The sequence below is a fragment of the Pavona decussata genome, unplaced genomic scaffold, assembly GCF_977016875.1.
Source record: "Pavona decussata unplaced genomic scaffold, jaPavDecu1.1 SCAFFOLD_27, whole genome shotgun sequence".
Classification (NCBI taxonomy): domain Eukaryota; kingdom Metazoa; phylum Cnidaria; class Anthozoa; order Scleractinia; family Agariciidae; genus Pavona; species Pavona decussata.
In genome coordinates, this window is record NW_028145450.1 from 1,686,711 (window position 1) to 1,742,500 (window position 55,790).

Genomic DNA, 55,790 nt, shown 5'->3' on the forward strand with positions numbered 1-55,790 from the left:
TCCAGTTTTGCACAATTTCAATATCGAGTAAGATTAAGTCGACAGATAAAAAGACAATATGTCTAAGTCTTACATATATGTAAGAGCAAAAGACCTTTCAACAAGAACGCTATAGGAAAATGGTAAAAGCTATTTCGGAAAACCCCAAAGTTTGCGTCAGATCAGTTCTACAACACATAGCCGGCTTACATTGGGCCCTTTCTGAGAAAAGATATTTTTTTCTCCTTCATTGACCGAATTATGCAAAACATTTCTTTCTTTCAGAATCACTCACGCATAGAAAATGTTAACACGTACTGCTTTTGATGTGTGTGCTGGTAGAAAGGTCTTTTATTTGCTAAATTTGTGTATTAATTCAAGCCTTGTTCTGGTAAAAAAGGGAATACAACAAAAAGTGATCTCTCCTGTACAACTCAGCCCCATTCAGAAAACGCTCTTCAACTTTCGGTGCTTCAAGTGCCCTTGGAAGAGAGTTAATAACAAACAATTGACTTCCTTTGCACGGCGAATTGAGCAATGAGATTTATATTAACACAAACGCTTCTGTACGCTTGAAAGCCCCTTTTGATCAAGATTAAATAAAGAGCCTTTCTTTTGACTGTCAGAACATACTCTGGCTCCTTGCAAGGATACAGGCTTCTGGCCCAAGAATGATCTATCGAAAGAAATTAACCTCTTTTCGTTAACTATATACTGAGGTAGTTCTTAATTTAGAAGCCGGTCGTTGCACTTTTTATACGTACAGGTCCCATTTGACTTATCTTTAAATAATTCTCCACGGGGGTTCGTCATCCGTTACCTCCCAAAAAAGATACTTTATGTAATTTATATGTCCCAATCAGATGGTTATTTATGTAAATGCATGATCAAGAGAATAATTTTAAATTTCTGGGACTGTTTTCCTAAGCTTTAGGAAGCCTTCAAAGTTTGTTCTCGCCGCCAAAAGTAGAGTATTTTAAGATGAAGTGCTCAACTCAAAAAACACCCTCGCATTTTGGCCCATAGAGGTCTGAATCTAGGAACTGTGACCACGTGACCACTCACCGGCGCGAAACTTGAAAGCGCGCGCTTTTGTTTTTGTCATTCAAAGAGGAAGGTTGAATGAATCGAGAGCAAGCATATTGACTCCGAGATTTTCAGCCATTTTGGACCACCTAGCCATCTGATTTCAAGATCTACCCGACAAGAGACTTCACAATCATTCATTTCTAGCAAAGCCTGATTAGTTCTGGGAATCCAGCGATAAATCGAGCGTATTGAGGAACCACTAACCTCTCGATTGTTGATTTCATAAGCCAATATGGCGACTCGACGATTCTCAATTGTAGGTCGAGCTGGACGACCGCCTCTCAGCGCCCACAGCCACCAAGTCAATTCAGTCAACAAGAAAAATTTGGACGCTAACAACTTTGCTTCTCACCTGATCAAGACTAAAACGCCATCATCGCCTGCAATGAAAGGACCAAAGGCTGTGTTGTGCACACCCGATGTTTACACAAAGGAACGATCTCTTTGTCCTGTATTGAGACCTCAGGTATACTTTCGTTCATTTCCAATCTTGCTCCTTTGATGTGGCCCCTCAGTATGCTCCATCGTGTCTTTAAAAGTATTCTGAAATGTTGAATTTGAATTTGTGATTCTTCATTTTTAGGCCAAACGTCGGCTAGATCTCGACGAGCCACCGACTCCGACTCGAGTACGGCCGTCTTTCAGAACGCCGAAGACAAAGGGATGTGGGCGAAGGAAAATACGAAGAGAAATCCAGCCTTACCCAAAGAGTAATTTCCTGTTTTATTGCTTTATAAAGTAGATTTTAAGTTGCATGAGAAATCAGTGGAATGGTTTTGCAAGGTCTAATACTAAAAAAAGGAAGCTTAGCATGATATGCACGTGGGATGGATTTAGTGTCGATTTCCATGAGTTTCACTTTCGCGTACACGAGTGAAAAAGCGAAAAAAATTAAGGTACTACTTGAGAAAATTTCTTTCGAGTTCTCGAGATACTATTCCTCGAATTATCAAGAGTATTAAAAAATGTCTGATTTCTGTCTAACGACTAGCTTTTAAATGCGTGGCTGCAAGCAAATAGTTGAGAGGTTTATAGAAGTCAGCTTGAACTCGAGAAGAGCTAAATCTTTTGTACAAATCGTTCGAGAGTTTGATACCAAGAAATGAAGGAGTGTCATCTGCTTAGATAAAATTTCTAGGATTTTTGACGGTCGAGCTGGGGTTTTGAGCGAACAATACGAAATGTATGCAAATTTAGGAAAGCATTGTCAATAGCTTTTCACCACAAAACCTTTTTCCAGCTCACTAGCCTTGAGGAATAAATTGAGGTCACTTTTAATAGATGGAAGGACACTTCTATCAGCTATTAGTAGGTTGATAGCTTATGACATATGCTTGGGCGAGGTTCTTGAACACGTTAGATGATCTGTACTAAAGAACTCTTGCGTAAGGTACTTTTGGCTTCACTTTGTGTAAACCACGTACGCATCTTTGACATGTTTACATCCCGTGCATATTGTAAACAGTCGATGCAAAGTTTTTTCACTTCATTAACCAAACCCCTTTGTTTAATTATTGACCATTATACTCCCAAGGGTTCAAGGCTCAGACTAAAACGTTCCCATATTTTCTTTGGACAGTACTACGAAGGAGAATTGGCACCACGGGCAAGAAATACTCAATAGCTTTCATAAAAATGATCACATTTTAAGATTTCATCCACAGACTCAAAAGCTAGAACCTTGTTCCACATAATAAATAGCGCCACAGGAATGCACTCTACAAGAGCTTTGTTTTGAATGTCAACTCTTAGGGAGGTGTCTGTACTCAAAAGTTTAGTTCAACCAAGTACAACGTTAAAAGGGGATCACGTGAAAGAACAATCTTGATCTACAGCTTTCACTGAAATGTTCAAACTTGAAGTTTCTGTGCACAGGGTCTTAAAGTGGCCTCATGAATTTAACCATAGATTTGGCTCTAAGATTATAAAAAAGTTACTTTTTGCTCACCTCCATTAAGTAAGGTTACAGGTTATTAAATCTTAGGGTCAAACATCTCTAAATTGCCTGAATCAACTGTCATTTAAAATAGATTGATCGAGATGTTTCAAAGTTTTTACTTATATAATTTATGGCACTAGAAATGTCAACAATCCACAGTGGTAGCCTTAGGCTAGATTCTTGAAATTCAAATAAACTGATTGATAGAAACTGATAGTTAAAAATGACAGGAAAGTCAATCAGTTGCACTCATGGTAGTGTTCATAAAACCCTACACTAACCTGCCCTGCAAAAAGCAATACTGCAGTCAACTAAAAAAAAATTCGGCAATAGCTGTTGTTCATTTGTCACTTCCTAAAGAGTAACCAGTCACCTGTCACTGCATTTGATGTAATATTGCAGTTCCAGAAAACATCCATACCCACCCCATGGAAGGTCATCGGAAATTCCTAGGGGGAGTGGGGTCTTAAGAGTCAAAATTTTAGAAGCAAAGTATGAAGCTAGACTGGAATTTCTTGGGGGGATGGGGGATGCAAAACGAAAAACCTTCCCTGGGGGGAGTACGGATATTTTTTTTGGAACTGCACAATGTATCAAACATGGGGGAGAGTGTTTCTGATTTCCAAACACCAAGAAGTTGGTAAAAAAAAAGAGGTGCAGCTGAGGGTTTCTTTTTTTTCCCTTTTAATTCCTAATATCAACATGTACATTTTCCCTGTTATTCTCTACATATTTATTATGCGACCATTGAGAGAATATGTTTATCCATCAATGCTTGTTATCTTTGGTGATCATTCCCTTTAGTCTCCTGGTCTGAGTGTTTAATCAAACAGTGATATTGTGAGGAGAAATTTAATGCTGATCACTATTGGGACTAGGATTAACTTACTACCTTCAAGGTGTTTGGAAATTGGATGAAACACTCTTTCAAGCATTTGATGTAGCTTCTCAGACCAGATCAAAAAAATCTTGGAGAAGTTCAAAGCAAAAGTTCACCAAATTCTATGATAATTAACATCACTTTTTGCAATCTTCCTCATGGTAGTAGTTTGCTTTGTTTTCTCTTCATGTGATGAATTATTAATAAGTCCAAGAAAGCCATATAATTGTTAGTTGATGGCAGATAATGACAGCTGTGCACTAGTAAGTCAGGAAGTTTAGGTATCAGCGTATTACATTGGCAATACATGCATGTCTCTTGATTCCATTCAATTTTGGGTTGAATCTACATAATCCAGTTGGTTTGGCCCTGGACACCCATTCTGTCCCCCCCCCCCCCCCCCCTCAATATCACATCAGTCCCTTAGCTTACAGTGCTGTGTAGTCAGGTCTTATGAATGTGTGGTTCAAGAAAATATCCACAATCAACCCAAGGACATTGGACATTCCAAGGGGGAGGGGGGTCTTCTAATCCCAAAATTATGAAAACTAGTAATTAAGCCACTCCAGTTCTAACTGTTTTGCCGTTTGTTTATACTGTTGCAGTGTTTGTGAAATCCCCAATTGAAAAGACCAGATATGATACATCACTCGGAATTTTGACCAAGAAATTTGTGGGCCTTTTGCGGAGTACTGAAGATGGTGTTGTGGACTTAAACCAGGCTGCAGACCTGTTAGAAGTTCAGAAGCGAAGGATCTATGATATCACCAACGTCTTAGAAGGTGTTGGACTGATAAAAAAGAAATCCAAGAATAACATTGAATGGAGGTCAGTGAAGTGAAGCAATCAGCCTACTGCTGGGAACTTAGTCAACAACAACAACAACAATTTATTTGAAAAAAAAAACAATAGAATGAATGGTTTGTCCAGCAAATATAACAAAACTAATCGAGGCGGGACAAGACGAATACAGGAATACTTTAGAAAAACTGAGAAAACTAATGAGAACTTACAAATACAGACATGCAAAAAGTTTGGCATGAAAGGGTGGGGGAAGGGGAGTGAGTGAAATGTACAGTTCCAGAAAATATCCATAAGTCCCACATGGAAGGTTTTTGTTTTGCACCTCCCTCCCCCCAGGAAATTCCAGTTTACCTTCATACTTCGCTTCTAAAGTTTTGGCTTTTAAGACCCCCATCTCTGATGACCTTCCTTGGGGTGGAATGGATATGGATTTTTTCTGGAACTGCACAATGGGGTTGGGGGGGGGGGGGGGTTAAGGTTTTGACGGATAGATTGTCTTCTGGTAAGACCAACTCTCTGGCTTATTAATATCCAAGGTTGAAGATGGTGCAGTTATTGACTGTAAAAGTGGACACCCTTTCATATCGTTTGGATGACAACATAGGATGTGGGGCCTTATCTATGAGTTCGGATGTCTGAACCCTAGCAGGGCTGTCATTCAGTTTTTGGACACATGTTCCTTTGAGATTCACACCTGTAACAACCTTGCTGCTTTCTGAGTAAAATGACCAAGTACAGCTGTCAAGAGCACCCTTCAAGGTTCTTTCAATCGTATTCAGCCATAACAGGACGACTTTAATTGGTCTTAGCTGTAGTGTATTCCCAGGATTTTTTCTTTCTTTTAACTTTGTATCTGTGTAATTTGTTTGTGTTCTTTTTGCAATTTTTTTATCTTTTTTTCATGGAAATGTTCAATAAAATGAAATTATAAGAGATGTTACAGGCAATGATCCTAATAATCACAGCTCTGCCTAGCATTGGTCATTTTTGCAGTCACGCCCTCACTATCATCCCCCACCCTTGGTCCCCTCATAATTTTTTAAAAATCATATCACACAATTTTGAACAATGCAATAACTTTTTTTCCTGATTATTTTAGAGGAACCTGCTACACAGATAGCTCTTGCCGCACAAAAGGTGTGGAGTCAATCTCTGCTCAGATCATGGATCTTCACACAGATGTCGCTGATCTTGACGCCAAAGAGTGCTTCCTTGACAGGATGATAGCAAGCTGCCGAGCAGAACTGAAAAATCTGACAGAAGATACTGACGTGGCCAAATATCCTTTCATATTTCTCATCCTACCTGCAGGACCAATCATCATGGTGAATATTATCCTCCCGTCTAAGCATAATATGCAGTATGTCAGTTTTTCCCTCTAGCGTGACACAACCACTACCCATACAGTGTATGTGAGATGTTTAGCCCTTTGTAAACTTGGCCAGCAACTTTTTAGATTTCCCTGGTTGTTTACCTTTGTCTACGACATGCACCACATGGTGAGAAGTGATGTAAAAACAGTAACAGAGTCAAGCAGTGGGGTTTTCATTAAGATTTTGAACATGCCGGCTGGATGCTAGTACACCTGGGCAGGTAATTAGTTACCTTGGATACGAACTTTTTATTGAAAAAGTTGGTTGTGATGTGAAAAACAGCCTGGCAAAGTTGTGTTCAGAGACAACCAAATTGCATGTGGGTGCCCAGCCTTCAATGAAACTCTAGAAAGCAGAAAGTTGCTTACATTAATTTTTGAAGGAAACAGCTGATAACTTAATACAGTAGAACCCCGATTTTATGATTGTCGATCTAATGACTTTCCCGATTTAATGATCAACATTCTGTGTCCTGGCAAAAGTTATTTATACATTGGGAGTTCGTTTACAACGACATCCCGATTTGACAATATCATTTTGCTGTCCCCTTGCCATATCGTAAAATCGAGGTTCCACTGCACCAATTTGATCATAGCTTAATGTAAACAGTGTCAGCAAAAGTGGGGATCTTTGTTTTTCATTAAACAAGTAAGTTATTATATACAGAGCTGTAAACTTTATCACATCATGTCATTACTCTCCGCCACTAATTTTCCTCCTGGGCATTAAGTTACCCTTCATCGGTCATGCACACTTTTTTTAATTTAACTGTTGTGGAAGACTGCGACAGAAACTAATAATATTAATACATCCATACCTCCTTTAACAGAAGATACAATCCTTAACTTTTACCAAGCATGCTTATGTCACATACAGAGATATCCGTGATGTTAAACACTTCAAAAACAGGACAGTGATTGCAATCAAAGCTCCACCAGAAACAAGGCTTGAAGTCCCAGATCCCAAAGAGGTACTTGTAAATTGCTTTGTACTAAAATTTGTTTATTTTACAGGGTTCACACAGTTAGGGAAAGGTCTTCAAAAGTCATGGAATTAGAAATTTGAATTCCAGGCCTGGAAAAGTCATTGAAATTAGAAAAATTTATTTACATCATGGACAAGTCATGAGCACTCAGATTTTTCCCAAAACTGTTTTTAGCTTATTATTTAATAATAATAATAATAATGATGATGATGATGATGATGATGATGATGATGATGATGATGATGATGATGATGATGATGATGATGATGATGATGATGATGATGATGATGTTGATGATGATGATCAAAATAATAATCTTTAAACAGGGTGCGTTCTCACAAAAGTGGTTTTCAGAACGGCCCTGTATAAAATAAATAAATACATGTAGATAACATAAAATAAAATTACAGACATAACTATAATTACAATGATATAAGATAAAAGGATAAAATACATGTAGCTACATTAGTATACATAAAATGATAATTTAAAAAGGGTAATAATTGGATACTAACAAATTACTACGATAAAAGCTTTCTTTTTAAACAATAAAATCAATTCAGTTCCCTGAATTTCTTGATTGAGATTGTTAAAATCTTTGGCGTACATGTGATGTTCATCATACTAGTCTCCATAATTATATTTTTAACTTGCTTATTTTTCTATGATGCAGAGTATCCAGATCTGGTTGAAGAGTGTACGAGGGCCCATTGATGTCTATCTCTGTCCAGAGGACCAAGGGAACCACCCATCACCAATAAAAGACATATCTCCCATGAAACGACCACCCCCTCCACAAACAATCCCAAGTCACTTCCTTCTGACTCCCGAGAAAACACCACAAAGCTACATCAGCTCAGTACTGCCTCCAAAAGTACCATATCACAGATTTAACAGCGAATTACCAAGAAGTAATGGACCATCACCGATTAGTCCACAGAAAAATCTGTTCCTTCAGAATAACATTGATAACGCTATTCCTGAAGACTTGGACGATGATTCTTTGATTCCTCTTTCGCCAAATCTCACAGACGAGGAATATTTATTCACCTTGACAGATACAGAAGGGATAACAGATCTATTCGATTCCTACAATCTGTGGAATGATGCTTGATTATGGATCAGGTACACTTTGATGGTACTTCAACATGTGATGTTTGGTTATCAGACATTTTATGATCGTAGGTACAATTTGAACAATGGTAATGAAACTCTATCGGCTGCTACGGAACTGTCACAAAACCAAATTACATGTTCAAGATGTAAGATTTTTTCCAGTGCAAAGTACATGTATGGAACAGTTTTCCAAGACACCTAAAGAAACAGAATTAGTTGAAAGTATTATATTTGCAGCAAAGAACACATGCATAATACAAAAGTTGTATTATTTACATGCAGATACACCAAGCTTTACATGTATGTGCATTTAAATGTTGTGGTGCACTCGGATTTTATCCACAGACTCAATAACTATAGTAGAACCTCACTTTATGGGTACCCACATTTAAAATGTGGAAACCTGATGGTTAATTGGTCCTACCCAATACATTTTCCTTTATTACAGTAAGCAGATTAATTATTAATCTGCTTGATAAGGACACTCGATAATACAAAAACTTTTTAAATGATTGCAATGGTGTCTTTAATAACAGGGTTCGACTGTAATTAAAACACTTTGTTCAGCGTAATTTTATTAACAAGCTACAGCCAACAGAAAAGTTAACTGTTCAGGAGTTTGTACACAGACCCAAAAGTTAAAACCACAAAGTATATTGGCTTCTATATTTCTCATGGTTTAATACCAGAAGGTAAAGAAATTACTAAATTCTTATAAGCTTACATGTACGGTAAATGAGCTTGTCAGTGTCATTATTAATAACAAGTTAATATTGTAAACATTTTTAAATCAGGTCAACCCAAGAGCACATTTTTTATTAAATTTAAAGGGTGTAAATATTATGTGATAGCTATGAAACAAACTTTTTTTAGATTTTTGAAAGAGTATGTTTTTTTTTTTTTAAAGAACTGAGAAATGTGACCCCTCAACCCCCTTCCCTCCCCCCTGGAACTGCTTTTACCAGGAGGATGGACATAAGCCTCCCGCACAGTCATTTTTAGAAATGGAGGAAGGCGGTATAGCCTGCGAAGGCAGACATATTTCCAGCTGTCGCTTCTCTCCGGCACAGAGAGAAGCGACAGCTGGAAATATCCTCCGTGTTCGCAGGCTAAAGTCAGTATCAATCCCCTAAAAATGACCGTATGTACCAATAGGGAGACTGGAGCACCTTTTGGAATTTTCGGTGGAGCTATAAGGACCTGAACTATGAAAACCAGTTACCTTATTTTGGTGCAAATATGGCTCAAAATGTGCCCTTTTCATGCCAAAATAGCTAAGAATGAAGCCCTTTCAGCACACACCAAAATGTGTCCAATCCTCCCAAACACGCTGTTTATTATATCTTTCAAATGGGGAAAGAGGTGGTCTTAATTTTCATTGAAATTATCCATTTTTTAGCTTTGTTTAGTTATGGTTTGAAATTCCTTTATGACAGTGTATAATAATATTATTAGTGCCAAAAAATAGGATGGGATTCTAGAAAGTAGTCTCAACTGTGTATAATTTGATTTTAGAGCAATTATAGGTTTCTCTTTAAAATAAATTAAATGTAAATATTACACCAAGGTAGAGTTTGAGAAAAATCTGACTTATTCACAGAAAAACAATAAAAAAAAAAAAAAAAACATTTGATCAACTTTCATGTTTCCCAAGTCAATGCTATATCTGCTCCACACATGTGTAGATGTTCAGTTGTATAGTCTCACCAGTGAGGTATTAGTAAACTCCAACAAAATGATGAGGGTACCGTAGCCTTATAAAGGTCTGCATTTGCATAAATATAACCCTTATCAATATGCATATTCTCCCAACTGTTCCAAATATCACATGGTACTTAATCAACTTTGTTTTGTTTTTGATGAGGGTGACACGACTGACAAACCTGTGGTCCTCAGATCCCCGATCAAATTGGAATTTGGAAATGTTGGTTTGTGGGGAGAGGGAAAAACCGGAGAATTAGGCCTACTAAAACAAAGATAAATTTAATGCGAGAATCAACATTCAACAAACTCAACCCACATAGAATGCCGAGTTCAGGAACCAAATCCAGGCCACATCGGTGGGAGACAAGTGCTTTCACCACCACACAATCCCTGCTCCCCTGCTGTACTAGTAGTCAGAATTTGTTTTTTAAAACATCAAGATGTTTAAACAACTTGCAGAGCATTATGCAGAAATTCTTTATATCTCATAAAACATGGGAACACTCTTTTCAGACAGCGAAGTCATTTATTAAATTAATTTCATCAAGTGCAAATATTTATGTCTAATGACAGTGCAGTGAACAACCTGATTCAAAACTAACCTGTTCACAAACTCACTATTGCACCATAAAATTCATATAAATCTGTTTTATACCAACATTTTGATTACAGATGTTTTTAAGTTAAATTTCAATGAAGAATAATACTTGCTGTTCCTCCCCTTATTTTCAAGGTCATGAAATTGACAACCATAAAATTAATTAAAATGTTGGAACAAAACCATAGAGAAGAGCCACAATTTAATTAACAGATAATTGAGATTTAACTGTAAACTGTGATGCGTAACTGTTTCCTTTTTCTCCCGTTAGCATTATTGCCATTTCCAAATTTAGGGTCAGTTGGTAAGACCAAAAAAACAGTTGAAAAAATTAAAGGAAAACCAAGAGCCGCACGGAATTAGGGTAACTTAACCTTAGCCATCTGAAAAAGGAATTTTGGAAGGCTTGCTGGAAAAAGGACCCAAGTTGTGATTTGTCATTGGAATCAAATTTCTCAAACAGAGTCTAATTTGCCACACAGACTGGTTATCATGTCAGAACCAGCTCCTTGTTTATTTTGTGATTTAAGAGTCAACACCTCCAGTATCAAAATACATTTTTACAGTAACTCAAAATTCCTGCGCACTGATTAGCTCATAGCCAATAAAAATGACATCAGATGTAACATGCACTTTCTCAATGAAAAATAAAGCTAACGCTACTCAGTCTTTTTCCATCTTATTGCAAAAAAGAAACAAAAACAAATTGACAGCAGTTTTCTATGGTCTATACTCTTACTAAAAACTGGATCATTGTATAATACCATTTGAGCGATTTGATTGGGTTAATGGCCATGGTATATGAGCCATTATATCATGCTCAAGAAACCGAGACCATTAAATTGTCGTCTACGTGTTCTTGCAAAGCGAAATCAGCAGAATCTAGCAATATTTCTTGATTGTTTTTAATAAAACAATTATTCCACTCATGCTTGTTCGATATGAGAATAAGGGCTGATTATAGCAAACTCAGTGCTATGCGGCTCGTTGGCCATCTATCATCTCATATCCAATGCGCACTCGTCGAATAATTGTAAAATAGATCATACAATGTTCAAAACTTGGCAGTGAAACCACGAGACACCACTTGAGTTTTGAACATTTTATGACGTCATTTTATGGTCTATAAGAGTATAGACCATAGAAAGCTGCTGTCGATTTGTTAAACATTATTTATTGTTCCTCACTGTTCTCCTTTCATCTCTTATGGTGCCAGTTGTGAGAATTTATCAGAGCATTGCAACATTTCATCTTTGGTGATCATACCCTTTATTTCATGAGGTTTACGTTTGATCAAGCGGAGAAATTAGATGTTCAGGTTATAGGCTTGAATTTGTTGAATTACTCCATCATGATTTTAGCCTAGAAACTACCACAACTGAAGTGGAATGCAGCGATTTAAAAGAAGTCAACTATGCATCAGCATCAGGTAAACTTTTATCTTTGTTTCTGGAGTATTTTTGCAAAAGCCATATGCTGATTTCTCAAATTCAGGGCATAAAAATAAAATCACAAAATAAATACAGAACCAGGGGTTTCACTAAGGGCCAGCACCAGGTTACCCAGCTGCTTTTAATAATCTCAACAAACTTTTTCCAGAAAATAACATGCAAGTTTGCTAACTTGCTCGAGTGTAGTGATCTCTTGCCTGACTGTTCAAAGCCTTTAAAGTAATGAAACCCCAGCAGTACTACATGATAACCAGTCTTTATGCAAGCAGGACTTTTGATTGTTCTAACAAAACCTAAGAACAAGCACAGTAAAACCCTGCGAGTAGGTAACCTTCCATTTTAAAATTTAGCCTAAATAGGCTCTTACATCAATGGTAATAAACAGAAATTTAGGCTATCTAGGTTCTTAAATAGGTTCTCATTTTCTGAAGAAAAAAGTAGTAGGGGTGGTGAATGACCTCTGTCCTCAAAGAGAACTCTAAATGTCAATTATTATTGATCTTACATACTAAAGTGCACACGTTTTAGATTTTAGGAAATAAGAACCTGTTTTAAATTTTAGGGTCAACAGGTTCTTGTTTAGAGGGGATCTAACTGATGATTTTTAGGCTAACAAAAAAAAATAGGTTCTTACTCGCGGGGTTTTGCTGTACACACAAGTAATCTAAAAGAAGCATAGATGATACTGTAGCAATGCTGCATTCAACTGATCCTTACATCATGTACAGAGCTCTCTTAAGTCACTGCTTGGAGACTTGCACCACAGTATTTTCATCAGCATCTTTTCTGGTTGAAAAATGTCAAAAGTTTTGTTGGATGAGTGATGGTTAACAGCGGCAAAATTATACATGACACCTGAGTTAAAACTTCACTCAATTGCAGCCCCCTAGCCCCTCCCCCTTCCTCAGCTCAACCACATCCCATAAAAGTGTTAAACTGCACAAACTGGCAAACTTCCATCTCATTAATTTTGTAACAACAGCTGTAATTAAGAACTAAATGGTAATTCAGTTCAGTATTCTGCATGATAAATAACATTTTAACAAAAAACCGGTTACAATATTGTTATTAAACATTGTTGGTTGAATATATAAAAAGGTTACAATAATGATTCTTAAATCCTGCTTCCACCTGCCTAGTGTGAGCAATGGTCTGTTTGTCTCATATTAATTTTCTGTTAATATTTAATATTTTTGGGTTATAATTATTTCATAAATACTTTTCCTGCTAGCAGAGGTCTCTGGCGGTGAGAAGGGAGAGAGAACTCTGCCGGCCCCCGGCGCGTTCTCTCATGTAGCCGCCAACCAGATTTTTGGTCGAAACTGACTGGTTTCCAAAACCAGTTTCCATTAATATGCAATGCGCATTCTCTAAATTTCTGAGCCCACAGTTGTTATGGCTTCCGCTAGTTTTCAATCATTTCGCATTTTCCATCTTCAAAATCCTTTTTGCTTGATTAGCAATTCTACTTTGCGAAAGCATTCCTTACAGAACCATGAAGATTCCTTTTGAAAGTAAGGAGTGCTCTCCAACAAACTGCAAACTTAAGTTTGTCACTCGTTGCCAGGAAACACTAGCGCATGCATGACAGAAGATTTGTCGGGGGCCAGCAAAGGTCTTTCTCCCTTCTCGCCCTCAGAGACCTCTGCTAGCAGGAAAATAAATACTGTAAATGATTATAAACAGGTTTTGCATACATTTGCAGATAATTATAAAAACATGCCACTGAGGCTGAATCATTATATATAATTTTAAACTTTTAAAGGTCACTTTACATTCAATGTCCAGTCTGTTTCAAAATTAGTTCAGCTGTTGCCATTCTGCAAGCTGAATAATTAATTTACTGGACTCTTCCCAACTTGAGTTCCATTTTTTCTTGTTACCCTTAACCTACCACGAGGACCAAACTTTATAGGGTGCACTGAAAAGTATTTCTCAATGAACCTAAAATTCCAGAAACTTCTGCCTAAAATAATATTGACTGACAGGACCCGACTGAAACCGTTATTCAAGTCTCCATTTAGAAACAAGTTATCTGCTTTAAAACAAGTGAATATGCAAGGAGAAATTAAGTAGTGATTGCTTCAGGGCCCAGTTGTCCAAAGTGTGAATAAGGTTATCCAGGGATAATAAATAAATGAACATTTTTCCTAAATTCCCTTGCCTTTACAGTCAACTCCTTTTACTGCGTACAGTCCGTCGGGACCACGAGTTAGTGTCCTTAATAGCAAGAGTCTGTAATAGGGAGAATTTATTTCAGTCAAACGTCTAATTTAGTTTTACTAGGGATTTAGCTGCTGTCCGTATTCTTGGTGTGTACGTTATAGCGGAACGTGTTTGCAATGCGAGAGTTGACTATTGTTCTGACTGAGACTTTTCTTTCCCTAAAATTAGATATCAAAAACATTTTTAATGATCCAAGATGAAAATCTCAACTATAACTCTTAAACGCGGATTACCGTTAATCAGCTTTTGAACAACTGGGCCCAGGTAACAAATCACTGTAGCCCGTGCTTTTAGGTTGAAGCAGTGACTAATTAGAAATAGATTATCTCCTTGGCAATCAGGACAATATTTAAGGAGAAATTATATGGTGATCACTTCAGGATATGGGGTTAATAAAGCTTACTACACACTAGTCTCGCTGTTGGCAGGATAAATAAGATAGTTGTCGACCAATGGGAACTGTTCACTACTGGAAGCACAACCAGAATCTTTGCTATCAGTGCATGATCCTGAAACTCTATCCTTGCTTGCTGTTCTTCTGCAGCCATGACTGCTGATGGCATCATGCTGTGCTTGCCATACATCCTCTGTTGCGACATCATCACAATCTGATACACTTTCCGGTTTGCCTTCCTGGTCAGGACATGTGTTATTACAGGCTGAAAATTCACTTGATTGGATTGACTTTGTGTCGTCTTGAGCTGGATGGTCATCTTGAGGAATATTTTCTCCTGTTTCTGATTCCTTGACACTTGGTCTCTTGGCTAATTCAGATCCATTGTCCTGGAGAGAATTATCAGCTGCATTTGCCAAAATGCTGAGCTCCAAGGCTGGTAGCTCATCATCATTCACAAACTGACTCAACATTGTTTGCATTTCACATGCAAAACTGCTTCCGAGATCCTCGTAAGACATTCTCAAACTGCCAATTTCTGGGGTATCATCGTTATCGTCGTCATCATCATCATAATCATGATCATCATCTCCTACATCGAAAGTAACATAAGCTTCTGTATCAGTTTTTCCCTTTTCCAAATCATTCAGGTCATTAATTTTCTGTTCCACTGATTTCTCCTCTCCACAGAGAGGGCTATGATCACTCATAAGTGCCACTACTTCAGCTTCGCTTTGTTCAGTAATGTATTCTGCTGTGGGGTCTTCACTCACTGTCTCGCTCTCTGCTGCTTCAACTGCTAGCAAGCTCTGTTCATCCATTGCTCCTGTAATTTCACATGTAGCACTTTCCTCCACTGCTATCGCATTGCTGTCTGTAGCAATGGGAACAACTTCAAAGGTGTCTTTACTGTTTGTTTCTGGAATGCTAAGACTAGCAGCAACCAACAAGCTCATTTCTCTGTCCTGTTTTTTCTTTTCACAGCGTTTGATTGCACTTGGTATGATGCTTGCAATGATCATGCAAAGAACAATGAAGACAAAAACTGACAGTATAATAAGTGTCATTAATCCATCATCGTCATCATCGTCATCTTTTTGCTTTCTTTGTGCTGCCGCTTGCAATTCTCTGTTGACGGAAGATCCCATGAAATTAACTGTCCCATTGACCATCACTGCACTAGGTTCAACTGAAGATGGCACCTCAACGGGTCCCAAGGCTCTGATGGCTGACATAGCTAACGGTACTGTTGCTGTTTTTGTTGTAAATCCCTCAAGATAATCACTCGTAGGATCAAACATAGTCTGCTGCGTGAACACAGTTTTAGACGTTATGGAAGGTGTTGGAGTCAATAGTACACTAGTAGACAAGGGCCATGAAGATGTTGCCATTACTACAGTTGAGGTCAACTCAGCACAAGGCATCAATGGATCAACTTCACTAAAGGTGATAAAAAATCCTGTCCATGCTAGAGCATCGTCACTGCGGAATTTTAAGCGCATGGTGTTTCCAGAGCTGCAAACTGTAGGAGGAGGTGGATTACTATTGCAATATTTTCCAATAAGTGGAGCAAGGGAATCAATGCCATTCCAAACAGTAAGATGATCATGAGGACATCTGTGGCGATTCAAGTCCCCCTCAACGTTGAACTGCACAAATGTCAAGCGAACTGATTTGCCTTCCGATACTGTTATTGTCCAGATACACTTGGAATTGTGGAAATATTCATTAGGGAAATTGGGTGAAGTTATTTCACCGCTGCCACCTTGTAGATGACCACCGCACCCTGGGAAGTAGATGGCATAGAAACCAACTTGGGGATCCGATGCATTAGACTTGAATCGCACCCAAAGTTTACCACTGCTAGACATGACCAGGGGTGGGATGCGGTCATACCCACAGTATCGGGCTAGCACTGTTGCAGCTGCGTAAGGCATGTCACCATCTCTTAGTTCTGCATAACCACTGGTGCAAGGTATATCGAAATTTATGAAGTCCATATTCAGTTTTGTAATGTTGGGTACATTCACATGCCACAAGCAATCCTGGTCTTCTGTTGGGGAGCTCTTCGTGATGATGCTGCCAGGCTCGATGCCCAAAGCTCCCCCACAACTGAACGAGCAGCCGTACAGCTCTAACCTCATACAAACAAAAGAGAAATAGCTCAGTGGATAAACTCGTACAAATCGTGCGGTGACTTCAGGCATGAGAATGTTTAGTACCGTTCCATTTCGCTTAGCGTTCCCGCGTAAAATCGTTCCATTTTTGCTGTCTTTGTACAACCTCCAAGAGCGCCCATCTGCACTATACATCAGTTGATATTTGCTAACACGACCCATTCGAAGCGACAAAGTTTCCATCCCGGGATAAAACCCTTGTGACGCGATCGCTGAAATCGTGGTGAATTGCTTCAGCTCGATTTGAAGGTACAATGGTTCTTCAAGACTTTCGGGGTTCATTGAACACCAGGCTGATTTGCCATTCAATCTCGCCGCTGAAGCTGGAAATTGTTTGTGAGAATGCAACGCCGTCATGGAGGAATCTTGTATTCGGCCGCTTTCTAAACCCAAAGGAATATTGCAATCATCGCAGTTCGAAGTTCGTCTGTTTTCTCCCTTACATTCGGCGCCTCCGTTCTTTGGTGCAGGATTGGAACAATTTCTTTCTTTGTAACGAAAAGGCAACGTGTCCGGGTCAGATGAGATTTGGCAAGTGCTCCATGCAGACCAAGGGCTCCACTGTCCATCAATCGGACGGGGCTTTTCGCCCCAATTCCAAGGCATCCATGATACACAAACTCCCTTACGAACGAAGATCGCTAGGAACAGCCAGGAGACAACGAAGATTTTCATGATAAGCGATGTTTTGTTTCTAAATTACCAGTGACCTTTGTATCAACTTTGAAGAACAATAACGATTTTCTCCGCTTCTCTAAAGCGAAGATAAATTTCTAATCCGATAAGATAAACTTCGAGAAGATCTAACAACGTTTAGACTTTGTTTATGAACAAAGGGGGCATTTCAACGCCGCAAAAAGGCTTCGTCGTTGGTCCCAATATAAAACAATGGCTTGCGCTAGCCAATATTCGCGAGCAATAACTTTAACGAGAAATCTCCGACTCTACGAAGTTTGGACCACCGGACAAGGTGCATGCAAAAGCGTTGTTTTCCTGAAATAGAAAAGTGAAATCGGGGCGGAGTTTGGGATTCACAACCAATTGCAAAATTGACATGTGATATGATATTACATGTAAGATAACCCATAAACGCTATTAATGCCAAATACCGCTAAGTCTTTGTTTGCATTCCACCAACAACTTTATTAATGTCCTCACGCAGCCCTAGATCTCCCCTATGCTCAATATGATCGTATACCGTTTTGTAGTTAAATTGCATTTGACATGTATATTTTTTTCCTTCTGAAATTTTGACATGTTTAATTTCTTTGCGGGAACACCCGGACTCCCGCTGAGATTGCCACGTTTCGCAATTGTTATGAGTTCATTTCACGCAAAAAATGGACATCCTTTTTTACGTTCTGGTATTCAGCTAAGTACAAAGATAGAGAAATTTATAACTTGGGTTTGAAAGCTTGAGTTAAAAACGTGAATTTGTTTGTTTTTGTAAATATATTGGGCAGCGATATTGCGACGACTTCCGGTTTTTGGTTTCCGCCTCATTTCCGCTTTTGCCCAGCAACCCGTTAATCTACCCCGGCATGCATTTAGCGGTGTTAAAGATGGCGGCTGAAAAAATATAGTGGAAATGAGTTCCAAAGAAAACACTTACCGAAGAATTTCTGGGTTAGCGAGGTTTCTTGTGGAATGTCAAGCACAGGTAAGCTTTTATTACACCATACATGAATTCTTGAAGAGTATCTGTAATGCAGATTGACAGTGGCGTCAGTCAAATTTAAAAAGCTCGCCTGACAACATGCGCGAGCCGAACCATCGACATTTTAGCTAGAAAAGACTGATAGACCAATTTATGGGTTCTCATAGTAGTAAATCCATCTGTCTAGGCAACAAAATAAATTGGACCATTACCATTTATTAAATTACATTTTTGTACACTGGATAACACTGCCTCACCTCAGCACTCGTTATAAATTTTCATATCTCAAACTGCCCTTGGACATTCATATACCTGCCAACTTTCACACATTATGCGTGAGTCTCACGCCTGCGGACTAAAGACATCGATTTCACGCATCAAGGACAATTTCTAACACCTGACTCACAAATTCGGACGAGTTGTTCCTTAACGCATGATTAATTTAAAACAACAGTTCAATTTACCCCCAAAAGGTGCTAAATGTTGACTTTGTGTCTTAACTGTATCACAATAGTCTAAAATTTGCAGAGAAGTTTCCAAACATCTACAATCTGTTCGAATCGGAAGTGTTCAAAGGTTGTTGGAACATCTTCGGACACTCTGGTTAGCCTAAAAAGCACTACGGTTTATAGCCTACATAGCTCTCCAGTTAGCTTAATTTAGCTTAGATACCTTGCGGTTAATATTTATATTTCTCAATTAGATTATGAGATTTAGTTTTCTATCAAGGATAGAAATCGAGTGCGAATAATTTAATTGTTTTAGTATAAAATTTAATGTACTAGTCCTTCAAAACTTAAACAAGACAGGTTCACGTTTTTATTGAGTAAGGATTTAAACAATTCAAATTGCATTGGCTTCTGTGTGTGCGCCTTTGCATTTCAAGATTTTATTTTAAATAAAAACCGTTCATTGTATCAGTGAAACGCAACTTTGAATGTTTTCAAAATTATAAAATTCCTGACTTTTAAAAGTGTAAAATGAAGAAAAAATCATTTAACTGTTGTTTCGACTCCTTTTCTTATGGTGAAAAAATTCCATATTTCGTTTTATAAAATAGCCAGGGTCAAGCAAGCACCGTGATTGGTCAAACTGAGTTCTTTATAACTCCACAATGCACGAAGCATATGTATGGTGCGTGCATTATAATTGTACATATGCACGGAGCACACGTCAGATTTTTTGCCTGTGAAAATTTGAGAAATTCAGCGACAGACCGCCATTATGGCCGAGCAATTTCCCTCGTTTGACTGCGGTTTCGAGTTTCTCAATGATATATTTAACACTAACCGATGGTTATCTAGCTCTGAGGTTGTATCTGTCCAAGTTGAATCCAAAGTGCGAAGCTCTCTTTCAGCTCCCTCGGCACTTCTCTCGTGTTCTTAAAAATTCCTGCGTGCTTATATAACTTAACAATGCACTCGGCACGTTTTTTATTTCTTTAGTAATTTTTCCTTCTCAGTCTCTGGCATTGCCTCAACAAATAATTATCCGAAAATCCTCTTCATAGACAATTCAAAAACATGTTGAAGCTGCTGCCATTTTTTTGACAACTGCACACTATCAGGCCACTCAATCTACTCTGTCTACAACAGAATAGATAGTGAGTAGCATAGCCAATAAGAGAGCAGCATTTGTGATAGAACACTAGTAGATTTATACTAATGGGGGTTAGGATATCTAGCCAAAAAATTGCAGTATCTGGCAGCGAGTCGTCTGTAGTCTAGTGGTTAAGGTACCCACTTGGTGATCAGATGACTCGGGTTCAACTCTTCTTTAAGTCACTTCTTTTTCTAACTTAAAAAAAAATAGCTAAGTGTGAATGTATGAATTTTCAAGGAAGAAAGGGCAGTTTGATGCATGTGTTCAGAATTTTACTCTACTCAGTGTTTTCGTGGCATGGTTGGTTTATCGCACTTTGTAGGGCTTTTCTTTCCTACCCTTCCCTCCCAGTAGTGTTAGTTTGTTATTGTTTAGGATTGGCATTAGGGTTGGGGACCCGTTGGTTAAGGGTTTAGGGTTAGTGTTATGTCTTATTTACTTATTATTTTTCTACTGAGCTTCTAGTCTCAGTGTGACGGGTGCTAGGGCTGGGGCTGCATTTCAGGCGAGGCTCGTGGCTGGGTTGTGGGTAGGGCAGGCTTATGGGGTGTTCTACCTACCTGGGTTTGGGTTGGCGGTACCAGCCCCCTGGCTCCTGGGCACCCGACCTCCTTTTGCGACGTAGGCATTAATAAAAAAAAAAAAACATTTACCTAGGGTGATCAGATTCTTAATTCCCATGACCCAAGAGGTTGTATAAGCATTGATATTTCAAGGAGAAATTTGATGCTGTCAGAACACTGTTAGAACTTAATGGGTTTAGTGTCCAGTGTACAAAAGTTTTACTAGTCAGATTTATTTGTACGAAAAATTTTCAGTTTAAAATTGGTTCACCTGTGAGCAAGCTATCCTCTGGGTGGAGGGATGGGGGAGGGGACAGAACGATACAAAGCTTGCATGAATATCTCACAAGTTTGAGTGCCAATGAAGATGAAAAGTGCCTTGGAGCATGAGGAGGTGGTTGGGCAAGCCCTCCACATTGATTTCCACATTGATTTTAACTCTAAAGGACATACTCGTGCAAGCTAAATTATAAAATGTCTGTAACAGATGCAAGGGAGTTTTGCAGGCTTGCCACTCTTTTGTACACATCAATCTTAACTTCTCTTCTGACAAGTCACCAGCTGATGTCACAGTAATCACGTACGCTCATCGTCTGCACAATTTGTTTTGTAGAGGGCAAAAAAATGAAACTGATGTCACTTCCTTTCCACTGTAACTGCGACAACAAAAATTTAAGATGTCAGGTTTTCGCCATAGTCCATAGTCAAAGCAACAAGAACATCACAGTGCCTTGAAGTAAACAATTAACTTGCTTTATGTTGTTTGTTTTTTAATTGTAAATGGAGACCTTGGATGTTTTGATCAATTTATAAATTAATAATATTGTTTTTTACCCTTACATCTAGGCTTTTCATTATGGAAGTTGTGTGTCCCAGAAAGATAATATCACAAAATATACTTGTGATAAGGAGTTTCAAGCTCTCAAAGCTTGCATAAAAGAAGCGGTAAGTCTCTTAATGTTACATGTATGTAAGGACCACATGTACACTTCCTGTTAAAATCACTGTTTAATTCCTTTTGAATCAATTACAGTGTACAACTCTGCTTTTACATGATTGTAGTTTACTACAGGCTAAACTCCGCTCACAATTTGACTGCATAAACTTGTGCAGCGAGGCTGTAACAGGATCTATTGAAGTAACACACCCACTAAGTACAAAGAGTTTGGTATTTTGGTCAACTATGTCCAATCAATCAATCAATCAACTGTCCTGCAGTTCCTTGGTGGACAGGAAATTTCTACTACAGTCAACTCCTTAATAAAGCTATCTATCTATCTATCTATCTATCTATCTATCTATCTATCTATCTATCTATCTATCTATCTATCTATCTATCTATCCCCTATTGCAGACACACTCGGGGCGGCGAGTTAGTGTCTTTAATAGCAAGAGTCCGTAAGTGTGGTAATTTATTTAAGTTGAACGTCTGTAATTTATTTTTGCCGGTGATTTAGCTTTTGTCTGTATTATTGGGGAGTCCGTGATAGCGAGGTGTCCGCATTAGGCAAGAGTTGACTGTACATGCAACAGTAAGATAGTTTGCATGCCACTGCGCATCTAAACAGCAATTCAATCTTTATTGATTTTAAAAGCTAAGGAGATTGAACTGAGATTCTACTCCAAAGGGACACTAGTGCCAAGAGTGTTCAGCTACAAGGATTGTCAAAGTTTTGTGCTGTATTTTATACCAATAATTGGTTAGAGAATTGGCTGTTTGTATGAAGCATTAACCCTTTAAGCCCTAACAGTGATCAGCATGAAATTTCTCCTTGTGATGTCAATGCTTGTTCAACCCCTGAGGTCATGAGAATTAAGGATATGCCTGATCATCCGAGGTGAATTTTCTTGATATTTTAATAACTTCTCCACAGGACGTTTATAAGAAAAGTATGGGGACAAGATAGGAGAATTTGTTTTTTAATAATATTAGGTGTTAAAGGGTTAATAACTGAAAACTCAGTTGATTGACAACCAATCCACCACTGAGATAGGTGCAAAATAGATTTTCCATTCCCCATCCCAGATCAGATCCCACATCTCGGGTAAGGGTTGGCCCATGCCAGAATAGCACCCTAAGGGTATATTGAATGTCTGATTTTATTGATTTTTGTGGAAAAGGGGTTCTTAATGGTGAATCAATGAGGATCAAGCAGGCATGGCGTAGTGGTGAGAGCACTCACATCCCAGCAATGTGCCCCAGGTTCAATTCCCAGACTTGGCGTCATATGTGGGTTGAGTTTGTTGTTTCTCGTCCTTTGTTTAGAGTAAATGGGTGCCAGAACCTGCCTCCCAGGTTCTTATAATACCCCTGCTTAAGCTTTTAACCCTGATATCAAAGAACAAATTATCCTATCTTGTCACCATACTTTTCTTATAAAAGTACTGGGGAGAAGTTATTAAAATATCAAGAAAATTCACCTTGGGTGATCATATCCTGAATTCTCATGACCTCAGAGGTTGAATAAGCCTTGATATTACAAGGAGAAATTTGATGCTGACCACTGTTAGGATTTGGTGGTCCTTGGAATGCCTCAAAGAATGAAACAACAAATTTGGGAGTGAATGCTAGAGGGCACCAGAGAGCATCTCCATACTAAGCTCCATAAATTTGTGTGAAACATTTTGTAAAATAACTTGAGTACAGAATACTGTACAGACCTGACACTTGGACAGATTCCTTATTTATTTATCATCTATAACATACCAATTTCTTGACCTCATTCATGGAATGGTTTCATTTTTTTTTTCAATGGCGTAACAGTGAAAACGGGCAATATGCAAATTTTATTAATATATTGACAGAAGTGCTTTGGTGGAAAATGAACCACTCATACAAATCATACGAAATTCATGCACTGTACATCCGGGACCCGAGTGGCGTATTTTCCACATCCTCACTAGTGAGGATATTGATGACGTCATTTCCCAGTTTTTTTATGGTTGTTTGTGCAAACAGTCGGTGAAAAATGACAAGCGATAAATTTGTATATATAATAAAAAGAAAATTACATGGTGGCTTGAAGATATGAATTTTGAAAACAATATTTTACTCACTCGCTGTGCTCATTCGAAAAATATGCTTTTGCCATTCGGAAATGAAATTCATATCTTTGTGCTACCATGTAATATCCTCTATATGTGCTTAGGCCTTGTGACGCCTTGAGTACCGGAGCAAGTTCTCTGGACGGGATGGCCAAGGAGATGGAATCTATCATGCAGAAATGAAACAATGAATTGAAGAAGGGTGACCTCGCAAGGTGGCGTGGCTCAAGCCCAAAGATTTCTTTGTGAGAAAATTTGAGGGGGACTTTAATAGCCCAATTTTGATATATTAAAATTCAGCCTGAAACAATAACATCACTTTAAGGTTCTGGGGAATAAATCGTAGAGTTTATATGGGTTTATTCCACAGAGCCTTGCAGTAATGTTTATTTTATTTTATTTTCATTTTTTTTGTTTATATTTTTAGTTTTACTAACAAAACATTACTTTACATTAGCAGTGATGTTTATTATTTCAAGCTGAATTTTAATTTTTTTTATCAAAATTGCGCTATTGCTAAAAAAGAGTTGAACCTTTGCAAGAATTTGACCGATTCTCAAGCCTTGGCTTAATAAAGTTAAGCCCTCCTTAATCTCGCTTGGCTGTTTTCACTTTCATTTGATCTTTTACAGGCGAAGAAAACAAAGCCCTAGAAGCTGTCCCTGAAGTTCAACCACACTAGTACTGGAATTCAGAAAGGAAAAAGATGCTGGAGCCATTGTCCTTCACTTTTTAACCCTTTTTAAAAGCCCTAACAGTGATCAGCATCAAATTTCTCCTTGTAATATCAATGCTTATTCAACCTGTGAGGTCATGAGAATTAAGGATATGATCACCCAAGGTGAATTTTCTGGATATTTGACTTTTAATAACTTCTCCCTAATACTTTTATTAGATATGTATGAGAACAGGACAGGAGAATTTGCTCTTTGATATTAGGGGTTAAAGGGTTAAATAGGCCGTGCTGTGGCAAAATGTGACGTGATGAGGCATTGACAATTTTGGTCATATTGTCACTGAAATCTGAACACTGGGATCTCATTACAATCCGATATGAACATGATAGAGATAAAATGTAAAAGAGTGTTAAGCAAGTGAATTAAAATATATTCATCATTAACGTTTTGGCTTTGAAACTTTTTGACACTTTACTCTTATTAGAATACATAGGCTCACAAAAAAGGCAAAACACGGCAGTGTGGAACATATCAAATGCCAAATCTAGCAAATTTGAAAAGTGGGCTACCGTTCACACTAAATTAATGTATCTAATGCTGATTTACCATTACCGTTCACACTTAATTAATGTATAGTAATTTATTCTACTTATTACGATAGATTCTGGTTATACGGTATCGAATGGTCTTTGCAAGCATGCGAGAACTAACGTCACGGACACATGTTTATAAAGGTTAAAGCATACAATTTAAAAGCAACAGAATGTTGGTTAATGTTAATCTCGAATTTAAACCTTACGCCCATTCAAATGGTCCCGCACTAAATTTTTTTTTCTCGGTGCTTACAACGGGACTGGCTGAATTTGCTCTGCACTAGCTTTCTGTGGTTTAACCAGAAGGACTGGATCGTGTCATTCAACGATGTTTTCCAACCAAAATTAAGTCTACCGCTGTCATATCACTTTTCGTTGTTTTCGCGCCAACGATGAAAAGTATTTGTTATGATTTAATAAAGACAAGGGGAAAGACAACTCGGGCGCCGAAAGTGAATTATTGGACGTTTGTTGTAAATCATTTTGAGTATACTTATTGTAATTACAGGAATTTAGCTGTATGTTTTTTTTTTTCATATAAGTAAACAGTAAGTATTGCAAGGGTTTGTTTGTAAGTAGCGTACTGTTGTAGTGATGTATGTAGCTTGAAATTGAAAGTGATATAAATAATAATAAAAAAAAAATGGAGTTTGGCCGATATAATGACGTGGAAAGCAAAATTTACATGTACGATCCACTTGTTAGTTAAGGACGGCGCCTCCTAATACAGAAGTATTTTGCATGGTTTATGACTATGAGGGAAAAGCAGATCTTGGTATGGGCTACTGGAATCTAGAAAGAAAATTGGGGGGAGTGGTGTATTTTTTAGAGATAAGAAGGCAACAATTATTCTAAAACTAGTAAAATACAAAGAAATGTGTGGCGTTTTGTCCAAATTGAAGTTTTCTAATCTCTGAGAAATGCATGGTTACCCCTAATTCTCTTTTTGTATACCAAAAGTGCTTGATAAGTTCTGCTTTCTCCACATAGTCTTAAACCGCGCAAAAAAAAATGTCCCTGTATTGGTAGGCACCACTCTAAGGAAACCCGAGTATCTCGAGATGCGCAGAACGTATGCGCAGTAACGAAAGTAGATACCGTCCTAAAGCACCCTGATGATGAAAAAAAAAACAGTAATTTAAAAAAATATTTTTTCCCTTTTGTGTGAATGCATTGTTAATGCTCAAAAGACTGCAAGAGAGGGAGAACAGAAGGGAATATTCTGAAAAGACTGAATCCAGTCTCCTGGTCTCTCAACCTTGTACTAGGGATGGCAATAGTAAATGGATGCTGTGCCTTACTCTTGTTACCGATTTCTACTGCAGCTGCATGCACAGCTACCGTTAATGATGCCACTACATCCAGCCCACTAATGACCAAATCTAAGCAGACCGCCCTGCAATATTAAGACTACTTTTCTACGCCGAAAACCTGCTACTCCATGTGGGACGAATTCTCATTTCATTGCATTCTCCCAGATCCTCACTAAAAGTGATCCTGATATTGATGAATCAATCCCGGGGGAGGGGAGGGAAGGGGAGGACTCTTATATAAAAGTGACAGGGTGATCGTCGTATCTTTTAGGGGTTAAAATTCGTGGTTTGGTACCCCTTAGGAAGCAAAAATCTAAACTGACTTCCCATCAGAGGTATGATGGTACCTTTTAGGGTATTGAGCCAGAAAAAAAGAATGACAAAAATAAAATGCCAGTCAAATGATTTGGAACCTTTTGAGGGTAAAAAGAATTGTTCCGACCACGCCCACAAAACAGAATTCTGGTACCTTTTAGGGGTTCTATGAACCTTGTTGAATGCCAACCTTATTTCTGTTGGCGAACGCGGATAAACAGAATTTATTTTCATAATTTGGTTTTCATAATTCCAGTATTCATAAACTAAGCAGCCATGACTTTGATCAGAAAGATCATCACGGTTATTAAGTCGGGAAATCTTGCGTCAAGTGCTTGTTTTATTGGTTATATAAAGTGATCTTACTATCGCCCGTGAACGAAAGGAAAGGAGATAAATAGAGAATCGCGACAACAAAAAAAAGCAGGTTACGCAAAATCAATTCTGACTGAAATTGTGGGAAAAAAGCAAAAAAAAAAAAACAACAACAACACAAAACAGCTTCATTTTCCACTTTTGAAAATGTTAGTCACTGGTAAATGGCCAACAATGTTTAGCAAGAGGGTAAAACTAACAAAAATTACTTTCAGTTCGTAAGAGGTCAGATCATACGGCTATCACTGTTTTTTTTTTGTTTTTGTTTTTTTCTTCACCAAAACTGAAGAGGACGACGACCGAATAGGATACTGAAACCCCTAAGTGTTACAAATTACACTGGCATCCTAGCCATGGTGACAGCCAACATTTCCCGGCCCAGCCCGGCCAGAATGACTGCCATCGTGCAGTGAATACTCCTCCTCAACAATTAAGAGCATTATCCCACCAGATAGGGTCACATCCCTGACCATATCGTGCACAGCATTTGACAGAAGAGGCGCTAGGAAAGCCAAGCTGGCGACACACAACTTGGCCCTCTTTCATGTCCCATTCATCATGACATACTGTGCCCCAGATTCCTTTGTAGAAAACCTCAACCTCAAACCGTATTAACGAAATAGTGAAAGGGAGAAGTGATCATCGCAGTGAATTTTCCAATTTATCCAATTGGAAATTAGACGCCTGAATTTTTTCAGGCTTCAACGGGATTCGAACCCGTGACCTCCGCGTTACCGGTGCGGTGCTCTACCAACTGAGCTATGAAGCCACACATTGGGAGCAAGGTCAATTGTTGGTTCCCATTTTCCCGTGAGAGGAGTGCCGGTAACGCGGAGGTCACGGGTTCGAATCCCGTTGAAGCCTGAATTTTTTCAGGCTTCTAATTTCCAATTGCATAAATTGGAAAATTCACTGCGATGATCACTTCTCACTTTCATTTACATCCGCAGTTCATATATGAATCATTTCATATACTTTACATTATTCATAATGAAATAGTGTTTGGTTGTGAATGGTAGGGGTAGGCTTTTTGTTTGGTTGTTGTTCAGTCTCTTTGCGCAGTAAGGTATTACAGTGATATGTCTCTAATATGTAACTAGAGTGAACTGTGACTCAATTTGACCGTACAATAAAAATATTCAGGTTGCTTCCACTAAAATATTCTGCTGCTTAAACCAGAGCATCGCAAAAATTAGTTCCCAGCAGAAATTTCAGTCATCTTGAACCGCAAAAATTTGTTCCCTCAAACCACAAAAAATCGCCAGTCCGCAAAATAAAACTTCTGTGCTACACGGCAACTTATTGCCTTTTCCTAAACCTTATCTGGAAGAGTCTGATCAGTGATAATTGATTCATCACTTGACATCATCTTTTTCCATGCCAACAAAATTTTGACAGTCCTTGTTTTCGTCAAATGTGGAATTTTGACTCTCTGCCGGACAAACCGTAACATTCTACACCATTTGATTCTTCTCTGGAACGAAAAGCAAAAGCAGACTGAAGAGGATTAAACAATTTTATTTACTTATTCAAGGAACTGTTCTAACATGTATAGTCACTGTTTTGTTTCTTAAATACATTTGTATGACCTTACTAGCAGTGGCACCCAACGACCCAACCTCGTTCCCAGGGTCTCTCATCTTCCCGCCCCAGCGAGAGAGAGAGAGACGGGTCTCTCTCTCTCTCTCTCGCTAAGGCGGGAAGAAGAGAGACCCTGGGAACGAGTTTGCCAACGACCAAATCTTCCTAAATACGTCAGAAGTGCCTAAAATGGATTTCTGTATGCCTTAGAAGCCTGTTTGGTTAATTTAGAGCTGCCCTAAAAAATATATTTCTGTTCGGTTATCTTAGGGTAACTTTGGTCGTGTCGAAAGTTTGATGGGGCTTTTTTGTCTCATCCGAAAGTTTTTGCCATCCTGATGGGTTTTGTCGAAAGCTCGAGGACACGTAGTAGCCATAGTTTTATTAAAACATTTTAGGGGACGTTTTTCGCTATACCTGGGACTACGAAAATTAAGCGAAAATCTTAGGGAATGTAAATGCTCAACCAAATATTATAGGCGTATAACCTATTCATCCAAAAACGTTAGGGGATGAAATTATACGTTCTGTCAGACCTAAATGATGTAAATTTCTAATAATACAATTTAAGCAGCTTTTAGAATAGTTACGACGGACGAAAATTTTAGCGGAGAAAAACACCATCCGAAAATCATGCCGTGAGTTATAAAACGTGAGCACAACATTTCCGAAAATTCTAGGGAAATTTGATGGTTTTCCGAAAAACCTCGAAAAGTCTAGAGATCGTAAGGCGAAAACATTCGAAATTTTTAGGGAACCTTCCATCCGAACAGATATTTTACCGAAATATTCCGTTGGTTGCCCCTGCGCTAGGTCTTACCAATCAGTGTGCCAAAAAAAATTATGGCACTTTGTAGGGCGGTCAATCCATCACTAATTGATAGGATCCACTGGCCACGCAACTAAATTTACCAACCACTGTCTATCAAAGTTTTTATCAAACGGTATAAGTAATCCGGCATTAGAGATGATTAATAAAAAAGCTTAAAGTATTGACGTAATACTTGAAAGCGCTATAATAAACATCAAACATCACAATATATCGAAAACAACAAAGGATTCAAGCGCGCAATGCTTTCCAAGGCAAAACCTATGGTTCTTTAATATATATGAAGTTGTTAGTTTGTTTTAAACTTGTTTGTAGTCATTTGTTCAGGGTGAACATGAGGGTTTAACATCCGACATTTACAATTAGCAGGATTCTTCGGACTATCATGTCTGGATTACTGGTTCCCCTTTTGTCCTAATAATCTATTTCTAGTTGCCATTGCTACCAAATTTAAGTCCAGTTTTGTCTATCTCTTATCTGCCTCTTTAATAAATGCGAACTCGATTAAAACGCGGGGCATATAAAATACAGATGACACATTGCTACAACGTGTGTCACAAGAGCTCAAAAAACACAAAACATTTAAAATCAGCGTGATTCCTCGGATTAATACTATCATATCTGGATTACTGCTTTGCCTGCTTTCCATTGCTACCAAATTAACGTCCAGTTTTGCCTATCCCTTATCTGTTATTTTAATATTTGCAATAGCGATTAAAATGAAGCTCAACCTCTTTCCCAGTGTCACCCCTCTTTTGTCTCCCTGAAACGTGAAGAGGAGAGACCCTGGAAAAATGGCTCGGTAAAGACCAGATAAGTCAAGATATTACCCTGTGGGTTGCCATTTCAGAACCAAAACCTGGGGTGGCATTTGGTAATGTTAAGACTCACAAGGAAGATAACCCTCTCCACCTTATTACTTCTAGACTGCAAGCAGTCCCTTTCTGGTCAGTCGAGATGGTGCGCTCACAGCGTAGCGAGACTGGAGCGAGGAGAAATAAACGAGAAGAGACTTTTTCACGCCTTTCCCTAAGCCCTTTTCCGCTCGTTCGCTCTAGTTTTTTTTCACGCTCGGCTATTTCGCGCGACCTTTCAACTATCCAGAAAGGGACTGCTTGCAGTCTATATTACTTCATGTTTCGGAACGGCAACCTCTGACTAAACATTGAGGGTATGTTCCGAATAAACCAGCTCAAATTTAATGGCGGGGTACAGTGAATTGATGTACTCCGTAAATTCTAGCAATCTAGGCAAAATGGCTCGGTAAAGACCAGATAAGTCAAGATATTGCCATGTGGATTGCCATTTCAGAACCAAAACCGGGGGTGGCATTTGGTAATGTTAAGACTCACAAGGAGATAACCCTCTCCGCCTTATTACTTCTAGACTGCAAGGAGTCCCTTTCTGGTCAGTCGAGACTGGAGCGAGGAGAAATAAACGATCTTTTCCGCTCGTTCGCTCTAGTTTTTTTTCACGCTCGGCTATTTCGCGCGACCTCTCGACTATCCAGAAAGGGACTGCTTGCAGTCTATATTACTTCATGTTTCGGAACGACAACCTCTGACTAAACATTCAAGAAAATAAAGAAAAAATGAACAAGAATTCAAAACAAAAAACAATAGAAACGAACGTTACAGAACAGTTTCATTTCCCACTTTTAAAAATGTTAGAAGCCAACATTGCTTTGCTTGAGGAACCGAAATGTAAAACAAACAGAAAAAAAAAAGAAAGAAAAGAAAACGCCTTATTGGTAGAAGGTCAGATCATACAGCTACCAGTAATTGTTTATTTCTAATCACCAAAAGAGGACGACCGAATAGGATATTACAGTTCCTAAGTGTTACAGATCACACCTGCATCCTCTCCATGGTTACAGCCAACGTTTCCCCAGCCAGAATGACTGCAGGCTTGCAGTGAAGCCTCTCCCCCTCCACAATTAAGGCCATTATCCAACCAGATAGGGTCAGATCCCTGATCGTATCGTGCACAGCATTCAGCGGAAGAGGCGTTGGGGAAACCAAGCTGACGACACACCACGTGGGCATCATTGATATCCCATGCATCATCACACACTGTGCCCCAAATTCCTTTGTAGAAAACCTCAACCCGGCCGTAGTTAACTCCTCCGTTTCCGGCTAAACGGATAGGAAGGCACTCAACACTGGCATCTCTGCTGTGAGTGCAGTCATGGTTTCCCCATCCACGGTGTCTGCAGTCGAAGAGATATAACTCGCTTCCTGAACAGGCCACATCATCCATCCAAATGGGACCAGACCCCTGACCGTGATGAGCGCCACGGAAGGCTCGTGAAGCTTTGGGGAAACCAAGCTGTCTAGAGACCACGTTGGCATCATTTATATCCCAGGCATCATCGCAAATAGTGCCCCACTGGTTATTATAGAATATTTCCACTCTACCAGCGGCTAATGAATCATGACCACTTAAACGAAGACTGCCTGTTGTGATAGCTAATAATGGATAAATTATTAAGTTTTAATTATTTTAATGATTTAATTGATTTAATTAATTTAATTAATTAAATAACTTCAAAGTTTTGGGCTTTCATGTTAGGCGCTTGTTCGGGGGTAAGGGCTTATTAACTTTTTGGACTGTCAGTGTGGGCGCTTATTTGAGGGGCGCAGCTTAGTGGGATAAATACGGTACTTTACCTCTGTAACGTGCTTTAAATCCGAATGCAGTTCCTGCGCCGTCGGACGTAAATTGCACAGAAAGGTTGTTAGTCGAACTTGTTATAAGCGCAAGAACAGAACTTCCGTTATATCGGCCGATCAGAGAAGCAGACGGTGAGTTGCCATCAAACACAGTTACGAAGTCAGCGGAGGGATGAGTGCTGAGAGTAGCAAATTTGAGTTGCAGCATTGTATTTGAAGACAAATTCCATTGACAATCTTCGTTATTTTGGTAGGAACTGCCATCGTATGTCTGTATCACTCCTGTTGTGTTGGTTAAACGCAGCAGTTGCCTCCCTTGAGAATTACAGGTGGCCGTAGCTTTCACCAGCGGTGCTGCAAAGAGTAAATACAGATAACCCCATTAATAAAATAAACGATGGGTCTTAGAATTGCGGTGGTATTAATACGGTGTTCTCCGCAAATAAAATGCTACAACAAACTTAAGTGAGGACAACGGCAACGGTGAGATGAGATATGACGCAAATGTCTAAAACTGAAGAATTCAGACTAACACCACAAACATAGAGGGACGAATCCGGCAACATGTGTCCTGGCCAAAGTAAGAAAACCATCTGATAACGTTGTCACGTCTTGTCAAAACAAGTTGTCAGAAAGTTGTCAGAACTTGTCAGGCCACGCGCTTGTCTCAGGCTGTCTTACCCTTTAGGACGACAAATAAGACGGATAACAGTTTTTAAAAACACCAAGGCAACGTACGTGCATTCACGGGTGAGTTTGCCATCAACAGCATAATACGTACACTTACAGTTGCTGAACCCAAGGACTATCACAGGAATATTATCTAACTGACACTCGACAAGTAGGTAGATCATCAATATAGAATTGTTTTATTGGTTGTTGCGCAATTATATTATACCTAATAATGTGCGATGGATCAGAATCTCAGATAAGGGGGAAAGTATCACTGTTTTTAGTGGGTCACCGGATTTGTGGTACTTTACGTGGTCTTTAATTACAAAGCATGTCTTCACCTCCTAACCAGTTAACAAATCAACAGGCACAGGGGAGAGCTTCGAATACCCATTGTCGTTTCGCGAGGCCACCATTTCGATTTTTTGTATATCTAAGCAGGCCGGAGGCGAGCTGCTATCCCGTTTCTAGAGCCTTTGTACCCTTGTCTAGTAAAACGGGACATAACTATCCCAGAGACCTTCGAAAAGCCGTTAATATATATTATCAACGTACGATGGAGGAGGAGAGAGGTGGATGCAGGGTTAGTTAACACATGGTGCAAAAATTTGATCAGTGCAAGATATAGCATTAGCTTGAAAGCCTTCGTATACATATCACTCTTTTCCTTCTTTTGCTTTCACTTCGAAATAAAATTTGGTTTGCTGACTTGAACGTCTGATGAAACTCTCGTAGCACTTGTCTGGTGACCACCAAAAAAAATTCAAATAAACACATCTATTAATTAACGTTAACGCAGACACTCTTACCGGTACATTGATAAGAGCCGACAGTGTTCTCGCAGACATTGACATGGCAGATGGATGGAGAAGCACTGCACTCGTCTATATCTATGAATTGAAAACACCATCAATAACCAAAACTAATCTAGTAAGAAAGACATCAAATGCTACTAATATTAGAATGGTTATTTTAGTAAGTCGTGAACAAGGCGACATCCTTAATGTTTGAAGCAATTGGCATTCGTACAACAGAGGGAGGGAACTAGAAAGTATTGCACTAACTGACTAGAAATGCTTTGCTATCAAATGTGAAAGGAAAGTCCCTTTCTAACAACTCGGTATGGTCTTTTTATCTCTTACCTAATCTTAAAATTCATAATTGCACTTTGTTAAACTTGGCTGGCAAAAACTTAACCTTCAACGTGATTTAAAAACAGCCACCATGGTCTATAAATCTGTCAATGGTCTCGCCCCTGATTATTTGAAATCAATGTTTACTAATCGGAGTGCAATATCTACCCGTATTCTCTTAGGAATTGTGAGGGCAAACTAGCTGTTCCACTCCCCCGCACCAATTTTCTAAAAAAACAGTTTCAGCTACAGTGGTGCGTTGCTGTGGAACAGCTTACCTATCAATCTGCGCAAGCACAATCTCTTGCTAGTTTTAAATCCGGCCGTAGGGGTTTCCTCTTCGATAATGCAAGTTAATTAATTCACACGGCATTCATGGAAAGAAGGCACTTTATTTTGTTATTGTTTCTATTTTTTGCTGTTATTAAATTTAATTTGGTATTTACTTTAAGTCCTGATGTTTTTACCCGTGTATAAATAAAGTTAAATAAATAAATAAATAAATAAATAAATAAATAAATAAATAAATAAATAGTGCGGAATGTTCACCGTCAACTTTAAACCTTCAATTCTTATCCAGTTAGAACTTTGATAGATTTTCGTTTGCTGGCATCAATCAATGAAATGGAACACTGTCTAATATAAAAAGACAAGTCCGTTTCTGTTAACTCGTTTTGGAATGAAAGTGTAACCTACTCACAACATGCATGGTATTTTGATCTTTCATCCCACTTTTAAAATTCAGAATCATACGTTATATTCAATTTAAACCTCCAATTAATGTATCCAGGGGCCCGTTTCTCGAAAGTCCCGGTAACTTACCGGGCCCGATAAGTGCGTTTGGTGATAAATATTTCTTAACAGAAGTCGATTTTTGTTAGCTTTGAAGACTAAATTTTAAAATCTTTAACTTCCACGAAAACATTGGCCAAGTGCCATGTCTGTAATTACTTTGTAATTGGCAAAAAATAATTCAAAAATATGCTTATTGGGCCCGGTAAGTTACCGGGACTTTCGACAAACGGGCCCCAGATAAAGGTTTTCTGTTATTTAATACCCTGCTCTTTTACCTTTACAAGTTTTTCCATCTCCTGAATATCCTGGATTGCACGTACAGAGATAAGAACCAATGGTGTTGTTGCATATCGCATTTACGTCACAGACGGGAGAAGAGGCATTGCACTCGTCAACATCTAAAACAAAACAACAACAAAAAAAACGACGCTAATGGGAGGCTCGAGTAATAAACATGTCAAACTTAGTAATCATCTTTACAGACCACGCAGAAGTTTGAGATTGACACTATAAGCATCTCTAGAAGGTTGTATCTTCAAACATGTTTTATTTTATTTTTTTATTTTATTTTGATTGGTGTAGAATATTTAGTAATCAAGTTGATGATGGTCGTGATGGTTACTCCTGGTGATAGTGATGATGTCGTGATGTGATAATGGCGATGATGATAGTCAAGAAAGTGATAGTAGTGATAATTGCTATGCTTTAGTAATGATGATAAAGTAATGATTCACTTATTTATACATTTGTCACTTAACTTCCAAATTTGGAGGATTAGCCATGGCGTTCTTAGCTTTTATTAATTAAAGAAGGAATTATAACTTTGTTAACACTTCTAAAGCATTGACGTCTCACATTAAATTTGATAGACCGAACTCACCTTCCGTTTTCATGTTGCAATGTGCAAAAACCGCCATGTTTGGTTTTATGGATGACAGCCAATACTTGCCGCTGACTGCTTTCCCTCCTTCGCTCGCCTTTATTTCTTTACATGATTTTGCTGCCAACTCAGGGATGGACCCGAGGGGAACTGGAATTAAAATAAAGTGATATAATATTTTGCTCTCATCATTGTTCACGTAAATTTGCCATAAATAATTACATTCAGTCTACCTCTGTTAATGTCTCGTCTGAAATAATATCTGTCTGGGTCAGGAATGAAATCCTCCGGTCTGGCTTCCTTCGTCCGATCACTAAACTCACACATGTGGAGAGACATTACAAAGTTGAAACTTTGGCATCGATCATCTGTACGACAGACTAACAGGCAGTGAAGACCTAGATCGGCCTTCATCGTCTTATAGATGTGTCGCTGTAACATCCATCCAAAGATGGAAAGCTCGGATCCAGAGGCTGGACATTGCTGAGGTTCTGCGCATGCTCTGTAGATTATTTGACCCAAGACAAAAACAACTGCCAAAAATGATAGACGTCTCATGCCCTCTTTTTTAGTAACTCTTGAACTTTCTGAAACACCTAAAAACAAAGTTAAATTTATCAGTCGACATTTAAACTATGATTATAAAAATGATAGACGTCTCATGGCCTCTGTTTTAGTCACTGTTGAACTTTCTTAAACAATGAAAAACAAAGTTAAATTTATCAGTTGACCTTGAAACTATGATTATAAAAATTTTAACTATGTGTCCATTAAACTAAATTGGTTCGAACTAATTTTTTTGCCGGCTTATTTTTAAATAAGAATATAGTTTATTATAAAAATAACTGAAGATCTTGACAAATATTTAAGATGAAAATTAGCGATTAGGAAATTGGAAGTTTGAACCACATCATGTTATCATTATTATTGAATATCGCTGCAAGATAAACGTGATATAGATAGATGGATAGATAGATAGACAGACAGACAGATAGATAGATAGATAGATAGATAGATAGATAGATAGATAGATAGATAGATAGATAGATAGACAGATAGATAGATAGATAGATAGATAGATAGAGAGAGAGAGAGATAGATAGATAGATAGATAGATAGATAGATAGATAGATAGATAGATAGATAGATAGATAGATAGATAGATAGATAGATAGATAGATCCTGAAAATAAGGGAATCCCAAGTTAACTGTTGGTCAATATTAACGCCTTTCACAGGAATGCACCTGCTGCAACTCTGCACCATTTAAGCACAGTGTCAAATTTTCTTCGAGCGCCGCTACTCTCTGTGTCTTTAACTGTCTTTAGTGTAAGCTTTTTAGCCAGCTTGAAAGCCTCAACGTAATTTCCTCCAGATCTTTGGTCATTTCATCCTGTAAAGCTGCCAAACTTCAGCCCGAGAAAGTCAAATTAGAGTCGACAGCAAATAATCTAGCTATTCCGTAATCTAGTGACTTTGAAAAATGGTTAACAAATACAAGAAAGAGTAGCGGACCCAAAATGGAGCCTTGAGGAACTTCCCACGTTTTAGTTGCCATTGACGAGGTGACCCTATTTACGTGACACACTCGCTGTCTTGCGGTCTGTTCATACGATCTGAGCCACCCAAGTACACCATCTTCTATTCCATACCCAAGGACGTTCAAATTACTTTTACGGCTATATGATATTAGCATGCCAGATATTAGCATGCCAGATATTATATCAATTTCTTCTCCTCTTATAATTTTTTGGCGAGAAAGCACTTTTTTTATTGTAGGAGTAAAGCTAATAATGTTAAAGCGATGTGACTAAATTGTGATTCCTTGGCAGTAGAGATTGCTGTCAATAACTGACGATGGTTACTCAAAGATTTTCAAAACAAGACCCGGGAAGATTTCGAAAGATTGTCTAAGGACAATCAAGCCATTCTGATCGTCCTGACACCTTGAGATCCAGGGTTTGGTATTTTAAATAGACTTGCATCTTTCTAAAGCCCTATTTTCACTGGACCCTTATAACCTGCAGCTGCATTGTTTCTTTAGGGTTGGGAACATTGTTCTGTTGTTCGTTCTTTACTCCTCTCGACCAAATATGTAAGACGTTGCAAACGGTGCAGATCAAGGAGTTGTTTTTGGCAAAAGATGTTCATGAAATAAATTACTTTCGAAAAATATAATTTTGCCGACTTAACTGGCTGCTACCAGGTGCGTGTAACTAATATTTAAAAACAATAATATGTGAGCTGAGATAGTCACTCGGAATAGTTTGCCCACAAATACAACAGACAAAACCCAACTGTTTTTTTTTTCCTGGTAAGATTCTTTCCGCAGTAGAATAATGCTCAAAATCAATTTTGTTTAAATGGCAAACGCAACGGAAACAGCAAGTCAAACTTAAAACTCTGAGACAGCAGCGTCGGTGCCGTGTTGTTGAAAGCTAGTGTACTTATATATACTGGTAGCTGATTAGGTATATTTACAACACCTTTTTGACCAAAAAAGTAAAAGTGCACTGTGACATTAAGAAACAAAACAGATCCTTGTATCATCTGCATGTAATTGATACTTGACATCGCCCTACCCCACCTCCCCCACAAAAAAGCCACACATAACGATATATAATTGAAATAATTTTCCTACCCTTTAAGCCCTTCCTACCCAATTAATATGTTAATGTTTTAACTTCAAGTAATCAATTGTTAATGAACCTCTTCGATTCCGTTTACTCTTCGTTATGGGGGAGGCAATTGCCTAAAATTCGCAAATGTCATAAATCGAATAATTTTCATACAAACAAAAGCGTGCCTATGCATTCATGAAAATTATCAAATTGTCTTTTTTTTGTTGAGAAAAAATTGTGTAAATTTTTCAAGGAATGTTTAATTTTGCAATTTATGTGCTCAGAAGCCAAGTCCTTTCGTCGTCACATTAATGCAACCTTTTCTTTTCCTTTCCAGAAGAAATGAAAATTTCTCTGTTTGTTCAAAGTATTTGTCCACATTTTTACGGTGGAAGAAGGCAATTTCTCTACCCTTCAAACCATTCAGTATACAGGCTTCGCCAGGTCAAATAAAAAACAAGTATATGTGGAACCAATATCATGAACCATCTTGACTCGTGATAATCGATTAATGTTTCATCTTCAACTAATCAATTATTAACGGCCCTCGTCAATTCCGTTCACCCTTCATTATGGCGAAGGCAATAACACCTTCCATTGCCTTTCACCAAACTATCAAATTTAACATTAATAAATTTCGCAATATTTGGCATAAAATCGAATTTTGCTACCAACAAAAATGTGCCTATGCACTCATAACAATAAGTAAATTTTGTTTCTTTTTCTCGAAAAAAAAAATAAAAAAATATTGTGTAAATGTTTCAAGAAATATTTAATTTTGCAATTTATCCGCTCAGAAGCCACAATTTTTTTCCTCGTCAACCTGTCTTCTCCTTTCCAGTAAAAAATGAAAATTTCACTTCTCGGCAACGATTGCTCAATTTTATAATTTATAACGTATTTGTTTACAATATTTAGTCAACGTTTTCGCGGCTAAAAGACAGCATTTTGGAAATGTGGTAAGCAGAATACAAATACAGGGTAAAATACAATCAAGCTGATTTTAAACGACCAGGTTTTTGCTCAAATCTGCCTTCAGAAATGCTTGGTGAGAAACCCTTTAATCGGGATTTTTTTTCATACTATTGTTAAACCCTGATGAAATTCTCTGGAATACATTACACACAAACGGTATTGCACGCTTTATATCCTAGCTAGCTCACAAACATTAAAAAAGCCTTAATTCTCGGAGAATTTTGCCATTTCCACTGAGTAGCTTTTGACATATCGCTGTTTCAATATCTCCTCTTTTTCACAATCTGACCAATTTAATTTTTTTTTGAGACGTAGAAACTTGAAAACTGATAACAACTCTATTTATCGAGGATAACACTAACAGCAAATAAACTGATAACCTCATGGAGCTGAACAAAATTCTAGTGAATTAAATAATATGAAAACTACCCTTAGAAACACATTAAAGCGACGAATAAAAATACTAACTTACATAAATAATTGCGTAACATTTATTTAAGAAGTCAACGTTTAAACGTCTCGCTCTTGGACTCCATTGGAGGTCGGCCTTAAGCATGACGATGTTGCAATTTTCCTTACCCTTAAAACCATTCAGTATACTTGCTTGGCGAGGTCAAAATAGTAAAAAACAAAAACAAAAACAATAACAACAACAACAACAACAACAACAACAAAAAAACAAGTATATATGGAACTAATATCACGATACAACTTGACTCTTGACAATGTGTTAATGTTTCATCTTCAAGTAATCAATTATTAAGGGCCCTCTTCAATCCCGTCCACCCTTCATTATATTTGAAGGAAGCAATAGCACCCTCCATTGCCTTTCACCAAAATATCAAATTTAACATCAATAGAATTTGGATATTTGGCATAAAATCGAATTTTTCTACCAATAAAAATGTGCCTATGCACTCATGACAATAACTCAATTTTCTTTTGTTTTTCTGACAAAAAAAATTGTGTAAAGTTTTCAAGAATTATTTAATTTTGCAATTTATCCGCTCAGAAGCGACAATTTTTTTTCTCATGACCCTATCTTCTCCTTTCCAGTGAAAATTGAAAATTTCTCTTTTCGGCAACGATTGCTCAATTTTCTAATTTAAAAAGTATTTGTTTACAGTATTTAGCCAACATTTTCACGGGTGAAGGAAGGCATTTTGGAAATGTTGTAAGCAGAACACAAATACAGGGCAAAATACAATCAATCGGATTTTAAGCGACCAGGTTTTTGCTCAAATCTGCCCTCAGAAAGGTTTGGTGAGAAACCCTTTAATTGCGATTTTTTTTTCATACTCTTGTTAAACCCTGTTGAAATTCTCTGGAATAAATTGCACACAAACGGCATTGAACGCCCTATATCCTAGCTGCTCACTAACATTAAAAAAAGCATTAATTCTCGGAGAATTTTACAAATTCCACTGAGTAGCTTTTGACATATCGTTGTTTCAATATTTTCACTCGAACTCCTGTTTAGGTAAATGTCTTCACAATCTGACCAATTTAATTTTTTTTTGAGACGTAGAAACTTGAAAACTGATAACAACTCTATTTATCGAGAATAACACTAACAGCAAATAAACTGATAACCTCATGGAGCTAAATAAAATTCCAGTGAATAAAATAATATGAAAACTACCCTTAGAAACACTTTAAAGCGACGAATTAAAAACACTAACTTACATGAACGATTGCGTAAAATTTATTTAAGAAGTCAACGTTTAAACGTCTCGCTCTTGGACTCAATTGGAGGTCGGCCTTAAGCCTTTTCCTTGATAGGCTTTACTTTGAATACAAGGCAACCTTCAGAACGTTTCTTGTAGCAATGGCAAGTTTAATTAACATTACGGAATCTAGTTGTCCTATTATGAATGTCAAATTTTCTTGTACATATCGTATTTTTTTCGGTTCTCCGCTCACTTGCCACACCATACTTCGTTTTCCATGCAAAATCATAGCAACTAGTTTTAACGTTTAGTTTAAATTCACTTATCGATCTATATAAATAACGTTTTCAACAGCAACAGTCAATCAGGCAGAAGGCCTTTCGCTTTTAATAGCGTGATGTTAATTTCATGATTCTTAACAGGTTGTGTCTTGGATGCTGCTTTAGTATATTTTACTCACGCATGATTTGTACACGCAAACAAACACTACCAGCTTTTTGGTGCGTCACTAGGCAAAGGCAATATTTACTTTCGTAAAGTGGTCACCTGTAGGGTACGTCCATTTTATTAAACATCGATGGAGCAGATAAATATTTAGAATCAAGTTTTCAAGTTTATACCTCGCCGAACCACCGAGAAATTCCGTATTCGAGATAAAAAAGAGTAAGCTGGCATCATATAAACTAGTTTTTGTTTGCATGAAAACGCGTAATTGTGGGATTTTAGGGATGGCTTATTAACTTGCAAAACAATTTAAATTTAAAAGATAACCGGTTACAACAACAATAGTTCTTGCGATAGTTGCAAGCTTGTATCATCTGCATATAACTGATCCTTTAGATCGCCCCCTCTCCTCCCCCCCCCCCCCCCCCAAAAAAAAATATGTTTATATATATATATATATATATTGCACATGACGATAGTTGCAATTTTTCTACCCTTCAAACCATTCAGTATACTGGCTTGGCCAGGTCAAATAAAAAGCAAGTATAGATGGAACTAATCAGGTCACGAACCATCTTGACTCTTGACAATGTGTTAATGTTTCATCTTCAAGTAAACAATTATTAACGGCCCTCTTCAATTCCGTCCACCCTTCATTGTATTTGAAGGAATCGAAGCAATAACCACCTTCATTACCTTTCACCACCAAACTATCAAATTTAACATCAATAAAATTCGCAATATTTGGCATAAAATCGAATTTTCCGACAAATAAAAATGTGCCTATGCACTCATAGCAATTAATAAATTGTCTTTTCTTTTTCTCGAAAAAATAAAAAAATATTGTGTAAATGTTTCAAAAATATTTAGTTTTGTAATTTATTCGCTTAGAAGGCACCATGTTTTTTTCTCGTCACCCTATCTTCTCCTTTCCAGTGAGAATTGAGAATTTCTCTTCTCGGCAACGACTGCTCAGTTTTCTAATTTATAAGGTATTTGTTTACAGTATTTTAAATATTGTAAACAACATTTTCGCGGGTGAGAGACTGTATTTTGGAAATGTGGCAAGCAGGATACAAAAACCGGAGAATGGTGGAGTTTCAATTCTGAAAAAAAAAAAATTAGGTTTTTGGTCAAACCTGCCTTGGGAAATGTATCTTGGTCTGGAAACCGTTCATCGCGATTTAATTTGTTCATACTCTTGAATTGTTAACCCCGTCAAAATGCTTGAAAATACCATACAAACGCACTACACGCCTTCTATCCCAGCTAGATCACCAATATTAAAAGAGCCTTTATTCCGAGAAAAGTTTGCTAATTGCAATGAGTAGCTTTTGACATCTCTTCGTTTTAATAGTTTGAACCAAGCTGCTCTTTTATGTCAATATTTTCACAATCTGACACATTTAATCTTTTTTTGGGTGGAGCCTTAGAAACTTTAAGACTGATAAAATATGTTATACCTTCGTTGGGGTTTATCATGCTTATTCGGATAGCCAGACTTTAGACGCCACAAACATTTCACATAATGCTTTACCACACTACATGAACCTAAGCTAGTGTCAAGCTGATTTTTGAAATGATGGATTAAAGAGAAAAAAAGAATGGTAGAGAATACTGTTGTCAGTCAGTTAATTCTTAAAAATGATACTGTACAGCACAGCCTCCATGTTAAGCTCCGTCAAGTACCAGTTCATCCCTGCTGAACCTAAAAATCGGGCCCAGTTTCTTCTTTAGTAGGTAGGCAAGCAAACCTATGTAGCTTGGTTAAGCTGTAGGTAGGTAGGTAGGTAGGTAGGTAGATTTGTAAGCTAATTATTGAGGGTAACATTGACAGTAATTAAACTGATGACCTCGTAGCCCTCAAAATAAAAAAAATAAATACATTGAATAAAATGCTACGAATATTACAAATACAAAGATATTAAGGCAACGAATGTAAGATTTACTTACATGAAGTGATTGTGTAAAATTGATTTAAGAAGTCAACGTTTAAAACTTTTTGCACTTGGAGTTCGGCCTTAAGCCTTTTCGATTCCTTTCTTTGATAGGCCTTACTTTGAATGCCCGGCCACCTTCAGAATGTTTTTGTAGCAAAGGCAAGTTAAATTAAGATTACAGAATCTAGTTTCGCTATTATTAATGTCATATTTTCTCCTAAATATATATATATATTTTTCAGTTATCCACTCACTTGCTACACCACACTTCGTCTTCCATGCAAAATCATAGAAACTAGCTTTAACGTTCAATTTGAATTCACTTACCAATCTGTATAAATAACGTTTTCAACAGCAACAGTCAATCGGGCAGAAGGCCTCTTGCTTTTAAAAGCGTGATGTAGCTTTCTTTTTTTTTCTTAGCAGGTAGTGTCTTGAATGCTGCTTTAGTATATTTTACTCGCCTGTTTTTACACGCAAACAAACACTACCAGCTTTCCGGGCGGTGCGTCACTAAGCAATTAAAGGCAATATTTGCTTGTTCAAAATGACCACCTGTAGGGTACATCCGTTTTGTTAAATATCGATGGAGTGAATAAATATTTAGAATTAAGTTTTAAAGTTCAAAACTTGCCAAAACACCGAGAAATTCCGTATTAGAGATGTTAAAAAGCAAATGACATCATATACACTAGCTTTTGTATGCATGAAAACGCGTAATTGTGGGATTTTAGGGATAGCATATTAACTTACAAAAAAATTTCAATTAAAAGATAACCGGGTACAACAACATTAGTTTTAGCGATGGTTACAAACTTGTATCATTCGCATATAACTGATCCTATAGATCGCCCCCCCCCCCCCCCCAAAAAAAAAAAAATGTATATATATTACACATGACGATAGTTGCAATTTTTCTTACTCTTCAAACGAGTATACTGGCTTGGCCAGGTCAAATAAAAAACAAGTATATATGGAACTAATCAAGTCACGAACCATCTTGACTCTTGACAACGTGTTAATGTTTCATCTTCAAGTAATCAATTATTAACGGCCCTCTTCAATTCCGTCCACCCTTCATTATATTTGAAGGAATCGAAGCAATAACCACCTTCATTGCTTTCACCACCAAACTATCAAATTTAACATCAATAAAATTCGCAATATTTGGCGTAAAATTGAATTTTCCTACAAACAAAAATGTGCCTTTGCACTCATACAATTAATAAATTTTCTTTTCTTTTTCACGAAAAAATAAGAAAAATGTTGTGTAAATATTTCAAAATTATTTAGTTTTGCAACTTATTCGCTTAGAAGGCACAATTTACATTTTTTTTTCTCGTCACCCTATCTTCTCCTTTCCAGTGAGAATTGAAAATTTCTCTTCTCGGCAACGATTGCTCAATTTTCTTATTTATAAGGAATTTGTTTACAGTATTTTAGTCAACATTTTCGCGGGTGAAAGGAGGCATTTTTGAAATGTGGCAAGCAGGATACAAATACAGAATAATTGTGGAATTTCAATTCTAATAAAATTTAAACCACGTTTTTGGTAAATACTGCTTTACCCCTATGCTTTAATATATTTTACTCTCGTATTTTTACTCAAAAACAAACAAACAATACTGCAATCTTTCGCACGTCACTAGCAAAGAACAATATTGCCACCAGAAGGATACGTCCGTTTCATTAAATCTCTGTGAAGTGCATAAATATTAAGAAAAGTTTTCAAGTTTACAACTTGCCAAACCATCGAGAAATTCCCTATCCGGGATTTTAAAAAGCAAATGGCATCATAAAACATAGCTTTTGTTTGCATCAAAACGTGTTTACAAATTAACAACTCTGAGATCTGCAAAGGATTTTTTGGCTAACGCACCAATTTACAAAATAATTTCAATTTAATAAGAAATCGATTTCAAAAACAATAGTTTTCGCAATAGTTACAAGCTTGGTAAAAATCCAAATGTAACGGTCCAACTTTGTAAAAAGCTACTATACTAGCGCACTGATGGGTGTTTAGTTTCACTAATGCATCGCAGTCTTAAGTACCCCAAAAAACCTAAAAGGTGATCAAGGCGAAATTAAAAGGCAAGCATACCCTTGTCGTTGTATCTCTTTCAACACAAACAACTTTATTTATATATCTTAATTTTACGTTAATTGTTTAACGTTACCCCGCAAAAAGCTAGCGAGCCAATCGAGAGGGGTAGGGAAGGAAAACTTGATAAAAAGCGTCCTGAAAAGTTATAAAAAGTATCATTACAAAAATAAATATTCGTGAGTTACAACACCTACAGATAAATAATACTAAAGACCAAAACCCCCGATGGCGCGAAGAACTTGAAAATGACGATAATGACGATCTTTCTACCCTTCAAGTGATTCGGAATACTGACTCAGTTAACACCCTTAGCGGCAAAACTTAAAAAAAAGCAGGTCTATAGACTAATGTTTCGAACACACCATATTGTGAATCATTACTGTATAACTTACAAAACAGTTAATTTACTCTGAATTGAAGCACTTGACAGACCAAATTGACGATTCTGACGAAAAGTCTCTCATATTTAACCACAGCTATACATGCACCAGAGCTATTCTTTTCTTTTAAACATTCCCTTAAAGTGCCCATATCGGAATTTTTTTTATTTTCTTATCTGAATCTAAACATCACCCTAAGAACTTCAGTGAAAAAATTTTTTCGATTTGCATAAAACACGAATTTTTCAATGACGAGAATTTCACAAGGCTGACGAATTCAGGTTTAAACTTAAAACGTGAACTGAAGTAGGATGACATCGCGCTTGTGTTTATCCTTTAAAACAGCTAAGCGAAAGGAAGACGAAGACCAAGAGCCACCTTCGAAGAGGAGCAGGGAAAAGCGAATGGTAAGCTTTCGATACTGAATATTCACACCCGCTTGTGACATTCTAGGCGTTGTAACTTTCTGAGGTTTATAGTTTGACCTCACTGTTAAAATATGGCGTAATTGTTTTGGTATATATTCTCATAGATCGTGAGATCCGCGAAGTTTCGTTGAGGCTAAGCTCTCAAAAAATACTAGGCAGCACAAATGCTACCACTGATGTAAATAGATCGATGCGAGAACAGTCGCACTCGGCGAACACAGAAAACATTGTAAACCACGATGTAGATAAGGTAGATAAACTGCAGCAAGAATTCAACGAGCTCAAACAAATATTGTACACACATGTGTTGCAGAATTCTGCAAACAATAAAAATGTTGAAAAGTATAACAGCGTTATCTCTGAAAACCTAACAACCACAACGGGGGTTCAAAATAAAAAAGGGCACAAAACAAATAACAAGCGCAAAGAGCGCAGAAAATAATTGGCTAAAAAACGGATTGAGACACAAAGAGAAAAACACGAGAAATTCATGAAGAATTTTTCAAACAAACAACTTAGCGACAGCCTTTTAGCGTTATTTCTAAAGGGCTCAAATTTGTCCCGACACCGGTGACAGACACGAATTACATTAGACGCCTTCGAACATTTCGCAAAACGTATGCGCCTAAAAGATACAATTATGGATTTCGTAAACTGTGGGACAGTGACAAAAGGGAAATTAACCTGTTCATTGGACAAGCTAACAACTTCCATCCTACAATTAAATTTACGGCCGAAATTTCAGAGAACGAGACAAGCTATTATTATCACAGTTCAACACGTGTCCTTCCTGTAGTTCCGCGAGAACAATGTCGCTAGTCAGCGCTTCCCAATTGCCTTCGAGTTCCTCGCAGCAGTAGCACTCGCTGATATTTGCTAGCAGATCAGGGCTACAGTTACCACAAGTACATCTACATGGAAAATAATTCGTTCGAATGTATGTGAGTACTTGGCCATAGTTTTGACAGATGATAATGAAGAGCGCGTATGCAAAATGCAAGGTGAGAACTTTACCGTCCACTAACACGCACTCTATTCTCCAAGCGTTTTGTTAAATCTTCCTCGAGTCGTCGCTTCTCCTCTTGTTCCTTGCGATATATTTTTAGCCATTCTTCGTCTGCTATCGGCTCGTCCGCGTACGGTTCGAGTGTATCATCATCTTCACACGTATTACTTGTTTCGTGGACGCCATCTATCGCCTCGACTTCGACGCTTTCAAATTCGTCCTAGCTGCCTTCTTCAGCGGTTTGCTCACTTTCCGTGTCAGATAGGTTTTCTGCCATGGAATATACTTATTTCGAGCTAAGTTTTTCCTTCCTACCGGTGAATCTGACGATTTTCTTTCTGCCGCGAATGTACTTCAGTTTACTGAAGGTCAAGTGAGTGCATAGACTCGAGAGTTCCTGAATGTACGTCACAGACCATGTCACGTGGCCCTATTGTGAGCCTGTCGGCATTCTCATCAGCGGGGCGGGTGGACCGCAATAAAATAGGATTTTAAAGATTTGTAAAATTCATAAAAAATTCGCGTTTCATGCAAATCGAAAAAATTTTTCGCGGACGTTCTTCGCGTGATGTAAAGATTCAGATAAGAAAATAAAAAAAATTCTGTTATGGGCACTTTAACAACAAACTAATATTAAGATGGCTGGCACCGGTTTCTAGCACTTTCCATCGCTTATACTTAGACGGATCAAATATACCACCCTATGTGAGTTTACACAACAATTATGGTGTCAAGCAAGTGAGTGCCTTATCATTCGCAAACAGGCTTCAATTTCGTCTCAACAACAACAACAACAACAACAACAACAACAACAACAAAAAACAATCTTTATTAGAAATAAAATCAGATTACTGGCTGCCTACGGCTGTTCCCTGCAAAGATTAATTAATTTGCACATTGATAAGGTATTAATACAGAGTCTTGACGACGTGTTGTTTCAACTTTCAGTATTTAATTATTGAGGGTCCTCTTCAATCATGTTCACCCTTCATTATGGAGGAAGCAATAAAACTTTCGTTGCCTTTCACTAAACTATTATCAAATTTAAAATCAATTGGATTGGAAACGATTTTATATTTTTTTGTTGCAAAATTTTAATTCTGATAAAATATAAACCAGCAGTTTGCTCAAGACTGGTTTGGGAAGTAGCTTGGTCAGAAAGCCCTTAATCGTACGCTTGAATTGTTAAACACTGTCAAAATGCTCGGTAATAACTTACACGCAAACGTCATAACACGCTTTTTGATTCCAGCTACATCACTAAAATAAGAAAAAAAAAGCCTTAATTCGCGGAGAAGTTATGCTAATTCTAATGTGTAGCTTTTGTGAACTCTCCGTTTTAATAGTTTGAGGCGAATCCCTATTTTATTTAAATATCTTCCCAACCGGACCAATTTCATATATTTTTTCAGGTTGCATGTATACATCTTATAACTGATAAAATATGTTGCACCCTGGTTTGTTTAATCAAGCTTTAATGGTACGTATTCAGATGCTCAGACTTTAGGCGTCACCGACGTTTAACATAATGCTTTAGTACACCACAAGAACTGAAGTGTCATTCTGGGCCCAGTTGTTCAAAGCCCGATTAAGCTAACCCTAGATTAACGAGAACTTTGGTTCGAGTTTAATTACTAAACAATAAAGATTTTTTCAAGAAGATTTTTGTCCCTCAGCTTTGACATTGAATTTTCTTTACCAGTAGCTTAAAATTAGATTTTAAAAACATTTTTAACGAGTAAGCTGGAAACCTCGGTAAACTTTTAATCGGGGATTAGCGTTAATCGGCTTTCGAACAATCGGGCCCTGATCTAGAAATTAGAAGATTAACATATAAAGGTTAGAAAGACTGCAGAAGTCTCATTTTGGCATGACCAGATTGCGATATCTGCTGTTTTTGAACCTGTTTCTTGTCTACAATGGAGTTTTTCTTGTCTACTCAATTCCTGGAATTGGAAATTAAACAAGACTTACCTGTAAGTTGAAGTTTGATTGTAAATCTGTGAGTCATCGGCAGGGAGTGTAAGGAGTGGTACGAGAGAGCGTAGCGTAATGCATCAATCAGGCTTTAGAGTGCCCAATGACTGCCTCTATGATTACCAAACCACACAGGGTGGGGACACAAGCTGGAAAAAAAGGGTGGGCGTACCACTTCCTACACTCCCGGCTGATGATTCACAGAATGACAATCAAACTTCAACTTACAGGTAAGTATCGTATCTCGTTACGAGATTTTATAGCAATCATTGAGATGTCATTGGCATAGATTATTATACAAAGAACCAGGCGAACATAAACATGATTTGTTAGTCAAGTCTGGAAAAGTAATACTGGTGTAACACAACATAGCAATGTTAGCATAAGTCGTGAGGATAATATTACTATTTTATGACAAAACTACACGTCAAGAAGAGAAAGATTAATTGTCGTTTTTAATTGTGGTTAATGATAGTAACGTTTGAATGTAGTCCCATTAGACCATCCCGCTGACATCACATAATACATTTGATGTTTACATTCCTCTCTGCCAAGAAGGAGGTCGATGTAGAACGAGTACTATGTGCTATAAACGTAGACACATCAATACCGGTAGATCTCAGGACATTCTTACACCACCTAGATGTGGTATTTTTGCTTGCTGGGTCATGAGGTTTGACATGGCCAAGAGATGTTGACGACTTGGGTTTGCTTAATATACTTTTCTAAATGTTTAACAACACAACTTTTCATCTCCTTGATATGCAAAAACTCAACAGGTTTGAGTTGGGTACCCCGACGACTTTGTTTTATTTTCTCAGTAATTACAAAAGTACACTTAAGGTCTGAGAGTTCTATATTTTCGATTCATTCGTCCCCTCAAAAGGGTTAACAAAAAGGTCAGCTTTGAAGTCAACTTCTTCTAGGAAAGCGCCGATACAGATGCACCTTTGCGGAGATAATTCAACACGGTAGTCAAATTCCAATCAGCTGTGTATCTAGGCGAGGAAGGGCGAAGTTCAAAAATCCCTTTCTTAAAACGCTTCGCTATGGGCAGTTGTCCAATTGGGAGCGATGAGTTGATATTAAGCTAAAGGACAGAGAATAACATACTTTTATATCTGTGTTCACAGTGCTGTAGGAAAGTTCGTTCTCATGTAGCATGGCTAGGAAGTCTGGTAAATCTGGAGAGATAACACCACAATTCTTTTCTTTGCAAAACTTTATCCAGTTTTGTAGGTGGGACTGGTACTGAGCGGTTGTTCCCTCACGCTAGGAGGCAGTGATAACGTTAATGGATCGTACAGTCCAATCCTAATCCTGCATGTTGTTGCTGGACGGTAAACAAAGAAGAAGAGACATGTTCTTGTGGAGTAGGTCTAAAGTTGTTGGTGCTGCTGGGCTTTGAGGAGCGAAGCTTGACTAGAGTAAGTATGAGGAGAGATGGCAGCAGTGGGTATCACGCTTGAGTTGGCCAGTCGGGAACAACTACCACACAAGTTGCTTGATCCTAAATGATTTTTTTCACCTGTAGGATGCAGCTAAAAGGAGGAAAACAGTAGAACGTCTTTCCTATTAGCCCATGAAATAGTGAAGGCATTCGTTATGAATGCCCCTGGGTCTGGGAATGAGCAAAAAAATAGGCAGTTGTTTATTCAGTCGACAGTCGAAGATCAATCTCTGGTTTGAAATTAAGGGTCTTGAGGGGCCCGGTCAATAAATCAGGGTTGAGCATCCATTCAGTATCTTGGGAATGAAAATGGCTAGATTCGCCATCTGTAATTAGATTGGAGGACCCAGGAATATGGGCTGCTGTAAGCCAAGGGCCGGGATGTTGTGCGAAATGCAGAATTCCCAGATCTGCACTACCAGGGAATTACATTCTCCACCATGATATGTACCTATGTTGTTTATTTGAGCAACAGCAGAGGTCAATCATGATTTTAACATGTTTCCTAGAAAGGGAGGAATGAAAACACTACAGAGCAAAAAATGCTGCAAGTAGCTCAAGGTAATTTATGTGATGCTCACTTCCTGTGGGGAGCCACCTCACACATGTTGACTTATCATTCATAACTGCACCCCACCCTTGAAGGGATGCATCTGAATACAAGGCTACATCTACTGGAGGGCAATGTATGGTATTAAAACTGCATTCAAGGTTACATAACTACCAGTTTAGTTCAGAAATTTCCTTTGTGAGAGATGCACATTTTATCCTCAAAATTCCCATTGGCTAATTTTAGAGCAGCATGCAACCTTGTCCATTTCTAAATTTCTGTAATACAGGGCAACATACCTGACACCTGGTAAACTAGAAATTAGGTGACCTGTAACTTTGTAACATCACGGATTTTGACAGAAAAGGGGTTCTCAAGCAAACAAGACAAATGTGTTCTATCTTAGTTATCTTGTCTTGAGTGAGGCTAACTGTCATTTGGACAGAATCTATGATAATACCCAACTGATAACTGATTTCTCTGGGTGTATGACAAGTAAGTGGTTTTCAAAACAATGTGATAGCGGCAATTACATTGGCTATGCAGTTCTGTTGGGTTTTGCCTTGAAGGTATAGATCATCAGTATACCCAGATATGATATGACCACATTGTCTCAAAAATGCTAGAAGAGGTTTCATCATCTGAGTAAAAGTTTTTGGGCAGATGCATTAACCATTTGGGAAGGCCGTGTACTTGTAAGGAATGCCTTTGTAAAAGGATGTTTAAAAAAATTGAAAATCAGGATGGATCTTTATACTATAATATGCATCGTTTATGTTCAAACTGGCCATAAAACAGTTTGGTGTTACAAGTTTAATAATAATAATAATAATAATAATAATAATAATAATAATAATAATAGTAATAATAATTTATTACTTCTATAGCGCGCGAATCATAAACAGATGCTCTCGCGCGCTTTACAATAAAGATAATAACTGTATAAATGGACTATTTTAAAATGTGGGTTTACAACAAAGGTATTTAACTTCTTTAAATTAAGAATGAGTCTCACATTACCATCTTTCTTGGGAACTGAGAATATAGGAGATATAACTTCTCCTAAATCATGATCAGATGGCACAATAACTACCTTTTCTGTCGGTGAGCAAATTTCTGCTTCAAAAAGAGCAACGTGGCCTTTACAGATAGAGTTGGCAGGATATGATTGCCGAATAGGATGGGAAGAAAATTTAATCGTTTCGCCCACCACTGTAGGCAAGATATGGGGGTCAGGGGTCAATTGCATCCATTTTTCATAAAATAAAGATACCTGGCCAGCTGTAAAGAACTGAGTTTTAAGCCTGAGGTAAGTTATCAGATAATACTGAACATAACTGTGAAATTATTTACTTGAGTTTTTAAGTCCTTTAAGTCTTTGTGAACTTTCACTTGAATGGGGCTGAGCCATGAGTTGCTGTTGATTTGGGAGGATTGAATCTGCTCCCTTTGTCCACTGATATCTGTTATTTTCTTGTTCAGGATGGCCAGTACTCCGTTTGTAGTGTCTGGCATCAGAACTATGACCTTATTAGTGGTTTTCAATTCTTGGAGTGTTTTAGCTAAATCATTCCCAAAAATGAGTTTCCCTGGTTTTCTTCTTCTAGCGCATGCTAGACGGAAATCCTGATGCATAAAGTAGACTGCAAGCAGTCCCTTTCTGGTCAGTCGAGAGGGTGCGCTCACAGCGCAGCGAGACTGGAGCGAGGAGAACTAAACGAGACGCCTCTCCCCAAGCTCCCCTCCGCTCGTTTGCTCCAGTTTTTTCGCGCTCGGCTATTTCGCGCGACCTCTCGACTATCCAGAAAGGGACTGCTTGCAGTCTATGCATAAAGGGTTTTAAGGCATTCCTTCTTTTGTTAGATAGTTCTGTTCAAACATGACCCAGCAAGGCCACAGAATCCAACAAGGGATTTATCAATGCTTTGTAGCTGGGGATGGCTTTTTTTTCTCTGTGCTCCAGAAGTTTATCAGTAGTATCGGGAGTTCGAGTTATCGAGGGTAAAATTATATAGAAAATGACCTGAAAGGAAAGGAAAATTGATTCGAGTTAGCACGAGGTTCGAGTTAGCGAGGGTTCGAGTTATCGGGAGTCGAGTAATAGCACTTGACACTTTTACGAGTGTGTCTTGTAACGCCGAAGTTCTGGTGTCTGAACGTTTGGCGTTTGTGGGGAGTTTGCCCCATATTTCCTTGTTTACTTTGAGAACGAGCACATTGTCACACTTACTTGGCTTTCTATATTTCTGGAGAATGTCTTTCCTCTTCTTCACAGAATACTTAGCATCAAATTTCCCATTTATTATATCAGTAAGGGCACTTGCATTTGGCGGACCTGCGTCCTCCGAGCAACTCAGAAATGAGCCGATTTCAGATAGCAAACTAGCGTTGTCAGATTCTTCATCCTCCATATATATTCTCTAGGACGATCTCCTCTCTTTCGTCGATATTATCTCCAAAAAAAATTAATAATTTATGGCATCTGCCTCACTTACATTATGTTGACGCTGCGTATTTGCTTTCTCTGAAGCATCGTTTTCGTCCTCGTCTGAGGACACTGTGTTGACTCATGAAGTCGTGTGACATTTCCTTCGTTTGGGTGTTTTTGTTTCATCATCAGGAGATGACCGTTATCGGCTTACTATCTCTTGGAACAAGTCGTTCCCCGAATCGATGCTAGGGATAAGCAAGAGTGCTAGACTCTTGCTCACTTGGCTTTTCCGTGGTACTATGTTCATCGTTAGTGGCAGCAATTTTCCTTTGAAAAAGAGAAAAACGCAGAAAACACAAGGTGGCACAAAACTGCTTCGATACGGTACAAAAGTGAAAAAATATTACTTCTAGATATTCCTGGAATCTACCTACTATTAAGATTGAGAATATCCACTTATCGATCTGTTTGAATAGTGTTTTCAACAGCAACAGTCAATAGCGCACAAGGCCCTTCGCTTTTAATAGAGAATTTTTTTAAAGAAAAATATCGCCAAAAGATTTTGAAAACAAAGAAAACTAATTCCTTTTGCTTACGTAGGGGCCAAGATATCACTTAAATTGCGACTTAAGGCCAGGAAGATCTATTTTTCACAAAGGCAATACAGTAGGAAAATTTGTACATTAAGATTCCTTTTCCTACAAGATTTTGACTTGAGTTTTCGGATCAGGCTGAGTTAAAGGGGCGCTGTTACAGCGATTCTGTTGCATTTTGGTCAAAAGTAAACTGCTTCAATTTTTGACAAAGAACCTGTTTTCTAACATGATATTGCACTTAGAAACATCGGAAATAACATTTTAAGGGATTTCTCTGAGAAAGAGCAAACTGCAATCAGTTTTAAGCGATTTATCTAATGTACGCAGAAAGAACTTGAAGCAAGTTGCAATCCATTTCCATCCGAGCCATCTGCGGCCAAACATAATTGTGCTAGTTTCTGTGCACTAGTAGGGCCATTGTAACAAAACTGAACCATTATTTTAACGTTTCCATCGATGTAAATTTGTCTTTTGGCCTTTCAAATTGTCACAAAATAAGTGACACTGCCCCTTAAACCTTAACCTGAATTGAGGTTTTAAACTGACCAAGATTACATTTTGGTTGAAACTTTTCTCATGTTAGGCCACAAGTTAATATTATTAACTATTTTTCTTTCTTCGTAAGATTCCCCCTTTACACTTAAGTCGGCTTCCAAGCGTAACCCCCCACCTCTCCTTCCCGACCATTTCTTTGGCACTGTCCTGGCACATTATTCCCGCAATGAGGATTTATTGACTGCCTGAGTGAAATAATTACTATTTAATTTGATTTTAAGAATAAAACACTTCATATTCTTGTCAAGAGAGAGAATTTAGCCGTTCATAAAGTCAATCGTTTTCGCTGTCACGCTGTAGGCGCAACCATAAAATAATGTCTCATCGGACTTTTTTAAACATGAACGTGTTGTCATTTAAAGGAGCGCAAAGTTGTCAATCAAAAGACATGCGTGATTTGAAACTGAAGTTAACTGGAAGGAGAATCGGCGAACTGAACTCAACTTAACATTAAAGATGAGCTTATAGCAAGTCTTATTCTCGAGCTCTAGTTTTTCAAAAATGTAACATACTAGTTCTGTTGTTGACGACATTCAAGTCTTAAGTCGACCGTTTCAATCATTCATTTCCTGCTTGGAATGGAGAATTTTCGCTGGTTAGCTAGAAATTATAATGCTGGCATTGTCCCATGAATGGGGCATTCCCCTCTTTTCTTATTAATGAGGGAGAGTATTTGCAAATGGTGGAAGAGAAAATGGGAAATGCCCGATGGAAAAATGTACCTCGGGTGAGGTCATGCTTGAATGTCATGCTGAGCCATTCATAACCTGACGGCATATTGATTAACTTTTATTATTTGCCTTCAGCTCCCAATGAAGACCAAGTACCTGTTAAGAGAGTCTTTGCGGTTTTGATTTCTATATTGTTTAGGTAGTGGGTCACTGTTACCTTTTCGACTAATTAATTATTAAGGGCATTTTTCGATTCCGTTTCCCCTAGGCCCTTCAACGAGGAAGCAATAACATCCTAGAAAGATTTTAGCCAAGTTTTCAAATGTAACTGCAATGAAATCGGGACAGCGAATTTTCCTAAAACGAAAGGTGTCAGTGCTTTTATCATTTCATATTGTTTCACGGAAGATAGGAAAATTTTCCTCCACAGCGGTTCGAGGAATGTCATCTTTTGCAATATTACAGAGGTCAACGCTGCGTGCTCGAGCTCGGGGGCTGGTACAATTACATTTTCTTCTCTCCATCGTTTAACATTTTCTATAAACACTTTCATTGGCAGGGAAATGAAAATATGCT

General features: G+C 38.0%; 4 protein-coding genes and 1 non-coding gene across 5 annotated transcripts; 2 read left to right on the forward strand and 3 right to left on the reverse strand.

The window, feature by feature from the left end:
* Positions 1-895: 895 nt before the first annotated feature.
* On the forward strand, positions 896-9,775 carry LOC146485270 (transcription factor E2F6-like). Its single transcript, XM_085103671.1, has 6 exons — positions 896-1,534; positions 1,652-1,778; positions 4,493-4,715; positions 5,791-5,966; positions 6,916-7,034; positions 7,723-9,775. Exons 1-6 carry the CDS (start codon positions 1,301-1,303, stop codon positions 8,161-8,163), a joined length of 1,320 nt encoding a protein of 439 aa, XP_084959797.1. The 5' UTR covers positions 896-1,300; the 3' UTR covers positions 8,164-9,775.
* A 1,944-nt stretch (positions 9,776-11,719) lies between these two features.
* LOC146485271 (uncharacterized) lies at positions 11,720-17,840 on the reverse strand. Its single transcript, XM_085103646.1, has 2 exons — positions 17,825-17,840; positions 11,720-17,708 (listed from the first exon to the last, which is right to left on the reverse strand). The coding sequence occupies exon 2, from the start codon at positions 17,388-17,390 to the stop codon at positions 14,547-14,549; it is 2,844 nt and encodes a 947-aa protein (XP_084959772.1). The 5' UTR covers positions 17,391-17,708; positions 17,825-17,840; the 3' UTR covers positions 11,720-14,546.
* Positions 17,841-18,237: 397 nt separating this feature from the next.
* Positions 18,238-25,515, forward strand: LOC146485272 (NADH dehydrogenase [ubiquinone] 1 alpha subcomplex assembly factor 8-like). Its single transcript, XM_085103712.1, has 3 exons — positions 18,238-18,375; positions 21,384-21,482; positions 24,215-25,515. Exons 1-3 carry the CDS (start codon positions 18,304-18,306, stop codon positions 24,233-24,235), a joined length of 192 nt encoding a protein of 63 aa, XP_084959838.1. The 5' UTR covers positions 18,238-18,303; the 3' UTR covers positions 24,236-25,515.
* Positions 25,516-27,551: 2,036 nt separating this feature from the next.
* Positions 27,552-27,624, reverse strand: Trnat-ggu (transfer RNA threonine (anticodon GGU)). The gene has a single exon. It is a non-coding gene; the product is annotated as a tRNA-Thr (tRNA).
* A 2,808-nt stretch (positions 27,625-30,432) lies between these two features.
* LOC146485274 (uncharacterized) lies at positions 30,433-43,461 on the reverse strand. The gene is made up of 7 exons (XM_085103655.1): positions 43,394-43,461; positions 35,651-36,013; positions 35,418-35,567; positions 34,813-34,935; positions 33,419-33,499; positions 31,935-32,291; positions 30,433-31,733 (listed from the first exon to the last, which is right to left on the reverse strand). The coding sequence occupies exons 2-7, from the start codon at positions 35,973-35,975 to the stop codon at positions 31,099-31,101; spliced, it is 1,671 nt and encodes a 556-aa protein (XP_084959781.1). The 5' UTR covers positions 35,976-36,013; positions 43,394-43,461; the 3' UTR covers positions 30,433-31,098.
* Positions 43,462-55,790: the final 12,329 nt, after the last annotated feature.

Excerpts from the sequence above, each read along its gene's own strand:
- LOC146485272 (XM_085103712.1), top strand. The coding sequence starts at position 18,304 with ATGAGTTCCAAAGAAAACACTTACCGAAGAATTTCTGGGTTAGCGAGG. Across the intron at positions 18,376-21,383 it reads TTGTGGAATGTCAAGCACAG|GCTTTTCATTATGGAAGTTG; the intron begins GTAAGCTTTTAT and ends CCTTACATCTAG. Across the intron at positions 21,483-24,214 it reads AAGCTTGCATAAAAGAAGCG|GCGAAGAAAACAAAGCCCTA; the intron begins GTAAGTCTCTTA and ends GATCTTTTACAG.
- LOC146485271 (XM_085103646.1), bottom strand. The coding sequence starts at position 17,390 with ATGAAAATCTTCGTTGTCTCCTGGCTGTTCCTAGCGATCTTCGTTCGT.
- LOC146485274 (XM_085103655.1), bottom strand. The coding sequence starts at position 35,975 with ATGAGACGTCTATCATTTTTGGCAGTTGTTTTTGTCTTGGGTCAAATA. Across the intron at positions 33,500-34,812 it reads AGATGGAAAAACTTGTAAAG|ATATAGACGAGTGCAGTGCT; the intron begins GTAAAAGAGCAG and ends TTCAATTCATAG. Across the intron at positions 32,292-33,418 it reads CGGCTCTTATCAATGTACCG|CACCGCTGGTGAAAGCTACG; the intron begins GTAAGAGTGTCT and ends TACTCTTTGCAG.
- LOC146485270 (XM_085103671.1), top strand. The coding sequence starts at position 1,301 with ATGGCGACTCGACGATTCTCAATTGTAGGTCGAGCTGGACGACCGCCT. Across the intron at positions 1,535-1,651 it reads GTCCTGTATTGAGACCTCAG|GCCAAACGTCGGCTAGATCT; the intron begins GTATACTTTCGT and ends CTTCATTTTTAG. Across the intron at positions 1,779-4,492 it reads AATCCAGCCTTACCCAAAGA|TGTTTGTGAAATCCCCAATT; the intron begins GTAATTTCCTGT and ends ATACTGTTGCAG.